Source organism: Cupressus sempervirens, chromosome 4 (genome assembly GCF_028749045.1).
Source record: "Cupressus sempervirens isolate cs-2001-9-10 chromosome 4, ASM2874904v1, whole genome shotgun sequence".
Classification (NCBI taxonomy): domain Eukaryota; kingdom Viridiplantae; phylum Streptophyta; class Pinopsida; order Cupressales; family Cupressaceae; genus Cupressus; species Cupressus sempervirens.
Genome location: NC_143121.1, coordinates 678836886 through 678908974, shown reverse-complemented (window position 1 = coordinate 678908974; position 72089 = coordinate 678836886). Strand labels below are relative to the sequence as shown.

The 72089-nt window shown below is 33.9% G+C and overlaps 1 protein-coding gene across 1 annotated transcript; it reads right to left on the bottom strand.

Moving 5' to 3' along the window:
- Nucleotides 1-29580: 29580 nt before the first annotated feature.
- LOC149563074 (serine/threonine-protein kinase BSK2-like) lies at nt 29581-60696 on the bottom strand. Its single transcript, XM_089826493.1, has 10 exons — nt 60403-60696; nt 59220-59440; nt 58726-58861; nt 55310-55443; nt 48241-48346; nt 47381-47466; nt 31317-31505; nt 31065-31223; nt 30803-30916; nt 29581-30419 (listed from the first exon to the last, which is right to left on the bottom strand). The coding sequence occupies exons 1-10, from the start codon at nt 60479-60481 to the stop codon at nt 30165-30167; spliced, it is 1479 nt and encodes a 492-aa protein (XP_089682619.1). The 5' UTR covers nt 60482-60696; the 3' UTR covers nt 29581-30164.
- Nucleotides 60697-72089: the final 11393 nt, after the last annotated feature.

Here is a 72089-nt window from a genome sequence, read left to right as displayed (position 1 = left end):
AATATTGCTATTGGAAATAAGGTCATGGAAGAACTTCATGAAAATATGCAAAAGTTAAAAGACCAGTCTCGAGAGAAAATTTTGGATGCAGATAGGTATTATGATGCTATTTTCCTTGAGATTTTAAAAGATGAGTCAAATATGAAGCTCAAGTTAGAGCAAGCAATTGTTGAACAATTCTAAAGAACTTTTGAGGATGCTTTTTCTTATGAAGATATTACGATAGTATTCAAGACTAAAGAGGTATTGTTGAATCTTGATAGTAGAATTGATGATTTTGTGGAAAATCAAATAGATATCAATAATTATCGACAACTAATCAAGCATAAATATGAGGCTTAAATATTTTTTGGAAGCTTCCCAAGTTATGGAGATTATAGAGAAATTTAAGAGCAAACATCCAGACATTGCTCTAGTGAAAAGGGGAAGAAAACCCAGAAGCTAGAAATTCAGTTTTGACACTTGAGAAAAATTTGGATTTCTTGAATTTTCCATCAAGGTGTGCAAGGTGCACAAGGTGTGCTATTTCAAATGTGTGCTGGCAATTTTTAAGAAGTGACAGTGCTCTGATAGTTAACTGCTAGTTGCTAATTTAGAGCTTTCCATGCACCGAAAATGCATTCTGACGGCAATTTAACTTCTACAAACAACTAGTGGCCTATTTTTAGAGCCTTCAGTGACTCCAAAATCCTCTTATAGCTTCCTTCTTATCTGTTGCCTATTTCTTTGTTTTAAGACATGTAAAGTCTCATGCACCCATTAATTAATAAAAACAAGGGCAGAGTCCTACTTACACCATTTAGAGAGTCAGTTTGTACATAATTAGATTTGTTTTATTAGTTTAGAAGCATATGTTTGCATTATAGATCTCTCACTCTCAAGAAAAATTGAGGATATGATTTCTTATCAATTCAATAATGTAACATGTATTCCAGGCCATTATTTTGATGCAATAATTGGTGCTCTCATTTTGAGTGTAGTTATTATTGCCGAAGTGTGTTATTTTTGTGGGTACTTTTTCATGATAATAATGGAGCCAATAGTTGTTTTTTGTTGATTTGCTTGTGCAATATTTTAGTTCTAGTGCTTGCCGCATGTTGAGGAATTCTGCTGATGTACCGAGTTGGAGAAGAGATCACCCTATTGTTCCTACATAGCTTCTCATCTCACATGAGCGCACTTTATGTGGCCTTGCGATTTGATAAAAAGCGAAACATCTTTCTATTTTACTAAATTCCCATCAATGATTGCATCAATGAATTTGAGGAAGTGTTGCTCCTACTTTCATTGGTTTCTTACTTGATCTTTTCAATAATTTAACTCGCAGACATGTCATTACCGTGGTTTATGTCCGTTAGGAATTTTCCTTTCATGTTATTTGCTTTCATCTCTTGTTAACTTGTCTTCATTATTTTCTTTTCTAACCCTTGATTAAATTAGGAATTCATATAGTTGCATTGTTAAATTGCATTCATTAAAAAAAATAGAAAATACTAAAAACATATCTCTATTGTGGTTAATTTTGAAACAACAAGAAGATTGAATATCTTATCTGAAATTTGGTCAAACTAGCAAAGGCCTCCCTGTGAACAAATATATTTATCTTTAACTGAGCAGATTCCAATAGGTTGCAAGATTTCTCGAAACCTTGGAGTTGATCCCAAATCATCTTTTCAAGAGAGGAGTTCGAAAGGATTCTTATCGTTAAGCATCATGCAAAATGATAGCTCAACATGTGACTCAATGAATACTGAGAAACTTGGTAGCTACTAAATCACTCGGTTGACATTGCATAGCTTGGTCAACACTAGATTCACATTGTTAACATTGTGAGCTTAGTAGATACAGTAGAACTTGATTAACATACCAGAGCTTAGTTAACACTACGATCTTTTTCACTTCCTCTAAATAGTTTGGTAGCCTCTACTATGTTTGGTTTGTACTGTACATAGTCTTTGAAGCTTGGTAAACATTGTGTAGCTTGGAAAACACTGTAAATTGACTACTTGGCTCAGGAGCATCTGAAATACTTGGTTAACACTGCAAAGTGAACGAAAAGTTCAATAGCAACTATAGAGCTTGGTAGCAATGTAAGCAATTGACTAAGTGTTGAGTCACTAATAGATAAATTGACCTTAATGTCAACAAGTCAACCATTTAAGTTGGGGGGAGGTACACCATGGTTATTACATATATTTGCACCCATTATCTTTTATCTTTATGAACATTCCATCTTAAAACCCATTGTTTCCTACTTCATAATTTCCATTCCATCATTCATGAATTATATTATTTCCCCTGTGCTAATCATTTGTATTGCATGCCATTTTACTCATGATGACCAAGCTCGTGTATTGAGAATTTTTTTCAAAGAAACCTCCTATACATCTACCATTGTACAAATATAATTCTATGCAAAACACAAAAATAAGAGAGCACAATGAAGCTAATATTTTGCAGATACACATGTTAAATAAAAGATGCAAAATGCAATGAATTCAGCATGAGCTATAAAATTTAAAAGTGAAGAAGGATTATTCTATAAATCAAAGGTCCCCTTTCAAAACTAAAAAATTGCATGAGGATGCTAAGTTGGGGGGAATGGTGAGAGCTAGACATGTTCCTTTCTTATATCATATTTTAGCCTCATTCATGAACCTTCATACGCTTTCCTCCATTCCATTTTAATTCCATATCCTACCATTTTAGCATTTTTTGTTGCATATGATTAAATATGTATAAGTGGTAGATAATCTGGTTGTAAGATAAAATATAAAAATTGATTATTGATTGCATTTACTAATAAGCATTATGATTTTAAACCTTGGAAAATACATCTTGCAGCATGATTATGGAAGGAGAAAACATTATGATTCCTCTCAATTTTTGGACTTCTTTTTGCCTGTCAGATATGACCTATCACTCTTCAAACTTCCCATCGCATATCAAGTAGGAATTGTTACTAGTTAGACTTCATGTCATCAACAAAGTTCCAATCGCCAAAAGACTTCCTTTTGTACAATAGATAAGAACTATTTCTAGCCAAATTTCTTGTCACTAGAAGGCTTCCTATCGCACAACAGGCAGGAGCTATTTCTAGCCAGACTTCTTGTCTCATGTCAAATAGGAATTATTTCAAGTTAACTTACTATCACCAATGGGTGTATTTTCCAACAAATAAATTCCAGTTGGAATATTATTTTTTCATATGATATTTTAATTATTTTGTTACAACTAATTAATATATGGTTTATGTTGATGAAATAGGATTGATTAATCTATTTTGTAGCTTGTACTGACACTTATGGATATTTTATGTGTTTTCCAAGTTACTATATGAGTGAATATATATGTGATCAAAGAGGTATGTCTCTTTAATATATTAACTTATATTAGTTATAGTTATAACACAAGTAAAATATACCCTCAATATAGTATAATAGTTATATAACAAGATATATGTATGTATATATATATACTCTTAACATAAGTTAATTATTTTGTATATAATATTTTTCATATATTATTTATATATCTGATATATATAATATAATTTATCCTACAGAATTATAACATTAACACTCCCTCTTAATGAAGAAGGACAAAACACATAGATATTACACTGTAGGTAATATTTCAAGAATAATACATATAGGAAATCTTTGATCAAAAGATTTCTAGTATATGATATCATATAAGTATTGGTGTATCAAAATATCAAAACATGGTATTCACTAATTACTATTTGATATCATATTAGGTAACATGAGCATTGGCCTATCAAAACATCAATCAAATGATATTCACCAAGTACTCAAAGTAATGGCCTATCAAAACATCAACTAAATGCTATTCACCAAGTACTCAATGCAGTAATGGCCTATCAGAATATCAAGGCAAGATATTCACCAAGTACCTAAAATATATCTATACAAACAACTTGTAGATAGTCAAATTAATGACATCTAACACCTAGTTGTTGATTTATAAGATTGAGGCTTTCATGATTTATTTCAATATTTACACAAAATGTATATCATGATACAATTTATTGTAAGGTCATCACCTTTCAATAACTTCTTCAAATACAAGTGATAATCATTTAGAAGTCATCACTTCCTCATGATGTACACAAGGGGTGGGCTCATACACACATGACATGAAAATTTCACATGAAGTCACCATAGATACTATCATGTGGTGTTGTCATGACATCCATCATGAAACATATCAAAGAATAAGGTTTTAACCTCAAATTTATCTCTCATAGATAAGAATGCATTACAAGGGATTGCACTTGGAACTTCTTCTTCACAAAGAAACATTAACCTTATGACCTCTAATATCAACTTTTCTAACCTCTTAGAATAAAGTTCTCTTCAGTGAAGCATCAAACTCACTTTGAATATGTTATCATCCTTCTAACAGCCTTGCAACAAGTCATGTCATATTTCCCTAGTTCAAGAGGTATCCTGATAGCATAAGTTTTTCTAGTTGAAGCATATTTTCTATCTCCTCCCTCTCATAATCTCAATCATCAAGGATATTTGCCTCAAGAGACTCACATTATCCAACCTAATCATCAAACGATTAATCAATCCTAAATTACAACTTCTTTGAAGCTACTATCATAAGATTGAGTTTGCACAATATTTGGTAGCATGCCTAATGTTCCAATCTTCTTCCTTGCAAGAATATCCAAGACAAAATTAAAATGATCAAGAAAAATAGCTTCTTATAGTATATATATAAATACAAATAAGATAGATACTAAATACTCAAGGAGATAAATACTTAAATCTATACAGCAACTTCCTTGATACAAATTTCTCCAATTAGACAAAAGCCTTCATATAAGATTTTGTCAAAAAATGGGAATGGTACATTGATTAATATTCAAGCGATCTATTTATTTGGGATTATTTTGCATCAAAAGTCCTAGTTCATTGGCAAAATTGGTGTAGAGTGGCAGATCAATGGATTTGACTTGCTCTTGCAGAGGACTTATCATTTGTTTGTGTTGCTTGTTATATGAAAGATGGATCATGGAAGGAGAGATGCAGATATAGAGTTCTTTGAAATGTTGAGGAAAATTGCAGTTAGAGTAGGAGCTACTAAGTTAGCACAAGACCGTGGAAGACATCTTGATGATGTTGAGAGTAATGAGTATGATTTATTTTGAGATGAAATTCATGAAAGGATTGATGATTTGGAAGAGTCTAATTTGAGTTGGCATCTAAGGATTAGAAAGAAGGTTGTTTGGTCAGTTAACAAGATTATGAAGAGAAGAAGACAGATCGTGGGAATGCATGATGATTTTGTTGAAGTTGATGAAGTATCTTGAGCAAATGGATAGAGCTAACATGGAAATTGTAGAGCATCTTGTTGTGCACAATGAGATTGTTGAAGAGGAGAGTTTCACTTATGTTGGTAAGTAATTAGAAGTTTCTATTACTCAGGATGATGTTAATGTTGATATAGATGTGATTGAGGATTTATATGTTGATCTGGAGTTACATGTTCCTTTTGTTATGGATGTTATTAATCTGGAAGTTGCTCATGATAAGAAGATGGATTTACCTATTGGTAATATGGTTAAGGGTTTCAAAGATGTTATTGAGGTGGATTTATATGATGTCATTTTTGTTGATATGGATTTGAACTTATATATTGCTGAGATGTTGGAGGATATGAATAATGCTACTGATGTGGATTTTGATGATGTTATTGATCTATATGTTGCTAGAGGAATGAATATATATATATATTGTTATGAGTATGGATGACATAGGGTTATTATTGCATGTTCCTGATATGGATTCATTTACTATTGATTTGATGGAGAATTTTCTTGTTATGGATTTATATGTTACTACTACTATGGATCTGAGTTCATATCTTGTTGTTGGTTGGGTTTATGATTTGGATATCGTTGTTGATCTAGTTTTCATATATGGGGATGTTATTATGGTTGTTTATGATGATAAGTTGCAAAGATTACTTGTGGAGCATTGTGGTTTTTAGTTAATCCCTATGAGTGAGCATGTTGATTGGTTGGATGATATTCTAATTTTTGGATGGAAGAAACATAGATGGTTGATTTTTAGATTTGATCTTTTATCCTTGATGGAGTGGAAACCTTTGGTGAAGATGAAGATTAGATTAGAGTTTTCTTTTGGAATCAAAATGTGGGACAAATTTTTCTATTTTCCTGGGGAGTCTGATGCAGGAGCATCTATGATTTTTTCTAGTACCCTAGTAGAATGATGCAAGGGCATCCTTGGTTTCTTAACTTTTCTAATCTTTTCAATCAGTGTTTACCAAGTTATAGTAGCTATTGAGTGGCTATCGCAGCCGAATGAAAGACTTGACCAAGTTCATGTGTTTGTTGAGTTGATAGTTGTGACCGAGTTGAAAATGATGCTAAGTTCCTTAAAGATGTCAAGTTCCTAGTTGGTGTCAAGTTTCTTGTTGATGTCGAGTTCCTTGTTGATGTTGAGTTCCTTGCTAGTGTCAAGTTCCTTGTTGATGTGGAGTTCCTGTGGATGTCAAGTTCTAGTATATGTCCAGTATTGTCAAGTGCTAGTATTTTCCTTGGTCCTTCATTGACCAAGTAGTCTATGTTCAATTTCTATTTGGAGCTAACCTTTGCATTTAATTTTTTGATAGGTATTTAATATTTTGTGTGAGCCAACTTGTGGCTTGGATATGCATTTAATGTAAGGGTTGATTTAGTTGATGATTTGCAATAGATCAACTTGTGGTCATGCAAGTATTTAAAAGGGTCTTGGGTGGAGTCTTAGATAGTGTGATTCGATGATGGAGATGTAGTAGAAGTCTATATTTGAGTCTAGAGATCTATTCTTCTTTTAAAGATGTATTCTTCTTTGTAATGGTTGTAACCCAGAAGATTATATAGTCAAGCATGTTGGATGTAAATTTCTTGATTCAAATATATGGAATTTTATCTCTCTAGATCTAAATCTCGTTCCTCTTGTTCATTTTTTATTGTGTGTTTGTTTTTTGGGATCCAGATTACCTTAGGTAGGGGTACTTGGGGAATCTCATTGCATCAGATACTAACAAAAAGTGTGAGCACCAATAGAAGAAACCTTGAAGATTATGCCAAGGATTGGGAAAATTTTGAAGAATAAAGAAATATGGATTAATTTGAAGCTTTGGTCGCATAGAGAGAGCCAAAAGGTAAGGAAGTATTCAAAAAAAAGTTACATTTTGTTTGTTATTAGTGTAAGAAGATTGTCCATTTTGTGTCAAGATTTCCTATAAAAGATTCTAAGATTAATCCTAGACCCTACAAGTCAAAAGTTTCAAGGAATATCTTTATATTAGAAATGATGAAATTGAGATCATGAATATAGACTTTGAGGATGAGATCAGATTTGTTGCAATTAAACATGAAAGTCCTATTAAAGAAGAAAAATCACATGTTGAGAAAAAGAAAATATATTAGATTATAGGAAGTGGATATTCACACTATATAATAGGTGATAAAGATAGATTTGTAGAGCTGAAAAGGTATGATGGAGGTGTTGTCAGATTTGGTGACAATACACCTTGCTTGATCAAAAGGAAATGTTCGCGTACATTTAATGGTAAGACTAACACAAATGATGTTTTTGTTGGAAAGTTAAGGTGATGGGGGGATGAATAAGTTCCTTCTAAACTTTAACCCTCAATATTTGTCTTAACCTTCAAATCTTGGATATTGTTTTGCATGCATGAACTTAACAAATTATTTATAAAAGAAAGTAACATAAATTAAACTACTTCAATCATAAACATGTGAACAAATTGGACACATAATTTTGGTCAAGAAGAAACTCTTGGTTAGAGGGAAATTTATGGTTGGGATGACACCCACAATCCTTCACCACTGCAACATAAAGGTTGTTGGGTTAGAACTTACGAAAGTATCACTTTTGTTGATTTACCCTATTAGGAGCAATACAAATAGACCTACTAAAGTCTACCTTATAAAAGGATTTTTCAATACTCATTAAGTGTGCACTCTGTTATGATATTTAAAATGTAAAATCTTTTTAAGACCTATACAGTGTATAGGTTTTAAGAACACAATACTTACAATGTATTCCTGTAATAATTGATCTATAGTAATGCATCTACATGTATGCTTGATCAAATCCTTTTATGCTATATTTAGTCTCATCACATTTCCTTACCGATTTCACCAAATTCATCCATTTCCACTACTCAGTAGCATTGTCTATTTTATCATCGTTATGTGCTCATTCCTTCTCTCTCATTAATATCTTCTCGATCTGTGTAATCATGTAGATTCTTTTGTACTTGACCTAATTAGGGTTTGGATCCTTCTAGAGCACTTGGTTGATTAGTTCTACAATCCATATCCATTACCTCTTTTCAATAAATATTTTCTCTATTTTCATTGGTTCAAAATTTTCCTTGGGATTATATAAAACCATATTTCAATCCCAATAAATCTTACCTAATTTTCCACTCAATCTTTGTAAACCATTTTCTTGCTCGATAGAATCCATTCACCTAGTAGTTTGTAGATTCACTAACTTCTATGTTTATTATGTGTCTCTCGGTAGCCTTTGATGATCTTCTTAGCTATCATGTTGGTCCTACTTAGTATTATTCTTCCTCAGTTAACATACTTGCTTAGTAACTATTGTGCTTAGTTGACTATATCAATTTGGTGTCCATTTTGCTCCGTAACTATTCTGCCTTGTCTTTACCAAATGTTTTCACTTGCTTCATCGACCTATTTTTTTCTCTTCACTGACTCGATTCACTAACATAACTCTTCACTAATAACAACATTATTATATTTAGAAGAAACATTTTTATTTGTCGATGGATTGAAACATAATTTGCTAAGTGTTGAACGACTTGTAGACAGGTTGTCACTTAAAATTCATTGATATCATTCAAGGATAAAGTAGGGAATGAGATTGTAGCTGGTACTAAGATTACAGGTGATGTATTTCAATTAAATCCTTCTGAGATAAGTTATTTTGTTGCAAAATTTGATGATAGATGATTATGGCATAAAAGATTTTATCCTATAAACTCCGATAACATAGTGAAGGTCAATAATTTCAATGTGCTCAGAGATTTACTTAGTATTGTAAATACTTCTAACATGATGTGTAAGGAATTTGTGATAGAAAAGCATTAAATAAAGTACATATCAGAGCAAAGTATTCGCTATTTCAGAAAAGTTGTAGATCTACACACAGATACACAAAATTGTGTGGACCTACAAAGATGAACATTCTATGGTGAGAAGTGTTTTATTCTTTTCATTGATGATTACACTAGAATGATATGGGTTTCTTTCTAAAGAGAGAAATATGAAGCATTTGTTAAGTTTAAGATCTTTAACACAAAATTTAAGAATGAATTAGTATTTAAGATAAAATATTTGAGGTCTGATAGAGGAGGAGAATTTATATCTAATCAATTCAATGCATATTGTGAGGATAATAAAATTTGCAAATGAACTTTAGCCCCTAAAACACCACAACAAAATGGTGTAGCAGAAAGAAGAAATAGAATAGTTTGTGAGACAGCAAGAGTGATGTTAAATGAAGGCAAAGTAGCACATGTACATTGAAGAGAAGTAGTAAATACTAATGTATATATTTTGAATAGAGTTTGAATCAAACAAGGAATAAGTAAAGCACCTTATGAACTTTCATGTGGTCATACACCTATAGTAAAATACTGTAGAATCTTTAGAATAAAGTGCTATTGTAGCTTATGGTTCTTATATGTGGCCCTGCACTTATGAACAAATCAAGGACACTCTTTTTGGGTTCTGCAATCTCCATAAGCAAGTGTCCACAAATTGACTCTATTTCCAACACTACAATAGTTTTCTACTTCTTTGATTTCTTTGGGCATGGGTTGGGATTGAGTTGCTTGCACGATGAAGTCTTTAGATGGAGCACTTTCCTCACATCTCCTCTTTTTTCTATCAATGGTCTCTTCCAACCAAGACTCAGTTAAAAAGGCATTGAGTGTTGACTATAGGGTTGTAGGAATGAAGAGCTTCCTCACCACAGGGGATGTCCCCTTACTCCTACTAGCAAATGGAAAGGTAGTTTCTTTAGTAACTGAAAGGGGTAGATTTTTACCTTGTTGAGATGCATCTTGCTCCTGTCCATCCAAAGGATTGTTGTCACCATCTAGGTTGATGACTAGTACAGAGGAGGATTCCTTGACTATTGATTTCTCCTTCTCTTTAACTTTATCTTTCTCTGCTTCCTTATCTCCCACTTTTCCAGTGTCTAGTAGAGATCCTCCTCCATAGGTTGGAGGGACTTGTATGTTCTTTTTAGGAGGTTGATCTCCTCCTCTACCAATAGATTGAGCTGGACCAGTTGATGTTGATGTGACAATAGTGATGGAAGTAGTGGTTGGTGATGACTAAGCAATTCTAGATGCTACTTCCACTAGTAGAACTAGTGGCTCCATTTCTCTTCCTTCTTGCTCGGGTCCATTCTACCCACTTGTTTTTCCTTTTGATGATGCCAACCATGAAAATTTCCATTGTATCAATGATAGGACCATCAAGTGGAATTGACACGATAGAAGTGTCCTTGATTTGTTCATAAGTGGAGGGTTGTGTATAAGAACTATCATCTGCAATATCACTAACATCGATTTTATCATTATATAACTTGATTTCATCAATAGTTAGCCTAGACTAGTACCTCTCTCTAGTTTGGTGCTCATTATAACATCTAGCCCAATAATCCTCAATATCTGGAACATGCCTTTAAGAATATCCTAGCTTTAAATGATCTTTGACAAAACTAACAGGATCATATTGGGGCCTTAGAACTTCATAGTCGATCAATTTGACCTTGTTCTCAAAGGCTTTCACCAAATTTTAGGCATCAAACCTAGATGCACAAGAATAAGGTCCTACCACAATTGGGAAGGGGATGCCGAATATCTTCTTTACATTGAAACATAAGGTATTCACATCTAGAATTTGTCGGCATAATTCAACAAGCACTACTTTATCTTCAGGATACGTGGGAAGTCTTTTCAGAAAACCATTGAATGCTTTGATCCTTAGGTATGAGAATGATGGAAATTGAATAAAACAGCATCCGAACTGGCTCACTATTGATATAGCTTCATGTGAGAGTCTCCACTCAGGGGATCTTGGCAACTCTAGGCATAGCCTCATTGTGAAGTCATCATTCACCTTTATGTATTCTTCAAAGCTCTTTTCTAGCTATAGATGAGGATAGAAATCATATACCTTAGTGTTCTCATCATAATCTGCAATGTTGGGAATGCCAGGCCAAAGATGATGCATAGCTAAAGCATATATTAGGTATGATGACATGTAAAATTGCTTGAATGTTTTTTCCGAATTTAGCCAGGAGGCTAGCTCTTCATATATAATTTGGGCCCAATCAACTTGTAGTTCATCAGCACAGATGGCCTGAACTACATAGAAGTGATGCTCAATGAAATCTAGGACTTCTTCTTTACCCTTTAATCTTAGCAACAGGGCTAAAATATCCACAATTTCCCTCTTCAAATTGGTTCCAAAGAGAGTCATCGACATTTTACTCTTTTTGAAACGATGATTCTTGAACCAAGTTCTTTGCATGTCCTCTCTTCTTAGAGTCTTTTTCTCATTGAACATTGATGCAGAAGAAGAAAATTTTATGTCACAATACTGCTCCTTCACTAGAATTTTGAATGCAAACTACATCAATTCTTTGTTTACTGAAAGTAGATTAGATTGGTTGGGGAACAAGATTTGCTTCATTTTCGAGTTATACCTTTCAATGCATTCCTTCACCAATTATAGTGCATGCACGGCCATAGGAAAACTAGCATCTTTGACAAATCCACTTTCCTTCAACTTCTGTGTGATTGCATGAAGGGGCTCAATGTTTAATCTTTTGTGCAAATAACCAAGATTGTAAAAATTGAAAGAGGTATCGAAAAAGTTCTTTAGCTCACTCTCTAATCCAATCAAATGATCAAACCAAACAGCTCTAACTACCATTAGCTTAGAACTTTACGCAGAGAAAGCAATTGTTTCAACTAAATAGTCATTGCAGAATGAGGGACCTCATTTGGAAAAAGTTTGATCATATAGATTCAAAAATTGGATCGTTGGTGCCACATGAATGAAGTAACTCATAATTAATAATTGTAACGGTCAAATTCATCATAAATTAGGTAGATCAACAACTATTTGAAACATATTCCACCCATATATATGATAGCTCATAAATTCGACCACCATTAAATTCACTTTTATCTTCTATAGTAGCGAGATTATTTATGTATCATCTTAAAATGGAAGCACTTCCATGTTAAGAGCATTTAGCCCTCCAAGTAAGTGGTATAGGGTCATGTCCAGTGCCTTGAATGGGTCTTTGCATGGATTTGATTGTTTCCCCTAGGTAGTTTTGCTTTTCCTTCTCTATTTCCAGCCTATTTATGACAAACTGCTATGTGAAATTGAGGACTTTATCCTATGGGTCAAGGTCTAACTTGACCCTAACCTAGGTCAAGGATGATCTCAACCCTGACCTAGGACAGGGTCGGTCTCATCCATGACCCCAGGTCTCATTTTCAATTTTTAGGAGTTTCGGGATCTCAAGATTCGAAAAGTTTATTTTCCCACTTCCAGGTTGGTTGTTTTGGGTTTCGAAATGGTAGACTCTTAAATTAAATTTAATCTAGGTATATTCCTAGGGGTTAAGGTTAAATGGGATTTAATGTTCCTATGTCGGCTTTCTCTAGGAGTTAGTGTCTTAGATATCTATATAAGGAAGCCTCCTCTCATTTTTCTCTAAGTAAGGAGATGCATGATGATATCAAGTGAAATATTACCTTTAAACATCTATTATTCCATGAAGTGAAGTTCTATCAAGAATTCAAGTATTCAAGCATCCAATTCATCAAGGAGATCTATTGTTAGCCATTGAAGGAATCAATCTCTATCGAGCCCTCTTGTTGAAGATTTCATCCATATTCATCCAAGCCTTCTTCTATGCAAAGATACATTCAAGATTAGTGTTGAAGATCTAATGATATTGATTTGAGACATCCTACATGAAATTCTATATACATTTGGAGCATCTCTACTTGTGGATTCGAGGATTTGAATCCTCCACAAGGATTTCCACATAAGCAAGGTGAATAGTTCCATTTGCTTTGTTTATGCATATATATTATTTCAATTATATTTCAAGGTTAATTCCAAACTGGGGTTTAACTGAGGAAAACCCAACCCCTCCCCCCCCCCCCCCTCCAATCCAACAAAAAAAACCATTTTTCTTGTAGATACAAGTGTGGAACAACGAATCAGAGAGCAAATTAGGATGCCCTTTTCATCGAACTTGTGAGATCCACAAATAGAAATTTGGTCGAAGTAGTGCAGGTCAAGGTCGACTTTTCAAGGTACAATTGTGCCCTAGGGTAAGATTGTGCCTTGCCATTAGGGTCAAGGCCAACCTTCCTTCAAAAAGGCAAAATATTTTTGGGTTTTCTCCGTCTCAACATTTCTAGTCCAAACCAAGTTGTAGATTTTCCAAAAACTACATCTAGACATTAGAAATCAACATCTTCCAAATTCAATGTTAGTATTTGCCTTTTATCAATTTTAGGATTTAAGCACATACTCTCCCACCAGGGATAACTTTAAGGAACCCCCCCCCCCCTTCCCAAAATTTATAAAATTGTGGTGAATCACATGTCATTTGGGTGAAAAAAAATTAATAGTGTTGGTGAATTATGCGTCAATCGATGGATATTTGGTGGTAAATTTTTTAATAGTTTAGACAATTTTTATAAAATAATGGCGATCATAATTTTTGTTTTTAATAGAATTATTAATATTGATGGAAAATTATGTTTTGAAATATGGATATTGGTTGGCGAATATTTTAATAACCGATACCTTTTTTATAAAAAAATGGCAAAATTATTTTCCAAATAATTGAATTAATTTATTTGTTATGGCGAATGGTTTTCATAAAGTTATAGTTGGTATGGCTATTTTCAAAAGATGGGAAATAAGTAGCCTAACCTAACATACCAACTTACATAAATTATTGGCAACTAGCAACTCGCAACTGGCAAGTGATGGTGTAAAGACGTAGTTGTTTGACCGTACATTATGGAAGCATAATCTTTGCCACTACCACTGTAATTATGTTAAATGGATTATTTGAGAACTTAGACCATCTGATGATCCAAGATCAATGGCTAAGGTTTAATTTCGGCCAACACTTCTTGAAGGAAGAAGAATTGTCGAGGTAGTCACCGGAATGTTGACACGTATCAAGGTAAGTTGTTTGTGGAGTACAATGCACCCGAAAAGAATTAAATGTCATGTCAATGATAGCGACATTATCTCGCTAGTACGCTACCACTAACCACACACCACTTCCCAAATTGTACAGCCAATTTTTGATAGTTTTTTATCGACAGTTACCAATACCATTGCAGTTTAGTTTATCTATAACTATATATAATAAGCTTAAAGATATCTTATTATTATTACCAATACAAAATGAACAAAGCTCAAATGATTGAAATGATAAACATTAATTACATGTAGATTATAGACAAAAATTACATATGCATTCTACTAGTGGCTCACCTACAATTGGATTGTCCACGGGCTCAATGAATGGATACTTTGCTGCCCAATCAAATTTAAATCTCCTAGCCATCTCCCATTGATGATCAGTTTTTTCTTTTGATTTTCCTCTCCCTTTAGTGTTATTATTAATTGCTCCATCCTGGTACTGGTTATTTACTGGATATTCTTCTTCAAGGTCATCATCATTAGAGATATCAGGTTCTGCAACTTCGTGACCAGATTTATTAGGCTCCCCAATTTGTTGAATGGACTCCTATGTAGGTTGAGATTGTATAGGCTCCTCTGATGATGTACCTTCCTTATTTCAACCAACACTATTGCGCCTACCCCCGCCAAAGTATGAAGATATATTTTTGCATTTCGTTGGCCTCTCTTATTAGTCCTACTCCTCTTCCTATTTAAATTTGACTGTGACATCTCCATCAAATTAAAGGCTGCAATAAAATACTATGGACTCGTAGTCGTAGTCATTTTGGTTCTCTATTGATCGCAATACTATGAAGAAGGCTCCTTCTTTCAGCATGTTTCAATAATGAAACTCATATATCTTAAATAGACAACTACAAATAAATCGTTTTCATTTTGGCGAATGGGCCAATCGTTACATACGATAAGAACTAATATTTGGCGAACCTCTTGTAATTTCAAGTAATCGAGTGGGTGAATAGGGTGGGAATTTGGGACCCCATTTTGTGTGATGCATGGCGAATTGGGTCCTAGGATAAATAAAAATTTCACATAGGAAAATGGGAATTTGGCAAATGATGATCGTCCAAAGAGACACTCAATTAATTTCGTGGCGAATAAGAGTAAACATTAAAGAGAAATATGGGCGAAGAACCCGACTACCAAACTTAAATTACATAATAATAGTGGTGAACATTCTGACCACTATATGAGTATTTTATAAAATTTGGGCGAACCGGTCAACTAGTATACGGTGTTTTTTTTGCCAATTTCTATAGCCCGATCGGGACATATTCACCAATTGGAAAATAATCGCCACTAAAAAAATCCTTGTCTCTCACAACAGAAAGATCATATAACCCCCACTCACACCCCCCCCCCCCCCCCCCCCCCCCCCCCCCCCAATCTTTCTCCCTATTTACCATCACTTGATCCATTTTTGCATTGAACACCCTCTTGTGTTTAATCAATTTGAATCATTCCCATTGAAAATTAGGGTTGTAAAGAGGGTTTCCATTTTCTTTCTATTCAATTTCCTTTCTAGATCCTTTTACATAATTTTACTGAGAACTACCTTCTTTACTTGAGAATTTGGAACAGAGGCTTGTGCTTTAATCCATTAAGTGTAGGAAAGAAGCATTACCTTGCTCTTCTGTAAACTTGCTTTTTCCTTTAATTTCCTTTGATCCGGCGGCGCAATTTGCAAACTACTCTTTTCATGCCTTGAATACTTTACCTTTTTCTTTTCCGCACAAGGCTTTTTGTCTTGATTTCTCAACTTCGCTTGGAGAAGCCGCGAAAAGAATTCTCTACCTTGAGCATGTGAACACTTTATTTCCTTTGTATCGGGCTCTTCTTTGCAAATGATTCCATTAAAAGCATCTTTTTGGCATCTCCTTAGAATATCCCTACATTAAGTTTAGGAATTGTTTACCTTCCTTGTCTTTCGAAAAAGAAGTTTTGAATGTTTCTATTAGATGGAAAAGCACCATTGAGACCTTCACTTTTGAAGAGAGAAACACTTAGAAACATTTTTCTTTTCTTTGGCCACTTTTCCTTATATGTCCTTGAGATGAATAGCTAACTGTGAATTCATCATTTAGCAATGCATATTAAGGGCCCATATTAACTTCTTTATAACACCGCACCTAGGTCCACTGGACATGTAGAATCTTCTAAATGGAGCACGCATTGTCTTGCTTTATACACATAGTTATTCATTTTTAAATCACAACTTTTGATCTAAGATAGCATCAACTATCAGGATATGATCTTAATCTTCAGAAACACACTAGAAGTTGTTCACTTCCAGAGGGTGAGTAACTAAAAATATCAAGTTTCGTTTCTCTACATAGAAATGAGCGTTGGCTTCTAATCTTCAATCTAAGAGTTTCTTAGCTTCATATTTTTGCTTCTCTTAGTCTTTTCATCATGAATCGACTAGATATACTCCTACGGATGTCATTGGTGCTTATTCTTTGGGGACTCACTTGATGAAGTTTTCCAAAGACAAAAAACAAGTAGAAATGGACGGAATCTAGAGAAAACACTTGCTTGTGGTAGGAACGAACTGCAAAATCAAAAATAGGACTTTATTCTCATCGGTTTAACGCTCAACCAATCAACCCTCCCACTCCTGGATCACCTAAGACTTTAATGTAGTGGAACAACAAGAATCTTGCATGGAGGCATAAGGGGGAAGTGGAGCAAGGAAAACCTGGAAAGGACATAAAAGGGAACCTTAGGATGTTTGATGAGAAGAGAGTCACCTAGTCCTTCTCTTAGTCCTTTCATCATGAATATACTCCTGTGGATGCCATTGTTGCTCATTCTTCGAGGCCTCGAGGCCTCACTTGATGAAGTTTGCCAAAGATGGAAAACAAGCAGAAATGGACGAAATCCGAAGAAAACACTTGCTTGTGGTAGGAACAAATTGCAGAATCAAAATAGGACTTTATTCTCATCAGGAAAACACTCAACCAATCAACCCTCCCAATCCTAGATCACCTAAGACTTTAATGTTGTGAAACAACAAGAACCTCACATGGAGGCATAAGGGAGAAGTGGGGCAAGGAAAACCCGGAAAGAACGCAAAAGGGAAACCTTACGATGTTTGATGAGAAGAGAGCCACCTAGGGGCTATCTAGACAAGAACTTGAACATAATTGCATTGAAAACTTCTCAAGCTAGAAGCTTAAGAGGGATAGACTAAAAGTCTAGCAACAAAGCACAAGTCATAAACTAGTAAAAGATCAGAACGCAAAATAGGGACTATTCTTTGAAATTGACAATTGAGTAAATGTTCAAAATAAATTGACTAGAGAAGAATAAATAACACCAATGCATGTTGCTTTGAACCATCTTAATAATTAGATTATTCGTAATGCAAGCATTGGAGTAATGACAAGAGGAAGAATGAGAAATGAGATTTATTTGATTTCACAATTTGAACCTAAAAATATTGATGAAGCTTGCAAAGAATAATCATAGATTAATGCTATGAAGGAAGAACTAAAATAAATTGAATTGATTAGATATAAATTGTCCTCCTCTGTTGGACCTCAAGACCTTGCAGTAGTAAAAATATTTTTTATGTATTTGAAAAGAACCTTGAAATTTGGTTTACAGTATGATAGATCAAATGATTTCACATCATATACTTATATTCATGTAGATTGGGCTAGAAATGTTGATGATAGAAAAAGTACTGGTGGAGGTGCATTGTTCCTTGAAGAAGATTAGTTTCGTGGTTGAGTAAGAAACAAGATTGCATATCACAATCTACATTGCAGCAGCAAATAATTGTAATTAGTCAATGTGGATGAAATAGATGCTAGAAGATATTGGTATAACATTCTATGAAATGCCTTTTAGCATCTATTTCATCCACATCAACTGATTACAATTAATTGCTATTGCTACATTTTTTTTTGGTGATGTAGATTGTTATATGCAATCTTCTTGTTTCTTACTCAACTATGAAACTAATCTTCTTCCAAGGAACAATGCTCCTCCACTAGAACTTTTTTCTATCATTGACATTTCCTACCCAATCAACATCTATTTCATCCACATTAACTTATTACAATTATTTGCTACTGCTACATATTTTTGCTTTTGATGTAGCTTGTGAGATGCAATCTTCTTTCTTACTCAACCATGAAATTAATCTTCTTCCAAGGAACAATACACCTCCACTAGTATTTTTTCTATCATCAACATTTCCTACACAATCTACATCAATATAAGTATATAATGTGAAATCATTTCATCATGCATTGTGATAATACAAGTACAATGAACATGTCAAAAATTCCAATATTGCATTCAAAGACTAAACATATTGCTATCAAGTATCATTTTTTAAGAGAGTCGCTAAGAAGGAAAATCATATTAGGATATGTAAGTAGAAAAGAGCAGATAGAAAATATCGCAAATATATTTACTAAACATTTGGTTAAGGATTCCTTTGACTGTATCTCATAGTCACACTTGGGGTAATGGCCCCACCTTATGAAAAGTAATTAATATAGGTACGCATCAATCCAGTGTATTCAGAGCACATTCAAAGCTTGGGCATGATGCTTGGCATTACACCTTAGTGGGAGTGGTCGCATGGTGCAGAGCTAATCCTAAAGCTCTTATGTGATGATTTTTATATATTAGTGTCTATTGACACTTGATACTATTTTTTGTTAAAGATCGGCTTGATCCAATATAGGTACTTCGAAGAGTTTATTATCAAAGGGGGAGAACTTCCTAAATGGGGGAGAAAATTTCTTTAAAAAGAGAAATTACTAAAGAACTTAAGATTTGGCATATTGGTTCATTTTTCGTTGATGTTAAAAAGGGGGAAAATCGATGAAAAAACTTTCATCTAAAGAGGTATATGCATAAGAAGTTTGAAGACTATATGTTGACATTTGGGATTGTTGCAAAGATAACGTATTAATGATAGGTTGTCATTGATGTCAATGTATATTATTTGGCCAATGACAAACTCAAATTGTATATATTGCATGCTACTTATCAAATCAGCGCAAACAATAATTGACAAATTTGGATATGTGAGCTTACATTTGTGTAGATGAATGAGTGTAGATGTGATATTTTAGAAAAATTATGGATTGCTTTGTGAAGACTTGTAGCAGACCAATGTGCAAGATTATATGACAAAAGCTCTTGTAGAGTTTTTGCTATGTCTTAATGGCGAGCAAGAATTCATGCTAACAATCATGAAAGATGGTAGAAGAGTTGTTTGTGTGTGCATGTTCAAATTTGAGTCATTTGGCATATTTTGTGGAAAGGGCGTTGGTGTACAATGTGCAATACATTTTACTAGCAACCAATTGCACAATTATAGCAAATGGTTTTATCATTGGCAATTATTATATTCACATTGTACCATGTGCAAAACTTATTGTAATGATTGTACTAAAAGTTATGGAGGTACATTCCTTAACATGGTCTTATCCAATTAATTGTAAATTTGAAAAGTTATAATAAGCAAGACATTATTAATTATTTGTAAAGGGTATAAAGGAAAGATGATTTCCTTGATGTATGTATGGCATGCAAATTGATGCAAAGAATGTAGTATGTGTAGATAAATATGATGTGAGTCAATGTTGACTTATCAGAGCATAACAAAGATGTTGGATGATTGAGTTGATTTCAAAGGAATCATTTTGGCAAGCTTAAATTAATCAATGCATAATTATTCAATATATTATCCTCAAATATTTGATTCTCACTACTCTAAAACATTTGGACATTAAATCTTTATTTTCTTCATAGCCTTTAACAAGGTTAGAACCTTTTAACAACGGTTCAAAGTCTTCTAATAGGAATTTATCTACTAATGTGAACTATTGTACTAAATAAACTATATTTGACATTTATAAGACATTGTAATCAGCAAAATCATTGTATTAGTGTATAATTATTTTTTATTGTGCATCATTACTCTAATCATTGGTGATCAGTTTGATAACCATCAATTTCCCTTGTCAAAGTGCAAATTACCCATTCAAAATAAAGGACATTTAACAAAAGTCTGTATTTATTGTTAAATATGGTTGATTGATCAAAATTTTGGCTATGTGAGGACTTCCGCAACAAATATATTTTATTCCAATCTTAGTGAAAAGTTGTTAATAACATCTCCAACGATGACCCAAATACTCTTATGTATTCTTAAATCTTTAGATGACCTTAATGCCATTGTGATTTACAAAATTAAGCCTGATGGCATCATTTTCCTCATTTAGAAACTTGATGTTTACACAAAGAGCCAGCTATGTAGCCGACGAATTCCCCACCTCATTGCCATGCATAGCTTGTTCCATGTATACCATTCACATTGCATTGCCATTGATGAACCATCAGTCTTGCGCCTTTACACTCAGTCTTAACTGGAATTCTTATTAATGTAAGATACTAGAGTATAATATAATATTTTTTTAAGAGTATAAAATAATTTATTGTTTATATTAATTTTTACTTATAAAATTCTTGTGTTTATTTAATTTAATTTGTAACATAAAGTAGTTTCTCCAATAATATTTTTCTTAGTTAAATTATTAGTTGATTATTATTTATTTTAAATAGTTTCATTTAAATTGAAAAATATATTATTATTTTATTTTATTTATTGAATATATATTATTATTTTTTAGTTAATTTTTTTTTAATTTTAAATAGTTTGATTCAAATTAAAATATATATAATTATTTTATTTGAATTGTGTTGTAATAAATCTTTTAATTGAAAAAATTAAATATACAAGCTTTTCTTGTTCAATTTTAGTTCTAATAATTTATTTGCAAAGATTTTGTTTTTTTTTAATTTAAAATTAAATTATTTTTTTAATGTTTTTTATCAATGAGTCTTAAACGATAACATTTCTTTCACTTAAAAGATTAATACATTTTTTTTCTTTTGAGATGTACAATTTTTTCAAATTAAGTATTAAGAACTCATTTATCTCAATGATAAATTGCATTAATCTTGAGTGAAAGAAAAATTATTGTTTAAGAGTAAAACAAAAAAAAAAATCTATATCTATAATTTAGAACATAGTAAGTATATTATTTTTTTTACTATAATAAGATTGTTCATAGGTGTGAAGACATTACTCACCCTTAGAAAGGGAAGAAGTGGCCTTGTGGGGTGAATGGATTAGTTGTGACCTCCATGAAAGTGTAAAGTCTCTTCTTTGTTGTCTATTTTATTGTGAACTAATAATTTCAGTTAAGACACGTGAGACTGATAGTTACAAAAAGTTTACATTTATTGTATTACATGCATAAGTTATTATAGGATGTGGATGAATTTGAGAAAATCTATAAATTTGTATAGATCTTGACTCACCTCCCCATATTAGTATCTGATTTACTCCTCCATAAATCAATAATTGTTATCACATCATTGGTTCTCTAAAGGAAGCTTAAAGCCTTGGAGATTAGGTCTTGGAAGATAGAGGCTTTCAATCTGGATAAGACTATTGACAATCAGGTGATCAACATCCAACTCATTCTACAAAAGTTAGAACAGGCAAGACAAGATCTAAAGGATTCCCTAAAAAGGAGAAAGGAAATTATCATACAGATAAAGCAATTCTCTTATGAAGAAGTTGAAACTGAAGGATTATTTGACCTGATCAATCCTAATGACAAAGCATCTAATGAACTGCTAGAAAAGAAAAAAATTCTTGAATGAAGAGATAAGAGCACTGAAGAGAGAACATGAAATCCAATCAGTGAGACTATGTGAAGTTATTGAACAAACAAAGAAAGCTGAAGACGATAGAACAATGGAAGAAGATTAAAGGAGGGCAATGGCTACCAGACTAGAAGAAAGGTTATCAAATGTGTAGAAGCTCACAAATACAAAAATGGATCTGATGAATTAACTAATAACTACAAATCAGATACTGAATCACAAAGATATAGATATTGCCAACCTGAAATCTCACAATGAGATACTGAAGAATGAACTAAAGAATGAGAAGGAATCTATGGAGAAATTCAACAAACCAAATCAAGCAATGAAATATTTTGCAGAACTGATGAAATCATCAACTTGTTTCAATCGATCAGTAAATTCATGCACTGAGAAAGCAAAATCATCCACGAATGGAGAAATGAGAAATACAAAACCAAAAGAAAAATAAACTTGCTATCCCTATGGAATAATTGTTCATACTACAAATATCCATCGAAGAAAACATGGTATGCAAACTCTAAACCTAAGTTTATTTGTTACTATTTTTACTGCAAGAAACAAGGACATCAAATACATGAGTGTTGGTCAAGATTGTGGAATGCACCTACTAGACCTAGATTTGAAGGGTACTACTAAAAATGCTAGAAATATGGGCATAGAGAATTTGAATGCAAATCAAAGACAAAACCCTAATGGCCAAATCAGAGAAAGAAGAATTATGCACCTAACAATGCATGTTCCAAATCTCACAAGTTTGGACATCAAAGCAAGAATTGTAGATCTCAAGTACATTCAAACAATCAGACAAAGGATAAAGGAAAAGGCAAAGTAGATATTAAGGAAGTGAGGAATGAAATGAGCTAGAAATGGAAAAAGAAACCATAAGATGGAAATAATGGAGTTAATGGAGCTGAGGTCACACAATCTAATGGAGAAGGTGATCATATCATTTATAACTGAGAAAAAGAGGTATGTATGGAACTAAATACCTAAATGGTAGATCAAACATAAGTTCCTTACATAAATGTGTGCCAAAAGTTTATATCTACATATATAAGATGCAAGAGAACAAAGTTTGTAAAAGGTTGTCGAGTATCAGTATTTTGTCTATGTTGACCAAGTGTTGCAACATAGACCGATCATTATAATAGAGATCGAAGGTTATGGAAGAGACTGAGGTGTTATGTTAGCTAGCTTCCACTCAATGAAGTACACAAGCATTTATGGAAAACCTAATCGATCAAAAGGTAAGGTATATAACAAATTTCATATAGATTATTTCATACCTTGCATACAAATTCTTGAAGAGCTCTGAATGATTAAGTGATCAAGTGATAAAGCAAATTTAAGAAACTATCAAAGATTACAAGAAGCGAATTGATCAAAAAGGTTGAACAAGAGTGTGATTGAGTGTCAAGCATCCAGAGAAGCAAATACATCAAACCCTACTTACACTCATGGCAGTTTCATCTACTACTAGAATGAGCCAAAAGGTTAGTAAAATTCAATTGGTGACGAGTGATGCCTGTCTTCCACCTAAATTTTGTGTTGTTCTAGGAATTATTGTTAACAGAGACTCAATGGGTGTGTTATCCTCGATAACACCTAAATTTATCATGATTCATGATGTCAAAAGTTGCTACATGTGTAAAGTCGAAGAAGTTGGAGACTATGAAATTAGAGAAGCTTATGAGAAGCTGTGTGATGAAGGAACCTTGAAGGATGAGTTCAAAATTGTCGAAAGGAAAGGGTTAACTTGAGGCCTAGAATTTCCAACGATATTTTAGCATAGAATGGATCAAAGTTATCTTAAGAATAATTCATGATATGAAGTATTGGCTATAGGATGGACTGGTAGAAATCGCAAAGATGATTATGCATAGGTTATTGGCTACCCAACCCTAGATAGGAAGAAAACCATGTGATGCTTGAGCTGAGGAGAAGTTGGGGCTAATATAGGAGCCGAGTGGAATGGACATGGTTTGTCCATTACAATCATTTCTGATCCACTTATAAAAAATTTAGTGAGACTCATTACTCACAGATTAAATAGTGTGTTGAGTATGGTTGTGGACCAAGTATGGAAGATTGTGATGAAAGATCATGAGTATGATCTCACCGAGCTGCAAATGATACAACTAGAAGAAAACCTATCATTAATAAGAAATGCAAAGAATTCAATGTGTAAGTTTAGTTCCCTAATTGTCTATACATTTTTTTTATTCATAAGTATTTTCCAAGATTAGGAAATGTTGTATGCGAACAAGACAAACCAATAAAAAGGAAAATTAATGAGTTTATTACTCAATTGGTGGACAATTTTGATAATGCAATGAACACATATTTTGATGAATTCAAGTTAAGAATGAAAAGGAGAATGAGAATTCAAAAGGAATTGGTCACAAAATATTGCAGTGACATTTGTTTTCTTGTTGATATGGATGGCACATTTGTGCAAATAGTAAAGAAAAGGAAGGCATGGCTACAAAGTTTTGGATATGAAATAGAGAGTGATGATGTGAGTGCAGACATTGATGTATTATTGAAGGAAGAAATAGATGTCGAGGCAAAACCGCTTGGAAGATATGAAGAAGAAAAGGAAAGGATTATAGTAAGCATCAAGATAGCTTCCAAAGAAAATAAAATGAAGAAGATGATTGAAGAACTAGAAGCTAAATTAGGCACCCTAGGCAAGGGTAAACAACCATTGTAATTGTTCAAGGTCTTGGTGAAGATGAAGAACAAGACAGTGGTGAAGAGGAAGGAGAAGTAGAAGAGGAAGAAGTTAACAAGGGTAAAGACCTAGTTGTTGTTATGCCACCAAGAAAGTAGGCTCAAAGGTCAAAGAAGAAGGTGGCAACACATCCACCACCAATTAAGCCAAGGACCAAGAAAATTGCTATTGCCAAGCAATCTATAAAGCTAAAAGTAGTAGAGGCTACTAAGTCAAGTGAACCTCAAACCAGGAGAAGGAGATTGGTTAGAGGACCACCTATTAGATAGATCAAAACTATTGAAGAGGTATGTGACAACATAAGAAGATCTATAGGTTTAACTAGTTTCAAACATGTGAAATATGATACATTGGACAATAACGATAAAAATAAAGTGGATGAAGCTATGGTATAAATGAATGCAAATCAAAGGCTAACTCTGAGTGCAATAGAGAATGAGATACCCAAGGATCTATTTGGTAGATTAGAGAGGAAATTGTAGTAGGCTGAAGTAACAAAGAATCAAATAAGAACTAACATACTAGTTAGAGTTATGCTTGATATATCTCAAAAACAAAAGGATAAATTTATGAAACAACATAGGAGCAGATTTGTTCCTAAATACAAAATGTTCTTGATTTTACAAAATAAAGAGGAAGTTGTATGTCAACAGAGTGAATTATTGTGGAAAAATATTTTTGGGCTTAAAAAAAAGAATGTAGAAACTGTGAATATTGATGATGAACACAGTAGTGGAGAAAGATCAGGTGTGTCGAGTTCATAAGACAACATGTCTCCTATACATGCTGACACCCCTAACACTCCAGAAGCTGAGCTGTCAAGGCTCACAAATGAAGAAGAAGATGGTGAAGATAAAGAAGCTGATAAAAATGATAGTATTGTTTCAGCACCTCAAATTGAGGTAAATGTTGTCACAAAAGTTTACACCCTAGTCCAAAAGTTTTTACCTAAGGACAACCTTGTGAAACATGGAAACAACCTCCAAGTTGTGGGACATGAACAATGAGGTTGAGTCACTAGAGAAGGCCGAATTCCTTTGCTATCAAGATGCACCTAGACTACACCTAGAGAGCAAAAGGGAGGAGGAATGCATAAAAGAAACCTACCTAATCTATTCTAAGTAGGTGATGCACCAAAATAGAGTGTTCAGACCAATCTCTACCCATAAATGCACAATACAATTATCATAATAGTCCAAAGATATACGAATTCAAACATGTTTTAATCTAATAGCCACATGTAGATTAGACAACCAAATAAGTGACACAAGGAAGAAGAGATTCACTTCTTATCATTCATAGGCCAAAAGAGATACAAACATGTAGGTTATAGATATGCATAGTACATCGAAGAGAGGAAAATAAAGCTTGCACAATACATTGATGACTGAAAGAGATAAGATAGGGTGTCATATAGTTCAGAGGTCAAAAAAGGGAATTTACAACAGTACACTAGAGAAATACCAGAGAAACATAGAAGATCTGATCCTAAGAAAGATTACAAAATATGCTTTTATATTGTAAGCATATCTTAGATAGCTTCCACTCCAAGATAAAACTCAACAACTGCATTCAAATTTGCAAAGAATAATTACTGCAAAACTGGAAACCATCTAATCATAATGCAAATCTAGATGCAAGAATATCACTTATCCACCAAACAATCTCTAAGAGGATAGGAACGACAGCCATTAATCTTCTGATAGGGTAGATAGATCAATAGGCGGTGATAGATCAGAATAGATGAGAGGATCAGTTAGTAAGGAGAAGACTCAAAATCATTTTGTAGATAAAACTAAGAGTCAGGTACTGAGTCAGTTTTAATAGACTTGAATCAGAATAAATATCTTAACAGAGTGGTCTTAGCAGATCTTTGTAAATCTCCTAACAAAGTCCTTACTTAGTTGTAAGTGTCAAATCCTCTAACTAGGTGAAACCTAATAGTTTCTTAATTATTTAATAGGATAGACTCCTCATAGATTAGATCAAATATTATGGTCAAACATTATAACCTTAACTGGTTAACTTTATTACTGCAGTAGTGAAGATTTGTGGGTGTCATCCCCACCCTAGTTTTATCTTCACCTTGGAAGGTTTCTGGTTAACAAATATTGTGTTATGTGATTTTACTTTCATGTATGTGACTGAATTGATTTACATGTTACAACATGTTTACATTAATTGTATTACATGCATAAGTTATTATTGGATGTGGATGAATTTGAGAATATGTATAAATTGTTATAGATCTTGATTCAAACGCCCACCTCTCAGTATCTAGTATACTCCTCCATAAATCAACAGTACGGGCTCTTGCTTGCCAATGATCTTTTGATGATATTTGGGAGTGGTAAGGAGAGAATGAGCACTAAAGAAGTGTATTTACTATGAGCCTTATGAAGGCATGCAATTGTATGTATTGGCATTGGCATCTCCTTCATGGTTGTTCCACCTTCACCCTTGTTCATGGGTTCTTAGGTGAAACTCATTGTGAATCCTTGGGTAGGGAGTTCTTGTGATGTTCTTGAATTTGTGATTTGATTGTGGTTGTGACCTGTTTGGCATTCGTTCTCCTAGCTCGATGGGTGGTCTCTTTGAGGCCTAGGTTGGGAGGTGAGCTCTCCATGGTTAGTCTTATTTTATTGCAAATTGGATGTTTTTTGAGCCTTGTTGGAAGAAAGAAAAGATAGAAATTTATTTGTGCATATCTCACAAGTGTTGTGTGTATTTCATTAAGTATTGTAGAAGCATTTTATTTGTATTAATATGGTGAATCTTAGTAGTATGTTTTAGTTGTATACAAGAGAAACATAATAGTTATATTGAGTTGTATCTCCTTATTCAAATGTATAAATGCATTGTTGTAAATATGGCAGAAGAATGGAAGATTGATGGTTGCTTACTATGTATTGCAATATTGAAAAGAAAAGAAAAGAAAAAAAGAATAGAAAATAAAGTTTCAAATTTGGTATAGGCTTTTGGATGTATCACTAGGTTTAAAGAATGACTAATAAAGTTTCATCTTCTTCTTGTATCTAGATGATTAAAATTGTTATGAGAAAAATAAGTGTAATTTATGATTTAGCATGTATACTTATGTCTTAAAATAGAACCCACATTTTAAAATAATAAGCCAAGAATATCTAGAAAACTAAAAATAATTAAAATTAAAATAATAAAGTATTGTATTTTGCCTTCACATTTTAGGCATTATAGATTAATTAATTAATTTTATAAGTAAACTTAATTCATTCATCTAAAACAATAAGTGAAAGAAAGATTGTTTGGTAGTTCTAAAATCGATAATTTTATTTTAATTTTGAATAAAACAAACTTAAATTATATATTAATTTAAAACTATATTCTAAGTTGGCATATAAATACATTTTCATATTTCTATATCTCTATCATTTTTATTATACTTAGTGAATGCCAATTTCTTTTAACTATTTTATTATGTCACCAAATAACTTCTTTAAATACTGTACAATGAACCAAATTCTAACATTAACATTAGTCAACAATCTTATTATAGTAAAAAATATATATACTTACTATATTTTAAATTATAGAAATAGAAAAAAAAATTGTTCTACTTTTAAACAATAATTTTTCTTTCACTCAAGATTAATGCAATTTATCATTGAGATAAATGAGTTCTTAATACTTTATTTGAAAAAATTGTACATCTCAAAAGGAAAAAATGCATTAATCTTTAGGTGAAAGAAATGTCATTGTTTAAGACTCATGGATAAAAATCAAAAAAAAATTATTGAATTTTAAATTTCTAAGAAAACAAAATCTATGTAAATAAATTATTAGAACTAAAATTATATATTTGTTTTTTTCCAATTAAAAGATTTGTCATAACACAATTCAAATAAAATAATTATATATTTTTTAATTTGAATCAAACTTTTTAAAATTTTAAAAAATAAAATTAACTAAAAAATAATAATATATATTGAATAAATAAAATAAAATAAAAATATATTTTTCAATTTAAATGAAACTATTAAAAATAAATAATAATCAACTAATAATTTAACTAAGAAAAATATTATTGGAGAAACCATTTTATGTTACAAATTAAATTAAATAAACACAAGAATATTATGAGTGAAAATTAATATTAACAACAAATTTTTTTATACTCTTAAAAAATTATTATATTATATTATCTTAAATTTAATAAGAATTCCAGTTGAGACTGAGTGTAAAGGCGCAAGACTGATAGTTCATCAGCGGCAATGCAATGTGAATGGTATACATGGAACGAGCTATGCATGGCAATGGGGTGGGGAGCTCCTTTACACAATAGTTCTAGTTTTCATGTCATTTCCCAATTGTCTACAGTTCACAGGAAAACCTCTTTAAGATAATTTTATAACGTGCCTAATAATACATTGAGAATTTATAGCAGAATTACTTATGCAGACTTTACAGCAAAATTTAACAAGCAACAAACAACAGATTTTCAAGATGATTCAAAAAGATAAATTAAAATCAACATTTATAGGAAACGGTATGCGAATTTAAGCATTGTTATCTCCCTACTGAAAGTTATCCACATATGCCTCATAATGATAAATTTTAGCAACATGGTTCGAAAGATTCAAAATTAGTTTTTACAACAGAAAACAAAATGCTCAATTTCAACTCTTGTTCTCTCCCTACTGAAAAGATATCTGCGCATAAAAGCATAATGAAAAAATGCAAACATCCGGAAGGAAAGAGGTGACTAAGTTAAAATTGCAAGTTGACGAGGAAATTTAATAATAAAATACCGAGGGCATCTTTAATGGGGCATCTTGAGACTACCAGTTCTGTATTCCAGAATGCGTAAAACACACCTTTGCTTTGAAGGTCGCAACATATATCTCTAGAATTTTATAATTGAGTAGGCCCTTTAAACAATATTATCTGTGATATATACCAGTAAAACGGAGTAAAAATAAAGTTATATGTAAATTTGCTCGTAGACGGAATCCATCCATCTACCACTCAATTTTTACAAGCCGACGTGCAGCGGTGAATATTGAAATAGTTTACTGGAATTAGAATCTTATCAGTATCTTGGCTGCAGATTCTACCACCATACCAATTATTACCCACCAATAAAGGCTAACCTGGCACCATCTCTCCGTATCTTGATAAAGATAAACAATATATGCAGTTACATAGTTTTTCCCTCATTTCCTCAACTGCTAAGCATTAGATTTGTACAGAAAACCAGTGAACAACCATTTCATGATATACATAAGATAATAAATTATCTGCAATGAGAGGATAATAAAGTAATCCTTTCTAACCATGTCAGCATTTTTCTGTCATGTTATTGGGAACAAAATAAAGTTACTTATTATGCCTCATGTTCTGCTTCTTTGATTCTAATGCAGCCCCGTCTCTTAGCATGTCCTGTGAATCAGTGTCCATTCCCAGCTTTGCCAAGGCTATAGCTTGCATGTAAAAAGCTGTCGGCCACTCTGGTTGGCATACTTGAGCTTGCATTGCGTCTCGGAGAGCAAGTTCAGGTTGATCACTCATCAAGTAAGCCAAGCTGCGCCTAGCAAAGACCGTAGGAGACGGCATCGTCATAACGCTAACCAACTGCGAAGAAAAAAAAAAGTTCAAAAAATTTGTTGTTATATATTTTTCGGGATTGTGTATGCACCCGACTCTTATGCTGGATAACTGAAATTTTATATCTTAGGTTTTCTGTTGGTCACATTTGTAACTTTATAATCAGACTTTAAGGCCAAGTGATAACCATTCTTCCAGATACAGAAGGATGAATCATAAAGTTACTTGTAAAAAGCCTGATTAATGTCTAACGTGATAACTAATAATAATAGGGAAAAGAAAAACAATCAAGATCAGTTCTTAATTAAAAAATACAAGATACTTACAGATACAACTGAGAGGTCAAGGCCAAAAAAGATAACTGGAATTCAAAAAAACTAATAAAACTAGAAAATCAAGTTCCAACATACTTTAGAATAGTATTCAATAGCAGTCTTGAAGTCTTTATCTCTGAAGGCAATGTCACCAAATTTCTTTGTGTTTAGCATCTCTTGAACTTGCTGAGTCCACTCTTGAAATGATAGCTTCACAAAGAAATGTAAACACTCAGGTTTCTGACCACTAGCAAAAGCATCAAACCAAAAGATGAAACATGACAATCAAGCTGTTGCTTCAATTAGTTTTCATTCTTAAAAATCCCTATTAAATAGGGGTGTAGAAAGAAACAAATACCTCATTCTCTGCACCCTCGTCATCCTTGTATCCTGTTTTAACCAGCACATCATGTACAGCTGTAAGATCCATCCTTGCACAAGCCTTTCCAAGTGGAGAGAGCATTACTGGTAGAGATGATGTTACTTTATTGATACCCATTAGTACATTGGATGGAACCTGTACACCATGCAGTCTTGACGTCAACAAACTTTATTCATTTGTAGCCTCTGAATGAAGATAATCATTTTAAAATTCCTTCTAACATATTACCTCTGTCTGCTTTTGAAGTGGGGCTAACGCTGTTGCAAGAAACTTTGTGCTAGGTCTGTCTCGAGGTTCAGACTGCAAGCACCTTGATGCCAGTCCAACTAGCTCAGTTGCATCATCATTTGCATACTGTCCTTCTAGGGAAGAATCCATCAACACCAAGACATTTTTTCCACGTATCAAATCTAAGGCCTGCAACATCAATGTTAGCTCATTAGATAAAACAGCTTTGTTCCAAATAATCACAGACCCGTACGTCAAAGCTTGAGCAATTTGAACCTTTACTGCATAAACTCATATAAAAGATTAAACAGTACCAACTGTAATTTTAAAAACAAACCATTTAATAAAGAAGACATTTTCCCCCCATTCATGGAATAACCAGTAAACTCTCTCATTGAAAAATCCTTAATGACTGAGAACTCCCTGGATGACTTTTTAAAACTCAGTTATGATGGAAGGTCTTGAGAGAAACCAGGTCCTGCTCCAGCTGGATTCCTTCTGCAAGATCGTAGAGGTCGGCTGGTTAAGGAATTGTCCTTTCCAGACTTGAAACACAATAGGAGGTGATGTTGGATGGTTTCAATTTATCTGTGTTTGTGGGGTGTAAGAACCTGAATGTTGAAGGCAATTCCATATTTGTTACTAATGGACTTGATTAACAGGGACTAAAAAGATTGTAGGTTTTGGCTAAAGCTCTTAAGCTCTGCAAAGAGTTCTGAAGAAGACATGTACTCACGTTGCTACAAAAAATGCAACGAACTGGCTGAGTTTCTGGATGATACAAGCATTGAGCATTTCTTCATCATGACAGAAATTAGCAATACTGGATAAACTGAAAAGTTGGAGTTGTTTCTAATAGACTATTTTTAGTATCGTAGGTTCTTGCTAATTTTAGTTCATTATTTTAGGATCTTAGTTAATGATCATTTAGGTTCTCCATTTATGATTTTTGAGTTGTAATTAATAAGAAAATACTTTATTACTCTAACATCATTTAGGCATTTCACCCACCTCGACATTATGAAACCTATCTATAATTTTTCATCTTATAACATCTAATCATCAAATATAAATCAATTAATAAAACAATTATCCATTATGCTCTATCAAACACCCAATATTAAATGGAAATCAATCTTCTGTTCACCAATCTAATTAGCATATAACAATCAAAGTTAAATTACTTGTAACACGCATGCATACATATATCCTAACCCTTTGTTAATTATATCATCCAATTTAAACAAGGGAAATCAACCAAAGTTATCTATCAAAATCTGAGGTTTCATTAAGATCTAATAATTCAAATGAAATTTTTAATTGCTCAAGGACAAGCAATTTCAGGAGGGTAGGACTATAATATCTCCTTTATATCTCCTTTAGGAGGGTAGGACTATAATATCTCCTTAGTTTATTTTTAGTTGTCTATGTTTAGACGACTTTGCTTTTTTGTTAAAAGCTTTTGTAAACTCCACATTTTCGGGTATATGGTTAACACAATCATTCAGCTTTTTAGAGTTTCGTGGTATCAGAGCGTGGAGTTCTTTTTTGGGTGAATTTTGTGGTTCCCAGGTTCAGGGTTTGGTGTTCTACCTGGGAGGGAACCAACCCTATGAAAAATATTTATTTTTCTTCTGCAATCCCAACCTTAGAAATACCTAAGAAAATTGTTTCTTCCATCTCTGCAGCTCGCAACCTGGAAAAAACAACTGCAAATAGAACCATTCTTTTCCAAGGGATTTTGCATCTCATTTTCATGCATATTTTTTAATGTTTTTTTCAATCTTCTGAACATCATTTTTAGCTCCAATCAACGGAATTTTTTCAAATTCAAGATCTGCGACCACTGTGAATGTCCCGCAAGTTGCCAATTTTCTGCCAAACAAAATCAGTGTTTTATGCACCATTTTTTTTGAATTTGTGTTTTCTTCAGCCCAAATATTGTAACGAGGGTTCTCTGCACTATTTTCAGCCCAAAATCGTGGCCTCAATACCTGTTTCTCAATTTTCCTTGGCCAAAAAACATCTTGAGTCCAGCTATTGGATTTCTGCTCGTGCTTCCTGAGGAAACAGGTTTTCTCATCTTTAAAACCTGTTAAGGGTTTCTGATTTTCGTCAAAAAATAAAAATAAAATCGAAAAGGAAAAACCATAAAAATTTGACCAGAAAAGTGTTCTCTTAATAACTTCTTTTCTCTTTCAGGTTCAATGTAGTCTGTTTTTTTGCTCCAGCCTTTCCAAAGTGTTCAGTTTTGGAAATTACACCAGTTAAGCATTTATCCAAATTTCAATGCATCCACAGGGTTGATCAGCGACCTCCAATTTTGTGATTGTGTCTTTGAACAACATTATGTTGGAAGGAAATCAGTGCTTTAATGGCCACAATTACAACACCTAGAAGCAGCACATGATGACAGTATTCCATAGTAACACGGGGACACGTCCCCGCCCTTTTTCCCTGACACACCTGAGATGGGAACACACCTGGGACAGGGGGACAGTGTTCCCACGTCCCCAGGGGTGCCACCATTGGGCCACCGTCTTGCCGGAACGTCCACACATCCTTTGTGGGACAGGGGGACAGGAACATATCCTCTGAGGAGACGGGCAGCTGGGTGTGCCCTACCCAACCAAAAAACTGTAGGGTGGGTTTTAAAAAAATTGAACATCTTTTAATATTCTATCGGGTGTATTGAATATCATATCATGTTGCTCAACGTAATCATCTCTATGACGAGATACTCAAACTGTTTATATCTATGACTATTATTATTTAATATTTATATATAGAAGTTAGAACTCTTTCATTTGCTCATTTGAGTATTAATTCTGTAATTCAATGTTCAAAAGGAAAAAGTTAATTCTGTATTCAATGTTCAAGAAACACGTATTTAAATTTTAGTAAACTAGTATTTTACATCTTCGTGTCTTATATTGATATACATATTTTCATTACTAGCATTTTAAGTAACACATGTATAGCATATACAACACCCACCATCCCCAATCGCCATCCCCAAATTGAATCCCAAAATCTTGTCCCCTCGTCCCCTAGGGTTGTGCAACTATGATGTTTCATATATCGTTCCCTAGACAAAATTATTCTAGGGAAAGAAACACACCATACTCAAACTAGGTCAGATCAGGACAACTTTGATGACCGCAACCAAGAAGTTGTCATGCTCATAAAACTTAATGTTCCTTCAAGTACCTTCTGGTGAAATAGCTAAAGAGATTAGAGATCTCTTGAAGAATCTTCATGAGATGTACGATGACAGCCATGCTTTCTAAAAAACATGTTTTCTATCTTGATGGATGAGAAGATGGCTCTCCACGCACATATTACAAAGATCAAGGACTCTATAGTGATCAGACTGAAAAGCCTTACCCAATCCTACAAGCATGTCATAGAGATGCTTAATATCACTTCTACTAGTATTAATCTGAAGTTTCCTGCTGTAATGTCCCCACTTTAGCATTTGTCCAGTTGTGCGACCGTTAGCCTTTTCTTTTATTTTATTTTATTTTATTTATCCCACGTTGCTTGTGTAAAGTGGTCGACCCTATGAAGTAGGAATATAAGGAGAGCTTGTAGCTATTGTTAGGAATGGTGGAATATGAGAAGAATGTGGATGTGTGAGTTACTGATCTGTTCTTGGCATTACAGAACATCTATCCTCTCTTGTGACATTCTAGACGTCATTCCCTTGGGGTTTGGCCTTTGGAATTCATTGCTATCAACTTCATTAGCAGGCAGCTTGGGCGCATTTCCAGCTACAAGCAAATTGGGTGTAATTACAATTGGTTTGGTCCTTGGGCATTTCCAAGGTGCCCATTACAGTGGTATCAGAGCTATAAGTCCTGCCCATCCTCTGGAGGTCTTATAGGGAATTTGGGACAATTGGATAGGGGGAAAAGTGTTTGACAAAATGTCAAAACACTAAAAGTAGAAATTAAAAGGGGCTAAGCATTTATGTTTGAGCATGCGACAGGGGCTTTATAATTTCCACAATACCACAGCAAGACAAAGTAGGAGTTCAGACTTGCAGAGTGAACAGGCTAGTTCATCTGTGCAGACGGACATACAATCCAATCATATAGACACAGAGGAGAAATTCTTTGAACAAGTCAGCAGTATGGGTGACCAAGATGATAGGAATATAGGATTAGGTGGAGGCAGGAATACTAGTCCAGATCAGGAGGATGTAATGTTCAGACGGTTACCGAGTACATTAGAGGAGGGGCAGTGTGTGCAAAATGGATATAATGTTGCAGCTTATGGCTACACAGATGTGCATCAATATTAATCCAGGTGATGTCAACAGTGGAAACAATAACAATGGGGGAAACGACAACAATAGGGGCAATAATAATGGAGGCCGAAGCAACAACGGTTTTCAGAATAACAGTAATGGTAATAATGGACATAGAAACAATGGGAATGAGGTTGATAACTTTGGACATGTTGCACTCCCAACTCGAACAACAAGCTCGAGACCTCTTCTACCCACCTTCCCACCCAAAAATCTAGTTCAACCAATTAATGAACCGCATATTACCAAGTTACAGGATCAATTCAAGAGGAACTAGGAGACTAGTAGACCAGAGTTTCAAGCGGATATTTCTCTCAGAGATTATATGGACTTGAGGATGAGACACATGCCCAAATCAAGAGGGACAAATCAAAACTTTGAGCTGAAAAAGAAAGTTTTTACCTTATTATGATGCTTTAGGGAAGATGACAACACGAGGTTGGGTACAGAAGGTAGATACATACTTGCAACTGAATCCTATAACTGAGGAGAGTAGGCTATAAAGTATGCGGCTATTCACTTGGATGGACCGGCACATGAGTGGTGGCACCATGGCATGGTCACCTTGGGGCATAATCAGAGCACATCTTACAAGGAGTTCGCTGAAAAGCTCATAGAGAGATTTGATACCAAGGATCCCGAGTTACAGTTTAAGGAGTTGGCACAACTCAAGCAGTGGGGATCAACTGAGACGTATATCAGTGAATTTCAAAGGTTAGCTGCGTTGGTCACAGATATTTCAGAGAGGAGGTTAGTAGTGTTGTTTCTGGATGAACTCTCAAATCCCTTGAGGGATTGGGTCAAGGGGCATGACCCAGCTACATTGCAGGAGGCTACTAAGAAGGCTCGTGAGTTAGCACCTTCTTTTAGGTGCAGATTTCAGCATAAGGATTCATATATGAAAAAGGACAAGGAGAAGGACAAAAAATCTTTTTGCAAAGATGCTCAGCCGAAAAGGGATAATAAGTTGTGGATAATGACGCCTTGAATGAGTTGAGGAAGAAGAAGCTATGTTTTCATTGCAGAGAGCCTTGGGATTTATCTCATAAGTGTCCTCTCAAGGCTAAGGCAAATCAAATGGAGTATTTCTCAACAGAGGAGTCACAATCAGAGAGGGAGGATCAGCACTCTGATTCAAACGAGGATAGTACAAAGGAGAGCAGCATTCCTAAGGATGAGAGGTCATTGGCATGATTAACGAGGGCTCAGAAGGCAATCACATCTAAGGTCATGGGGTACCATCTAGGGGCAGAAAGTGATCTCACTCATTGACACTAGGGCTACACATAATTTCATAAATGCACAATTGGTAGCCAAGAGAGGTTTACAAATCGAGGAGCATGTCGGGTTTAGAGTCATGGTAGCTAATGGCGACAAATTATTATGCACTCGGAAGATATCTAATCTTCACATCAGGTTTGGAGATGGCTATGAGTTGGAGGATGAGTTCTATGTAGTAGACATGGGAGACTATGATGTCATCCTCAGCATGACATGGATGGCCTCGCTAGTCGAGTTCAGACTCACCCTAGCAAAATTGGAGATGAGGTTTCAGCATGAGGGGAGAACTATTGTACTTAGAGGACTTTCATATGGGAGTTGCAGAGTAGTCTCCTTGAGGAGAATGTAGAGACTTTTTCGACATAATGACATAGAATGGGTAGCAGAATGTTTCACTATGCCAGCTTCATGAGAGCCACAGGTGAAGAGTCATCCACCAAATATCCAAGAGATACTTAACAGGCACACTAAGGTATTTGGTGAGATTCCGCATGGGGTTCCTCCTGACAAGGGAATAGAGCATGTTATTGAGCTCGAGTAGGGAGCCAAACCAGTTATGATTACTCCCTATCGTCATCCTAAGAAACACAAGGATGAGATAGAGAAGGCAATTAAGGAGTAGTTGGAGATGAGGCATATCAGGCCTAGTAAGAGCCCCTTTGCTTCAGTAGTAGTGTCGATAAAGAAGGATGGAACGATGCACATGTGCATCGATTACAAGGCATTAAATAAGAAGACCATTAAGAACAAATATCCAATCCCACGGATAGATGAGTTGATTCATGAATTGCATGTTGCATGCTTTTTTACGAAAATTGATTTACAGTCAGGGTATCATTAGATCAGGATAAGGGAGGAGGACATTGAAAAAACAGCTTTTCAATGTCACTATGGCCACTTAGAGTTTTTGGTAATGCCTTTGGGCTAACCAATGCCCCTGCTACATTCCAAAGTTGCATGAATCAAGTATTCAGGGGGCAGCTTAGGAGATTTGTCCTGATTTTCTTTGATGACATTTTAGTCTTTGGTAAGACTTGGGAGGAGCATTTACAACATCTTGAGATGGTGTTGTCCGTTTTGGAGAAAGAGTCACTATATGCCAAGGAATCTAAGTGTGAGTTTGGGTTAACTGAGCTACTATACCTTGTGCATATCATCGATGCAGATGGAGTTCGGGTAGATCCTGAAAAGATTAGAGCTATTGTCGATTGGCCTACTCCTACGAACCTTACACAGCGTAAGGGATTATTTGGCCTTTGCGGGTTTTATAGGAGATTTTTTAAGGGATTTTCACATATCAATGCACCCTTGACAGAGCTTACCAAGAAAGGAGCCTTCATATGGACAAGTGCAACTCAAAGAAGCTTCAATCATTTCCAGAAGGTGATGTCATCATGTCTAGTACTAGCTCTATCAGACTTCACGAAGCCATTTGAGCTTCGTTGTGATGCGTTAGGTGATGGGATTGGGGCAATCTTGATCATCCCATTGCTTTTGAGAGTAGGAAGCTCAGTGGAGTGGAGAGGAGCTATGTCGTCTACGATTGAGAGATGTCGGCTATTATGCATGCATTGGCCAAGTTTCCATCCTACCTAGTTGGGGGGAAGTTTGTTATCAAGACTAATCACAACAGCATCAAATACTTCATGAGTCAACATGATTTGAATGATAGACAACAGAAGTGGATTACAAAGTTGCAGGCTTATGACTTTGACATTGAGTTTGTCAAAGGTAAGAAGAATTTGGTGGCAGATGCTTTATTCAGGAGACCTCATATTTGTGCTCTTGTTGAGATTATAGGAGATTGGAGAAATAAGATTACAACAGAGTGTGCGATGGACACTTGGGCTTTTGGAGTGATTGCAAGCACCATACAGGATGATCGTTATGTGGTGATGGATGGATTGATCAAGTTCCAAGGTAGGATATATTTGATTTCTTCATCACAATTTAGGGAGGTAATACTAATGGCATTTCATGATACACCTACAGCTAGACATCCATGGGTCTTTAAGACCTACTGGTAGATCCATGAGCAATTCACATGGAAAGGGTTCAAGGATGATGTTCAGAAGCATGTTAGGGAGTTTGCAATTTGTCGGCAGAATAAAAGAGCGCACACATATCCTGCAAGGTTGTTACAGCCTTTACCCATTCCGGATAGGAAATGGGAAAGTATTTCTATGGACTTCATCATTGGGTTACCACAAGTACAAGGGAGAGATTGCATCTATGTGGTAGTTGATCTTCTGACAAAATTTGCTCACTTCTTTGCTATTCCATCCACCTACACAGCAGCACAAGTGGTCGATCTTTTCTTCAAAGAGATATTCAGGGTACATGGGCTACCTAGTTTCATTGTCAATGATTAAGATCATAAATTTATGAGTGTTTTTTGGCAAGTTTTATTGTGTGGCATAGATCTTACACCTAGCACTAGTTATCATCCGAAAACAGATCACAGACAAAGATTGTGAATAAATGGGTGGAAGGATATCTGAGGAACTATGTGACTGCATAACAGAGAGCTTGGGTCAAATGGCTACATATGGGAGAGTACTCTTATAACACCACTTATCATGTATCCATCAAGATGACTCCATTCATGGCACTGTATAGTTATGAAGCACCTAGCTTCATGGATCTAGTTTTGGGGGATAGTAGAGTGCCCAAAGCCAAAGACTTCTTGCAGGATAGTCAGGATATTTTGAGGGTGCTCAAGGAGAACGTACAGCCAGCCCAAAAACAGCAAAAATTGTATGTTGACCAGCACTAGACAGAGCGCAGCTTTGAGGTTGGGGATATGGTTTACTTGAGGCTACAACCATACAGACAGTCATCACTCAAGAAGAGCGGAGCAGAGAAGTTGAAGCCTAGGTTTTATGGCCCCTATAGAGTGATTCGCAGGGTGGGCGAGGTTGCCTATGAGATTGAGCTACCCGAGAGCAGTCAGGTGTATAATGTGTTTCATGTGTCGAGGCTAAAGAAAGCCATTGGTTAGAGAGTTGTGCCTTCTGCAAATTTGCCACCATTGGATGAGGAGGGGAAGCTCGTATTGTTTCCTGAGGCTATTCTAGATACCAAGGAAAGGACTCTATGGAACAGGGTGTTTAAAAATATTTAGTCAAATGGAGAGACCTGCCAGAGGAAGATGCTACTTGGGAGTGTGAGAAAGTGTTACAACAAACAGGATTGAAATTGCTCGAGGACAAGCAATTTCAAGGGGGGTGAACTGTAACATCCCCACTTTAGTAGTTGTCCAGTTGTGTGACCGTTCGCCTTTTCTTTACTTTTATTTTATTTATCCCACATTGCTTGTGTAAAGTGATCAACCCTATGAAGTAGGAATAAAAGGAGAGCTTGTAGCTATTGTTAAGAATGGTGGAATATGAGAAGAACATGGATGTGTGAGTTGCCGATCTGTTCTTGGAATTAGAGGACGTCTATCCTCTCTTGTGACATTCTAGACGTCATTCCCTTGGAGTTTGGCCTTTGGAAATCATTGTTATCAACTTCATTAACAGGCAGCTTAGGCGCATTTCCAGCTACAGGCAGATTGGGTGTAATTACAGTTGGTTCAGTCCTTGGGCATTTCCAGGGTGCCCATTACACCTACCCCCACCCTACGAGCAATAGGATAGATAGAAGCAACAATTTGGAAGCAATACTAGTTCATCCTCTTCTGAACAAGTGGCCTTCATAGCCAAACCCTTAGACAAGAACAGATGTAAACCTAAGACCACTTAGAAGAAAGACCTCATAAACCTCAAGCCTTCGTGCATTGCTAGAATTCACACATCCCATGCTTCCTTTCTAACATTTTATTTTGAACACCTTCATTGTTCAAAATGGGTATAATTGATGAGGATGTGGCCTCCTCCTCCCCTCACGACAAATTATCCTAACTTATTAGGTTACATTTGTTAATTTTTTCAAAATTTTAGTTTATTCGCCAAGACAATTGCTTTTGGACTCTTGTGCCTCTCAGCATTTCACACATCATCGAGATTGGTTCACAAAGATTGCACCTTTCTCTATTTTAATTGTCGTGGCAAGGAGTATAAAGCATAGTTCCCAGACTATCCACAAGTCAGACAAGTATCTCAGGTCGGCGAGTCAAGTCAACTCTTCTAGGTCCGAGTCAAGGAGTCGGGTCAGCCCTGTTGGGATAAATCTTCATAAAAATTTCAAGGGCTTTGTCACTTTGCCAAGTCACAGCCAAGTCCAAGTCAGTTTATGGATCGAATTACCCTTACTGAGTCAAGGCCATGTCTAAGTTTGGGAACTTTGGTATACAGTTATCAACTTATCATAAAAGGCAAGATTTAGATTTCACTTTGTGGGAGAGATTCAATTTTTCTCAGTGTATACTTTGTCCCAAGTATGAAGCTTAATCTACTATCACTTAGTCTTATGCTTCATTATCCCCATCTGGATATCATCTTCAATTCGCACAAGTGTTGCAACAAAGAGACTCACACAATAGTTGCAATTGGCCTTGAAGATCATGGTATATACACTCATTGATAGAGGTGATTCTCGGGAAGTAAGCCATGGCAGCCAAGAGCACTTCCATCACCAATCTTTGGCATCAATGGTATGGGCTGTGCTAAATATCGACCATCTCTCAATTAGCTCGAGATAGTCTAAATGTTGGATTACATAAGATTCAGACATGGAATCATGGAGTTCATGGACCATGTCATATTGGGAAGCAGCACCGAACTCCATTTTCATATGGTGACACTTGGATGGCATCCAAGGTCTTACAGTTGGTTCATGCATATATTTGTGAACCCATGAACATTCCACTTAAGTCATGGTATGTAGGTATTTTCAACTATTTGTTGATGAATTCAACAGAAAAATGTACATATATTATCTTCAGCATAAATAAGCTGTGCTCAACATGTTTCAAAAGTTCAAGACCTTAGTGGACAGAGTGTCAGGTTGTCAACTTGTCACTCTTTGATCCGACAATTGTAGTGAATTTTGTTCATCTGATTTGGCCAACTATTATGCCTCACATGGGGTTAAGCATCAAGTTACCCCACCTTACAACCCACAGCAGAACAGTGTTGTTCAACGCAATAATCATGCAATCCTTGAGATGGCTCAATCGATGTTGGACAATTGAAATGCTTCAAAGAATCTTTGGGTAGAAGTAGTCTTTACATCAATTTATCGTTTGAATTAATCTCCCACATAAATTGTTAAGAAGATGATTCCACAAGGAAGCATGGCTTGGACAGAGGCCCAAAACCAGTGATCTAAAGATTTTTGGCTCTACAACTTATGTTTGCATTCCAAATGCCAAGTGCACCAAACTAGATTATGTGCCTTGGAAACTGATGTTCACAAGGTACACTAATATGTGTAAGGCTTATCCGCTTGATGTTGATACTGATCGTCTCATATCCAATCTAGATGTTGTGCTTGATGAACATATTCATATTTCAATCACCTTCTCCAATTTTGACACTTGAGGATCAGCCTCGATACAACTATGGATGTTTGTCTTCCATTCAATTCACCTGATGGGAGGGATTCAGCTAACATTCTGTTGCTCACCCCTCCACAGGACAATCAGACTCACATCTAGCAATTTCAAGCTATGTTCCTCTTGTAATAAATATTGGTTTTCTTTGGGCTAAGACCATTAGCAATCTTCATGATGATGAGATTGTCAAGGGTAGATTTGCAAGGAATAACAAGCAGCAGCATACCACAGTCAATGTTGCTCTAATGGCAAGTATTCATGGTAGTTTGAGCCTCAAACATATTAGAGGCTAAGGGCATATCAGATTGCTAAGCTACAGCAGTTGAAAATCACAATCTCATGAAAAAATAACAATTGGTTGTTGTCAAATATTCCACTGGGTAAGAAGCCCATTAGCTACAAATGAGTCTATAAGGTCAAGTATAAGGTTGATGGCACACTTGATAAATACAAAGCACAATTAGTAGCTAAAGGGTTAGAAGGGCAATGACTATGAGGGGGCATTTGCTCCCAACACCAAAATGAGTACCATTTGTCTTGTCCTCTCCCTTTCGGCTCAGAGTGGTTGGTGAATCCATCTAATGGATGTCAAGATTGAAGAAGAGGTCTCTAGGGAAGAAGCCCATTGGTTACAAATGGGTCTATAAGCTCAAGTGTAAGGTTGATGGCACAATTGATAAATACAAAGCACAGTTAGTTGCTAAAGGGTTTTCACAAAAGGAGGCCATTGACTATGAGGAGACATTTGCTCCCACCACCAAAATGAGTACCATTTGTCTTTTCCTCTCCCTTTCAGCTCAAAGTGGATGGTGAATCCATCTAATGGATGTCAAGATTGCTTTTCTCAGAGATGATTTGAAAGAAGAGGTCTCTAGGGAAGAAGCCCATTGGTTACAAATGGGTCTATAAGCTTAAGTACAAGGTTGATGGCACAACTGATAAATACAAAGGACAGTTAGTTGCTAAAGGGTTTTCACAAAAGGAGGCCATTGACTATGAGGAGACACTTGCTCCCACCACCAAAACGAGTACCATTCATTTTGTCCTCGCCCTTTCAACTCTTATTCTTGTCTATGTTTAAGATCTGATCATTACTAGCAGTACGGCCAATTTGGTTGAGCAAGTCAAACAATTTTTGTCCTAGACTTTTGATATGGACAGAATTGGGACTTCTCCATTATTGTCTTGGTTTAGAGGAAGAGAGATACCTCCATTTTCATTTGTCAATCAATCTATGCCAAAAGTTTGTTAGATAAATTTTGGATGCATAATGCAAATTACCATCTACACCTGCAAAGAAAGGGCCAAACCTTTCAGCTAAATCAGAATCACCAATGGTAGATGAGTCGGCATTCAAGCAACTAGTAGGCAGCGCTATCTCACTGAGACTAGACCTGACATCAGCTATGATGTGAGCTACATCTATCGCTTCATGACAACCCGAGAAGTTGAGCAGTGGATTGCAGCGAAGTGTGCTGAGATATGTGAAGGGCACTCCTAATTTTCGCATTCTCTATGACAGAAGCATAGATCCATTACTCACTGGTTTAACAGACTCAGATTGGACAGGTTTCGCTGACGGTAGAATGTCTACTTCTGGATATATTTTCAGTTTGGGCATAGGTGCAGTCACATGGACCAGCAAGAAGCAAAAGGCAAAATTACTCTCATCTACCGAAGCTGAATATAGTGGTACTGTTAAGGCAGCTTGTGCGTCAGTTTGGCTTAACAGATGCTTGTAGACATGCATATGCGTCAAGCAAGACCTACTCCCTTGTTCTGTGATAATCAGGGAGTTCTTATGTTAGCCAAAAGACTAATCTTCCATGAACGGGCAAAGCATGTTGACCTTCATTGTCACTACATCTGCCAGGTTGTCGAAGATGGACATGTGATGTTGCAGTATGCCCCCCTGCAGAGGTCCAGACTACATGTATTCTCATCAAGTCTCTCAGTCTGGAAACATTTGTCAAGTTTTGGGGGCAACTTGGTGTATTTGATATAATGACCATTAAGGGAGGACATTAGACTGTTTTAATATCCTAGGCTCTTGCTATTTTCAGCTCATTATTTTAAAATCTCAATGGCCACTTATGTTCTATTTTTGAGTTGTCTTAACTAGTTTATTTTTAGTTATCTATATTTAGACAACTTCGCTTTTTTGTTAAAAGATGTTCTAAACTCTCTATATTCGGTAATTGGTTCAGTTTCCTGAAGCATGTATTGAATGGTGGGCCACATGTGAAGTGTGCCCTTTAGTGATGTTTTGAATTTTTTCTAGCTGTGTTCAGCTTAAAGATTTTACAGTGTTATGCTCAGATTGATAACAAAGCATGTTTGAACATTGAACCACCTTGGAGGAGTTGTACATGACCCCCTTTAGGATGGTTGTTGTAGGTCATAGGTTTGGGAATGTCTTTTTTTCCACAGACTGGAAGGAGGTAGAGAGGATTATGATAATGAGTTGCTGATAAAGTTGAGCATTCTGCAAAAGGAAAATATCAGGTAGGATTTGAGTTTTTTTGCAAAATAATTAGCCATGTTTGTTTGAGATCTTCAGAGGAACTTGCAAAAAAGGCAAGTTAAGAATTTCCAGTCAGTTCATATTACCTTTTACCTTTGTGGGAATGTAACCTGAGGGGTGCTCAATGATGTTCAAAAGATTGATGATTGAACTCAAGTTTTGGTTTTGTTACCAGCAGATCACTTTTACAAAAGTTGTTGAAGAAGGCCTAGAGCTCTGCTAGCCTTATTTCCACTCTGCTGCAGAGCATTGACTTTTTGAATTCTCGTTTCAATAGATTTTATTTGTCAGCAGCCGATTGTGAAGATCTTGCCTGACTGGGATAGGTTTGAATGTACTGACACTGCTTGTAGACTTTCGAGTCAATGTATTTTTTTTGGGGTCTTCAAAGTCTGGTATATGCCCCTATTTCTGTAAATGCTCTTTGTTTTTATAAGTGAAGTGAGCTGTATATGCTCATTTTATAGATATGTGGGTGATCTCCCCAATAGAACCCTTTCCTCTACCAACCAAAAAAAGCAACAAAAAAGACCATTTAACTTTTACAGAAAAAAGCCTACATTAACTTTTCATCATAGACCACAAGATGTTAGTTTCAAATATTTTACTGGAAGTGTTTTAAAATGCAACTTCAAAGGTAATGATAACACACAAGAAACATTTTCCAGACAGTCACAAAGATTACAAATGATGATTATGTAAAAGTGTGTTTACTCATATCATTAGCAATGGGGAGAAAGAATGAAGGGGAAAACTATGAAATACAGAGGTCTAAACTACAATAAAGCCAACAATGAAACAGACAAGAAACATTTGCCAGAGGGTTGCTGACTACAAGTCCTGGTAAAATAACATAATTATTGATATTTGAATCAAAAGAAACGGAGGCAAGGAATAGAGGGCAACTACTATATTGCCAGGTTCTTTGAAACTGGGTACCTTGCCCACTCCAGGAGTATCCACATCCAGGAAAGCTCAGTAGAGTCCCCCTGGGAGCATCCAGTGAGCGCCTTTGATGCCCTTAATGTCTGTAAATTTCTGTTTCATAAATGTTTGCAAATGTTTGAATTGCCATCAACAAACAATTAATTCGAGCTGCTGAAGAAATTGGAACGGATGCCACTACAATTACATGGCTCAGCCTCAATTTAAACATTGAATAGGAGATTCTAAACCTACTGATGAAGAATTGATCATCCCATCTCTTCACTTGCAGCTGCCTTCACCTCAGCAATGCATAGATTGGACTTGATATATCATAATAAGATAGGGCTTCTTATGGTGATATTGGGTTTCATAGATATAGAAATATCTATATTTACTTATATTACTAAAATACATATTTATATTCACAAATTTTTTAAATTTATCTATACTACCAATTTATATAAATGGACATATAAAATGTTTCTTAATTTACAGTTATCTGTATATTTCAGGTAATTGTATATAATATGTTATTTATTTTACTAATATATGTACATACAGCCATACTCAAACATCCTGTACCCAAGAAAGAAAAAAAAACTTACCAACGCACACATACCCTGTAAACAAATCCAATCCCCTACCAGCACTTCCGACTTAAAAGAGGAACTATATTAATGTCTACAGATAATTAAACTTGGTCAGTAAAGCAACATACAGATTCTGGATAACAGCAAAAGAAATGCCTAAGTAACTTCTTAAAAACCTAATTGTTGCATAAAAAACTTAAATAAACATTCTACAAAGGCAACAAATCGAAAATGACATCCAAGTGATTTCAATATTAATAAATTTTAACAACAATGGCATGAATAGGTATAGGCATCCAGTATGCCATATTAATATATTTTAAAAGCAATGACAGGAACAAGTAGAATCATTCAGTATGCCATACAAGCAGCTGATATAAGATCAATCCACAGAGCCAAAACATATAACATATTTAGAATCCATAATTCATTAGGCATTATACACTAAGATTTAGTGAACTTGTAGAAAATGAATATCCTTGTGCCTTTGTTAATAGATCTCTACTTCTGTCTTTCATTTCAATGTGCTAAAAACAAAAAACTGGCAGAAGAGGACCAAACTCAACTAAAATTTACAAAGCTTGCTAGGAGAAAATATTAAACATTAAAGATTCAAGATAAAAGATTCACATATAGCAGTCTTCTTGACAAAAAACAAACAGTACACTATATCGAAGATGCACTCCTATTTATGCTATCACACTGTTTGTTGTTGATTTACTTCTGGCTTCAAAGAGCATAAGAATGGTAATTAGTGTCTGCTAAGTTGCAGGTGTTTGCTAAAGCATCGTTGCTCAGTATGACGGCTAGGGGAAGCTATGCTCACCTCAAGGGGCATTCTGTAATAATACGTAGGACACAGAGATGGACCAATACAATTACATGTATGAAATGTGTGCATGAGAGAGAGAGAGAGAGAGAGATGCGTACGTGACTAGGTGGGATATGTTTTCCACTGAGTAGGTCCAGAAGAACCGTCCCATAGCTGTATATAACACTCTCAGGAGTCACTCTACCTGCACCAACAAGCAAGAACATGCATCACATATGACTTGTGTCTCCATATTGCTTGAAAGAGATTGACAGCAAAACCAACTTTGTGGACCAGGAACAAATCAAATTAAATCAAGATGGTAAGTTAAATAGCTCCCTTTTTAAATTGAAAATTCTAACCAGTAAAACTGACATTTTATGAATAATTCGTTAAGAGTAACATTAGATAATTATACTTAGTACTAAACTAAATTAAAAAAATAGTGGTTAGTCCTATCAATTGCAGATAACCTTTTTCCCACTGAGCACAGAAAACAACACTAGAAATATTACAAACAATATTCCTCAACATTATAAGAGATAGATTAAATGGTATATGGAACACAAATTAAGAAATTGCAGAAATGGGTCTAAATATGGAAAGTTTAGTTTAGAATTTCAACATTTAAGATACAAATATGTCAGCTTATTTTATTAGAGATTATAAATCTATGAGAACAAAAAGTGGCACAAATGACCTAATAAAATGAATCCAAAGATCAAGAATTGAAAAAATAGGGAGACATCCTCTATCTAACTAAATGTAATTGTTGTCTCATCAAAAAAGACACACAAAAAGGAACTTTTTATTTCATATATAGAATTAAATGTCAGGGATCTTTCATCTTGGAATTAGAAGAAAATGGCATCATCTAGTTATCACTAAATCCCATACTTAGGCTTTACAGGAAAACAAAATCCTACCTCTGCAATAGATAAAAATTATAATTGAATCACATTTGAGATGATGTGGGTACCTGTCCTGAGAAACTCAGGAGGTGTGTATGCTAAGTTAGTGCTATAACTTTTTCCATCTCTGCTGTTTTTCATTAGACCAAAGCTTGATAGTCGAGGATCACCGTCCTATGAAACAGAAGTGTAATAAGCCATCAATTTCCCATTATAAAAATTGATTTGACAGTACTGAACCCCACAATATAGATATTTGTTCAGCATCAATGACAATAAAATAAAAAGAAATGTTGAGAATATAAATGTTCAGAATCATCCAATTAACCCATTAACAAAAAAATTGACGCCTTTAGTTTCACAATTTCATTAAAAAATGTTCTCAACAACACAGTCCTGTGTTACACAGCCACTGGTTTTCTCCTCTGGAACTGTTTCAAGAAAATGCTCATGTTTAATTGAACTTGTAAATTTTAAAAATGTTACGGATTAGTAGGATGGCATCTTTTACTAGTATAACTAAATGATTATCATAGGCTAATGGGTATGACACTTCAGAAGGGAAGATATTAAGTTCTAATCGTGCACATTATGATTGTATGTGACACATATTCTCTTACTCATTATAGGAAGGTAAACATGGGTTAGCAGTGCTACCAAATGATTGTAAGAGAGAGGAAGATTACTTCTTAGTTTTTAGGTTTCTATTTCTCTCCTAGAGTCTCCCTTTCTATAAATGGTGTTATTTCTGTTATTTATACCAAGCTCTGCCAATTTACAGTAATTTTCCATCTTGCTGAATTGATACATCTTGCAATTATGAAATTTAAAGTTTATTTTCTGAATTGCTTTCTATCTAGTTTAGCATTCCCTTCTCTCTATGAACTGCATTATAATCCATCCCTGCTGTCAGACATGACAAAGACAAAAAGAATTTCGAAGTGGCAGCACCACATATCAGGTTGTGCCAATGGTACCTCAATTTCATCATCTTGTGGTAAACAATAAAACAAATATTAGGCATGGAATATTCTATAGAAAATAAGCCGTGCAATCTAAAGAATCAAGATGTGTGAAGATCAAGATATTGTTGACCACATCATGCAAAGCCAAGGGAACAAACAATCAGAAACAACTCACAGATACAAGTAACAATCATGCAACTCACGGTTCAGATTAAAAATGTCCAACATACTGTACCATTTCTGGAAGCCACTATAAACTAAACTTTATTATGTACAATTAAAACCATATGTAGATTCATTGACAGAAGAATAGAGTATCAAGAATACAGAAGGAAGATCCGAAGAACTAATTTAGGTAAATATTGTACTTATATACAAGAATACGTGTTCCAGACAAAAAATCGAAGGGGTGACAGTAAACATTATTATGTATGATGAAAAATGTGTGTATATTCATTGACGGAAAATCAAAGTATCAAGAATACAAAAGGAAGATCTGAATAACTAATTTAGGTAAGATTGTACTTATATACAAGAATACAGTGTTCCACAGTAAAATTCAAAGGGGTGTTCCATGGTCTACAGCTTTTATCAGAAAATTCTTACTCTTATTTTACGTCCAAAGTTCAGAATTTCAGATTTGCAATTTTCTTGGAAGTGAGATGTCCAGGGGTTCCAAATCTTTGCATATCACTCTCAAAAATTTAGACTTCGGGAGACAGAAAAATCGTTTTTGAGATTTTCCAGATACAGTTTAACAATTAATTCATTTTTTCACAATAATCACACACGTCGAGCTACATAATTCATATCTCAATTGCAATCTATTTTACCTTGGTGTTTTTTGAGACAGATATTTTATTTTCACAGTGGATCAGCTTCATAAAATCCACCATGTAACTCCTTTTAATGACAAAGAGATCCCATTGTTACAAGACTCACTCAAACTAGCCGAGGCTACAAAAGTCCCACGGTAGTTGCCACTAAACCAGCCCCAAGGACACATAACCCAAGTACATAGCAAGTTTAATCTAACTCACTAAGTATACCACACTCACCGGGCCTAGCAAGTCTCAGAGGAAGACTAAGCCATGGTAAGCAAAAAAAACAGAAAAACTTAAAATAACCTCTCATACCATAAAAGCACATTCATTTCATTTTCAACCAAGGAAAGAAATAGTTTGGTTACAAAAATACATTCCACTGAAGGTGACACTAACACAATAGTTGAGCAAGTAATGGTGGAATTAGATTATTTGAACCATCTGGATAGATTCATAGTAGCCCTTGGTTTGATCTAAAAAAATATGGAGAATTTGGAGGATCTGCCATCAATTCAGAGAACGTTCGAAGTGGTATTTTGTATTTTGAATTTTTTTGTTTCTTGTTCTTTCAATTTACATTGTTAATTAAAAATCAGAAATGTTGACATATTTTCTATTTATGTCTTATTGCAGCATACTTTACATTAATAAGTTGTTCCAATCCAAATGTTGACCCCAATTAGAAAGGAAGGACTTATTTCCATTGCAAAATGAAAATGCTTGTGAGAAGCACTAACCAATTAAAAGATCACTTTACATTAATACCATGTCGACATGCTAAACCATCATAAAGTTATAAGCAAAATACAAAGCCAATCAAAGAATTTGAGCAATAAAAATATAAATTAGAAAGAAGAGATCCAACCATCATTCGAGAACATGGTGCAACAAAAAGTGCAATTGGAGACTTTTGGTTCTAAAACCATTTAATTTCACATAGCCAGAGAATTTTACCTTTTACTTAACAATATATAATTCATTTTTTTGCCTTTTAAATTTTTGCAATCAGAGGTATGTGTAAGTCAAAGTTACACTCTCAACTTTAAAAATACTTATTTTGTTTGTTTTGTTTGTTTTGTTTATTTTGCTCATTAACAAAAACATGATAGAATCTTAGCCAAGGAAAATGAAAAGAAAGGGGTGCAAATAGTTTCAAATAACAACAAAAATTATGTTGCTACAGGTAGACTTCTCATGAATAGGCATCCATCCTTATTCTAGACTCCTTGTAGTGCTTATTTTCTTTACTTCAAATTCGAGATCTTGCCAAGATTGCACTAATCAAAGCATGTACAGTGTACTTAACATGTTAAACATACTTGTAAATATATATAAAAATTTATAATCATACTTGGGTTCTCAACTTAATATTAAAATTCATAAACAAGGAGTTCACTCATCGCAAAACAATCAATAAACTTCATCACATACAATCCTTGGTTCAATCATTTGTTGCTTTGAGACAAATGTTAGTTAAGGAGTGGTTTGCATCATCATATACTATGACCAACACAAAAGTTGACATAGCTGATTTCATTTTATGAGTTAAGTTTTTGGCTTCTAACCAAAGACATTGTAGAGGCAAATTTCAATTATATGTTTGCTCATTTTTGTTAGTATGCTTGCTTTTTTTCCACACTCATGTATGTTAATGTTTTAAAATTATTGTAGGTCATAGAGCCTTTAATTGTTTTTTTCCTCCATATTGTAAATGGAGAGAAGCCTGCAATGGAATACATATAAGGGCATGGATACTAGGAAGGTAGACATAAGATCCATTTCACTGGGACTAGTGATAGGTATCACCCCAAATAGATCAACAATGGCTCCTTCAGCTTCATGAGAATTTACATACGCATTTACAACTGCCTATTCCCTCAATAGAACATTCCAATTCAACTAGTATTGCAAGGTCAATTAGAAAGCCTGTATAAGCTATAAACCAAATAGATCACCAGCAATCCTTAAGGTGGAGTGCAGACAATCACTGAGGTTGAGATTTTCAAACTCGCACAGGAAGACCTTTTTTCCGCAAGAATATGCAAGACAACTCAAACTGCCTTGAAGACAATTAAAAATCTATATCTATTACGAGCATTATTTAAGTATTAAAAAAATTATAAATCCCTTAATTTTTGTTTTCTTTTCATTTCTATTGCATGGTGGGAAAGTTTCGTGCTAAGATGTCATACTGAAGGATTTCAATTAGTATCTTGAGCTAAACATGCAACACTTCGAGATGCAAGCACAGTTGTAGTATGTTTGAGCACATACACTCCAAGAGGCACAATAGGTTATCAATGCAAAGGTTGAAAGATCTTGTTTATGTTCATTACAATCTTCACCTCTATCACAAACATATCATAGGCTACCACTTATCTCCAATAATTGTAGAGAAGGTTGACCCGCAATTAGGGTCACCAAAGTTTAGGAAAGGGTGGACTTGTGCCCGTACCCACAGTACCCAAGTACCCCTGTCCCCATGCAGTCTTGGTAAACAGCAAAGTTGTCTAAATAACAGATTAAGACAAGTAAAAATAAAAAGTACTACCCCAAGTTCCCGGGACAAGGATGGCATGGGACGAGTTTTCGAGACAACAAAGGTGACGGATATATAAATGTAGGGAAAATATAAAAATATATAAGGAAATTCGCATATATACATTACACTCGTATGAAAAAATTGTAGAACCTTAACATAACAACATTTCAATAGTTAAACTCAATGCTCAATATGCATTCATAATTTGAAAAATCTTGTCAATGTGCAAATAATATTAATGTAAAAATCATAAAATATTGAAATACACCAAATAAAAGAATTCAGAATTCATTGTCAATAGCAACAAGAATAATAACCCGCCTTCCAAATTGAAACACACTACCATCATTTGATTCTGAAGCTACACCTAAATCTACACCTCTAACTCTTTCTGAGTGGACTAATATAAATACACAAAAGTCTTCTATACAGTTCCAATCATGAAATTCAGTAAGATGGTACCTTGATGCAACCTCCAATATTCACCATATCTTCCACAAGGACCCCCCAATCAACCCAAAGCCAACCCATCAATGAAATATTACCACAAAATAGCATAAAAATGATTGTTCTAGGTCTGTAATGCACTTTTCAAACTTTCCAAACACCTTGCAAACACTGCTATATGATTCTGAGTGTGTAACATGACTGTACCAACATTCTTAATTTCACACTTCTTAACGTAATGTTGTCAAATACTAATCAGAGGACCCCAAATAGCAGGAATTAACTACCAAACAAAAGTAAGTATGTTTCGGTGAACTTGTGAGGGGCCAACATTAATTTTAAAAGAGTTTTATAAAAGAAATATTATTTTTTAAGTGTTGGTGTTGCCTACCTTGTTAGGGATGCCAACTGTCCCTCAAATGTACAAGCATCCCCAAAAATAATTTCTGAAGTTCTGAAGTCCCCTAGTCGTCCTCAAGTCCCCAAAACTTTTCCAGTATGGGGACAACAATTTTAGACCGGGGATGTATCCAACTAACACTGAAAATGAAGCCTAAATGACCATTAACTAAGGTTCTAGAATAACGAGCTAACTAAGGTCCTAAATTTGTTACAATCATCATCTTGTTAGCTAACTAAGGTCCTAAATTTGTTATAATCATCATCTTGTTAGCTAACTAAGGTCCTAATTGTTCAAAACCAAACAGATAGCTGGTACAGAATCCAAGACACAGATTAGCATAGAAAACATCAATTTTAAAGAAAAACAATAAACCTTTTTAGAAACCAGAGAGCTCTCCCGAACAACAAAAACCTTGATCAGGTCATGTAGGCAAAAACCCTTAATTTTTTAGGAGAAAATTTTGAGGAAAAAATTATAAACACTCCCAAAGTTTTTAAAGGGAAGAAATTATAAACAGTCCCAAAAATTATATCTTGTCAATCTAATGGTTTACTAAGTTGATCTTTTTCCAGTCATTACGAATAGTTCTTTTCAAGTTACTTGGGTTTATTCTAGTTTTACAATATCTTTGGCAACATCTAATTTGCTTGCTTGACTTGTCACCTCAAAGATATTATTAATTTGCCTCCAAGATCAGTCGTTGACTTGTAGTCTCAAAGATATTATTAATTGACTCTAAGGATCAATAGCTAGCATGTCATATTAAACTATCATAGTTTTATCTATTTTGAAGATTTTGCATAACTGGGATCCTTAATGTCAAGGTTTCCAATATATATATATACACAATATCTTTGGCAACATCTAATCTGCTTGCTTGACTTGTCGCCTCAAAGATATTATTAATTTGCCTTCAGGATCAGTCGTTGACTTGTGGTCTCAAAGATATTATTAATTGACTCTAAGGATCAATAGCTAACATGTCATCTTAAACTATCATAGTTTTATCTATTTTGAAGATTTCGCATAACTGGGATCCTTAATGTCAAGGTTTCCAACATTTATGATGTGCATATATATATAGGCAATCAATTGCCACTTTGTTATCAAATTCCAATCCTTAAATTCATTGTACATTTGCCACTTAGTGGTGTGCTTCCAATCTTTATATGAACAGATGACAAGTTATCTCATAGAATTTGTAAGGTAGAAGATATTTTTGTGGCCCTTAAATATAATTAGTTCCTTTGTATTTTTGCTTACTGCAATTTTACAATCATTTATTTTAAGCACAAAGCACATGTTTTTCCCTTGAAAACTTTCTCAGACATCTAAGCTCCATAGAGATTATCTAATCAAAGTAGCTGAAGGTAATATCTCTAATTATGTGCAATAAAAGTTAATATCCAATAAAAGTTTGTGTAAGAATATCTAGACCTGCAAAATACCATGTGCAATCAACAAATAATGGGGTCTAGTGAGAAGAATCCAAAAATATGTACCAACTTATTTTCTATTTAACCCTTGTTTAGTCCACAAAGGACAGACTTCCAAATAGCCACCTTCGTAAAATTTGCCATTTATTCCTTTTTCAAAACTGAAGTTTCCTTTTATTTTTTAGTACAGTATTTTACTATTTCGTGCACTTCAATTTTGTGATTACATGGAGTTTGTCAGATGTTCATAGAGACAAATTTAGGTCTTTCGTTTAGTGTCTATACTTCATAAATGGAATATACAAGCATAGTATTAAAATTTCACATGCTAGCAATTTCAATTTAAAAATTAAGCTAGTCAGCATGTGTGAAAGGCACCAGCAAATATATTGAATTTCTATTATTCGAATCAACGTACACTGAAAATTTTAGAAAACCAAGATCTGTCAATATTAGCCAGAAATCAGAGATAAATATGTTTCCTTCACAATAAAACATGTGCAAGATCCTAAGGCCTCACCTCGTCAAAAAGCACTCTATATGCATTCAAATCATGGTAGATGCGTCGATTTTCAGTATTGCAGTGGTCTAGTGCTTGAGCAATATAATATGCAACTCTCAACCGCATTGCCCAAGGCATTGGTTGCTTCTCCCCTGCCAAAATATAAAATAAAACGGCATTAACATCAATATTTGTGTCTCATTATCCATGGTTTTCTAAGTAGGAGGTCAACAACAGTTCACATTTTCATTTTTAAGATCTTTAATCAAGTTAATTTGGGCAACAAGAGATGATTCACTGTGAACACTGTTGTGAATCTTACAAGAAAAAAATTAAATGTTGGTGCAATATACACAGTCCTCAACTATTGGAGTAATTATATGGCACTTCGCAGTGTTGCACTTTTTCATAAAACTCAAACTGTGAAGAATTTTATTTAACCGGAATGAAATATTTCAAATACCTTTTCAATGAATATTATATAAAAGAAAATGATTCCCAGGTAGTTGGAAATATCTCAAAATTTGCAGGCATAAAAATTGGCCTTGCATGACAAAAATATTATTATGATGCTCAGGAAAAGATTTTTCCCAGAAAAGTTAGCGTGTAATTTTTTTTAAGCAGGAACTGAATTATTGATCTAATAGATTCAATCCAATAAGGCTGAAAGGACACAAACATTCACTGAGACTTCAAAACATGTAAAACAGTGATGTAGGCCAACTATTTCCTAGAACATGACAATTTCAAAGATAACAAGCTTCATCAGAAGCTCCACCTGTTATCACATCATAAAATAAAAAATCCTATTTGTAAAGTTAAAATCTTGGTGTATCCACAAGCATGAATGCACATTTGCACTGCCGGATTGATCCAATACACTATACTGTTGATGGACAAACCTATCATACAGAATTCTGGATGAAGAACAAAAGGAAACATCAAATTCATTTGCCAAGATATCCAATTGATACTAATTTGAGTATCAACTGAATCTTATTTAAGCTTCTTTGTGAATGGATATCCTACTAGTACCATAGATGCACCTGAGTGATGCACAAATGGAAACCATATTCGTCGAAGCGCCTAAAATAGTGCTATATGGATGTCATAGAACAATATTCAATAAAATTGAAAAGAGCTAAGTTTTTTCAAGTTTGCAACACTTTGTAGTTGATAGTTCAAATGAGGCATTACTATTTGGTTTATAGTTCAAAAAAGGATTTGAGCACTTCCAATGGAAAATTAATTTCTAAGTCAGACACAACATGCCTGATTCTTATATCCAGATGGCATTACTAACAATTAAAAACCATACTAATCAAGGTGGCTTATATAGTGAAGCATATTCAGTAAATTTGATGTGAGCTAAGATTTATTGAGTTTGAAACACATTGCTGGTTAAGAGTTCAAATGAGGCTAACTAATAAATAATTTGAGCACTTCCAGTCAAAAACTACTTTCTAAATCTGTCAAAACATAGACTTATTCTTCCATCCAGTTGGTGCTACTCACAAACTGCATATCATTGATTTTAGAAATCCCGTGGATACCTACAGAGACTTGCATCACTCATTCCAGATTCTACAGGAACTTTCACGTGGAGTCATGATGTAACAATTCTATTTCCTTTAAACAAATTCTCTTTCACATATATCTAGACATTTTTTACACTACGGCAGAGAACGGCATACAGCCTCCATTGCCATATTTACTAGGCATGACCAGATATGACAGACTTGCCAGAGGGACTTGTGATAGTTCCCTTAATTGCCTTTCTGTTACCATTCTATTTCCGTTAAGCAATTCTCTCTCATGCATATACAGACATCTTTGTGATACTTTGGTCCACAACAGTAGACGTTGTTCATTAATTTAGTTACCAGGCTTGAACAAATGTGACAAGGCTAGCAAAAATCTACCATTTTAGATTAACTGCGAAGGTGGACCTAAAGTTTAATTCTACAGATGTCAGGAAAAACTTTTAAAGAAAATAAAGAACGATCAAAAGCATGATCCTTAGAGAATACTTGGCTAGCCATTTACTTTCGATTTCCTTAGAAACAATATATAATTTCATTACATAACAATTTTTAAACACCTACTTGCAATTCAATCATGGAACATGTATATTATTTCCCATACAATCTGTTTTGCGCCAAAATCATGGTTACTGTGCTCCTAACATTATATCATTGTAAAGAGACTAATTCCAAAACTTTTGACTTAGCTAGTACTCTAATAATATGTAAGGTCAGTGAATATAAATTAACTACGAAGGCGAAATGATCAAAACTTAAAATTGTAAAACAGTTTTTATTTTTAAAAAAGAAACTACAAACTTGCTACAGGAACTAAAGGGAAAAACTAAAAACTAAAACTATCGATAGACCTCTCCACCTTCAAAAAGGTTAATTTTTGAAGGTGTACTGCTAATAGTCTATGAAGAATTAAGCTCAAGATACCACAATATTGCTAGTGTAGTAAAGCTAATTCTTCTTTTCCATTGTTTGGATTTATCACCTTATTCACAGACTTTTCAAACATAACCAATAGGCTGAATCATACACTGTGCAAATGCCACCATGTTGAAGGAAAGTATTGACAAGCTAGAGCTCAACCACTTTTGCATTAGTACACACCAAGAGACACAACTCCACATATGACTATGAAATACACCACATTCATGCACTACATGTCACTTGATAGCATAAAAAGCATGCTACCTTGTCACTCTAAGCATGACCCCCCATGCAACCTTATCACTCTAAACATGAAACCCCATAGTTGGCCTTCCCATATTTTCTCACTACTTGTTGCTGACAAATTAGAATATCATTATGGTCAGATGGTCTTAACCATATTATATTTCAACTCTGTTACACGATTTTGGAAGCCCCATTTGCATTTTATTTGTTTTTCTTCCACACAAAAAAAACTGAATGTTCCCATGTACCAGGTGCTGCAAACTTTCAGTCCCAGATCCAATTTCTGAGTGGGAGCTTACAAGCTGGGGCAGTAAAATATCCATAGGAAATATCCATGAATCCAAGTGCACTTAAATGAAAATCTCACTTAAGCCCCTTAAACTATTCCTCAATGGGGCAAGCAATTGTTGCTAGTTTGACAAATGACTTTGAATTTGTGAATTTTGTCAAATTCAATTGTGGTTCCTGTGCAACTAGTTTTGATATATAGAACTACTATCAACAAAAAGTGTGAGCTTCAACCAGCCCCTAATCTACAGCTTCAAGCAATAACCAGATGATAGGCCATGTTCAAACAAAAAAAATCACAAGTCATGCAATGAACTGTTAAAATATTCTGTTCTTGTTCTACATAGGGAAATAAAAAGGCTAGTTCTCTAATACATTGCAAAAATAATGCTAATAAAGGTAATCTAATGCTCAAAAATTGTCTTTGTAGGTACATACAGTGAAATAGATGCTTGGACAAGGTATCATTTGGCATGTACTCTGCAACCAATAGCCGTTCATCTCCTTCAAAACAGCAGCCAATCAAGTTCACTAATTTTTTGTGTCGAACTCTTCCAACACCGGCTGCTTCAGCCTATACAAACAAGATACAACTTTGGTTAAACGCTTCTACACTGGTGAAATCACTAACAATATTTGACAAAATCCTTGAGAAATAATGCTATAATGCACAATAATGGGTCTTGTACTACTGTCTGTTGGGACCAACACGAAATGCATTCAGCAGGTAAAAGTAAGCTGTTGCTGCTAGTACCATCAAGGACTAAACTACAGGGGAAAGTGTGGAGCACTAGTACTAACAATGTTGTGTGCAGTGTTACAGATCTGAGCTTTGAAAGAAACCGTAGTCTCACTTTTAAAGCAGGAAACCCTACCTGGGAAGAAAACCATAGGCACAAAACATGAATACCCCAAGCGTTAAAAAATCTTACCGCAAACTGCCTGGCATCTGGCCAGGATTGTTTTGGAAAGCGTTTGACAGCAATCCAACGATTATTTTCTAGCCTTCCTTTATACACTGTATTCGGAGCTTTCTCGCCACTCTCAGACACAATATTCTCGCTATTAAATCCTCCTGTCGCAGCGCGTAGCTCACTGAGTGTATATTCCTTGAACGTAGGCACTCTGTCATTCTCAAATTGATCGACATTTTCTGCATCAAGAACAATATAATCACTTCATTATTACTTCAAATTGTTAAATATTAATCCTCGTAATATCATGCGGCCTCCATAAAACCACAACAATGCAATAGAACAGCGTCACAGCTGTAATTACAAATTACATTACATTCTGCAAACCATATTAATACTACATCATAGCTTGAAACTCAATTTATGAAAAATATTCAGTAGAATATCATGACACATACACAACTGCAGCTTGAAAGACAAAGAAAGAGTAAGTTCACTGCTTCTTGGGAAGCTCTAAAACCGTCAAACTGCCAGAGTAAACCTAAACCTATATATCAAAAAGCACTTCCGCATCGCTCAATAAACATAACAACCACATAAACACTGCCAGTCGCCAGATATGCACAAGCACGTAACCATCGGTTCGGAAGCAAAATACAACATCCAAACCACTCAAAACATAATTAAATGGGAAACAAACCCACTCAAACATCGCAAAACTTGCGTCGAAACCGTTTTAAAGTCTCAAAACGGACATCAAATCCGCTCAAATATCCCTTCACAGGCAACAAAACCAACTAACGCCTTGTCCAAAGCATGAAAACCTACGAATCATAAGAGCTGCCCACACCACAGAAACTGCTCAAATAACGCTGCGTATGTCCAACAACTACTCAAATATTCCTAAACAACACAGCGACAAAATGCCATTAATTCCCCACACCCGCCAGAACCCAAGCGCCCGAATATGCAACACAACGCAAAAATACACAACAGACAGAAGTACATCAAAGCTCGTTAAAACCCGTGAAAAAACAGAAAGCATAACAAACCTGCTAAAATATCTCCAAACACAACAAAACACGCACCAGAATCAACATCAGAGCTCATTCAAAATCCGTGAAAGCTACAAAACCCGAATATTTAAGACACTGGACATGAAACAAACAAATTAACAACAACCCGACGGCTCCAAACATACCCGGATCTAGCTTCTCGTTTTCAACCGATTCTACGTCAGGGCTTGGCATATTACTCGTCTTGGACTGCAGGCACCCCATTCTGAGAGCTCCGCAGCCGAATTAGATCCCTTTGCTAGGAAACGCTCAAGAAAAGCCCGATTCAGATGCTAAAACCTACGCATTTCGACCTCGAATCATATCAAAATCCCCTGATCGCTTTCCCCTCGCTTTAAACTTGAAGCCTTTTGTGGAATCCATGGACATCATGCCGGTCTAATTCCTTCACTCCTTTAATAGCTGCGAAATTTCCAGGCATTGAGGATGACACTTAAAAGATCCTTATAGCTCTCTCTCCTCTTCCTCCTCCTCCACCACCTCGCTTCGGCAGCCGAGCCTGAGGCTCGGAACCCGCAGCTGACTGTACAGCTCAGGCTCGGCGAATGATGATGATAAATTAAAAAGACTTCATAATGAGCGGGCAGAGCCAAAAGGAGTAGGACTGTGACGGATGTCAGGCGGGCGCATCTGAAGCGGGTGGTCACATGGGGAACCGACGGGAGCTTATGGCAGGTCTGGGAACGTCCTTGTCAGAGCTTGGAAAGCGGGATCGACTTGTCCTTGCGCGGACTACGTGGCAGCTCTTTCTGGATGACGTGGCAGCGCTGTTCTGATGACATGGCACGTGTCCAGGAGTAAAATAGTGGGGTTAACTGTGTGCCGTTAAAAACACAGGAGTGGTTAATTAATTAATTAATGAATAATTGTTGTTGTTATTAATTAGTATGATGAATTAATTATTGTGGTTTCTTTTTCTAATTAAGAATTAAATCTTGGGCGAAGATTTGTTCGCTTTTTAACATGATGCAACGGAAAGGGAATCGAAATATTTATTTATTATTTAACTGCACATGGTGAAGTCCCGATTTTGTCTAACGAGGGGGAGGATTGGTTACTGTGTGCACGTGGTGAGATTTCATTCGTCCAACGTGAGACCAAATTAGATTCTACATTTGTTAATTTGTTCGTGCCCTAAGGTCCAAGAATTTTGCCCTGCCCTAGGTAAAGTTTTTTTTTTTTATATTCATAATTTTTATTTTTTTTTAAACATTCAAAAAAACTTAAATGTACAAATAATTTTATTTTCTTGATTGTTAGTAGATTAATTATTATTATTCATTGGAATTAATTATTATTATTCATTGGAATTAATTATTATTATATATGAAGTGAAGGTAGATTCAAATTCAAGAAAGTTAGCTTGTGTTATAAATTAAGGGTATTGTTTTTTTAACTTTTAATTTGATTATAAATTAGGGGTATGTCTTTTTTTAACTTTTAATCGGATAAGATTTAGTTGGTTCTTTCACTTTTGTATAGAAAAAAATTAATTTGATGGAGAGATCTTTTACTTTTAATTTTAAAAACTATAATTTTTTTAATCTTTTAACTTCTTATAAAAAAAACTAATTTGATTGAGTAGTTGTTCTATAAAGTATTGATTGCTCTCTTCTATTTTTAGTCCCACCTATATAGGCGGAGACTTATGTTTTCACCTCATTTTCTACGATTAGTGTGTGCATTCTAAAATATTAAATTATATTTATAATGTTTTTAAGTTATTTTATTTTTATTTTTATTTTTTAAAAGCTTTTTCTTTTTTCTAATTGGCTGGTGGTATCTTTGGTATTTTTGGTAGTGGTTTTTTTCTTTTTTCTTTTAAAAATTCAATATAATTTATGAGATTATTATGTTTGTAATGTTCTTGAAGTATCTTATTTTAATTTTATTTTTTAGATACTCTGTCTTTTTCTAGAATTGGTTGGTTATATTTTTGCTAGTATTTTTTCCCTTTTAGATAATATAGAGATAAAAATTAATATTATGTTTCGATTAAAGAACTTATTGTATAGATTGTGATATTATTAGTAAATTTTTTTATGAGTATGACATGTGTTAGTAATTTTTTTTACGAGTATGACATGTGTTAAGCAATTTTTTTCAACTCTTTACTTTCTCTTTTTTAACAATAGGTAGGGCTCCTACTATATCATAGCTCTTGTTAATTTCAGTAGTTTTAGCATTGTTAATTTTAGTAGTTTTAGCATTGTACAAAAAAGAATTAATTTGATTGGGCAAGATGTTCTATAGACTATCTTATAGACTACTCTCAACTCGAATTGGCCATTTTTCCTCTTTTTCACTTTTGCAAACCCTGAGAATAAATTAGAGTGTATGACTTGACAACTAATTTTTTAATAAAATGTAAATATGATGCTTGAATTTATTAATAAACATTCAAAATATGTTTTAAGAAGTATAGCATTTTATTTAATAATATTTGTTATTTTTTAATATGGATAATAAATATATGATATTTTATAATATAAACAATTTATATTTTATTTATTATTGTACTTGTTGTAGGCTAGTATTATTGCATTCAGTTTGCACAATTACTGAATTTGTTTAAAATCTATCTACCAATCACAAGTAACGATTTTTGAATAATTAAAATATTTTTAAAAATTTGTTATTCTTTTATAAATTTTATATTTTAGTTTTAGTTTCTCTGTACATAAGTTTTGGTTAATCAAATTTACAAAAAATAAAATAAATCTTAATAAATATAATAATAACATGGTCAATACAACTACCAATGAGGTAATAAGAGCATAATGAGTTTTTATACTATTCTATTTATTCGTTTTTAATTATGGAGAACTTACTAATTATATAAATGTTTTTCCCATTTTTCACAATAATTATTTTTTGATTTTCTAATATTTGAACTAGATTAAATTAAATTTACTATAAATTTATTTTAAAAATTACAATTTGGATTCAATACTTACAAATACAATTAATAACAATAAAGCAAGTGTATGCCACTATGTGGCTCTTGTTTTAGAATATCTTTAAACTAGAGTACACAAATTTCAAAACTTTTTTACCAATTCAGAAAATTATATAGATTACATAATATTAAATTATCTTTAAATTATAAAAAAATAAAAAATAATATTTACCTTTAAACTTAAAATGAAAGTCATAAAAATAACTAAAACTTCATCAAAAATCCATATGACCTAGTGAAAATGTATCTTCGTACCTTATGTGAATTTTATATTATTGTACATATATTCTAATTTCTTAGTTAAATAAATACCTATATTTTCCTTTAGTATTTTTTTTAATGAGATATAGTTGAGTCCTATATTGTTATTATAAGACTTATGTTTTAAATATTGGATTGACTTTATTTTTAAAAATCACATTTTATTATAATTATGTAAAAGAACTTTATACATTGTTTTTCTCCTTTTACTAAAAAAAACCTATATTTTCCTTCCGTATTTTTATTAATATAATTATGTCTCGAGTCTTGAAATTTTTGCTTTTCGTAAGTTAGTTCCCCTTTTTTATATGCATAAAAGAAGAGTACAAGATTTTAAGTTATTTTGTATACTTTAAAGTTGTTCCACTTTCTAATTTTGGTGTTACTTTAAGTGTTCTCTTAGACATATATTTTGTGTGTGAATTTTATCTTTGATATTTTTTTTTAATTGATATATACATCTATATATATTCTCATTTTATTGTAATCATGTAAATGAACTTTACACATAGCTTTTTCCCTTCTATCAAAAATCTATGTTTCTAAATCCTACTTTTTACTAATGTAATTATGTCTCTTAATCTTATTAGAATTTTTGGATTTTGTATGTAATCACTCCTCTTTGAAGTTGTCTCACTTTCTAATTTTGTTCTTACTTTAATTGTTATTTTAAATGCATGTTTAATTAAGTCAATAGGCTTATATGTAGGAGCTTTGCTTGCAGATTTTATAATTTTTAGCCAGAAAATTGTCAGCCCCTCTCGGATTTTATATTTTCTAATAGTAAATCTTATCTTTTATTTTCACTTTCTAAATGTTTCTATATATCGTTTATATTTCTAATTCAAATTATTCTATTCTTTAAATTTCTAATTCAACGTATAGTTTTTGTTATCTATTTCCACATTTCAAGGATTTTGTTTAGTAAGCTGGTTGCTTCAAATTTTCTCATAAATGTTTTGATTTTTGATGATGTTGTTACTTATTTTCAATTTAATCTCAATTTTCTAATATTGTTCTCTGCAAATTTATCTTTGAAATGTAGTCATTTTTCCCCTATTTGTGTATGTTGACATCGTTGAGGTATAATGATTTCGAGATTGGAATTATTCATATCTTTTTGAATTCTATGTTGATGTCTTTAAAAATCCTATAGATATTTATATCTTGTTTAAATGGAAAACCTACTTTATAAGAAAGGTTATATTCTTAATTGGAAATTTTATACAACTTGCAATAAGGACACCTTATTAACAAGTTGTCAATTTTAAATAGAGGAAGAGGGTTTAATATTTCATAAATCTATATATAATAACAAAATCTTTAACTTTATATTTTTATGTTAGTCAATTATAAATTTAAAAACTAATTTATTTGAAAACTAATTTATGTTTGTTTTTTAAAAAAAATACAATTTTACTTAATATAAAATTTTTTTTTTTAAGTATAATAGAATAGTAATGTTTCCATAAGTAATGTTTATTAAATATTATTAATAATATAGATAGATTTTATTGAAATGTAGATTTTAGTTTTTAAAATTATTTTAAAATCATTGATAATTTCTTTTAAAAAATTAAAATACGTTTATAAAAATATTTTATAGTTAAAATATAGAAATTTCTATTATGATAAAGATTTTAATTTTGAATTAATAAAAAAAATGTTTTAAGAAAAAAATCCACATAGATTTTAGTTAAAATTTAGAAAGACTTTGTTGAAATAAATAATTATGTTTTTAAATTAATTTTAGAAAGGTGATGACTCATTTTAATTCTTTTTTTTAAATAGAATTAAGTTTAATTTATAGAATATTTTTGACTTGCATGTAAAAAAAAATATAACAGTATTTTTTTTTTGAAATCTATATTAATTTTTTTTATTTTTTTTACAACTAAAATGATGTCATATCTTAAATAGTAAAAATTTAGCTTTAGTTAGTAAATAATATTTTATTTAAATATGTATAATACAAAATATAAATCTTAAATTATGATTAAAGGGTGCACAATTTAAGATTAAAATTATGGTTATTATTATTATTCTTAATCCTAAATGATAAAGTATGGTTTAAAAATCATAATCCTAACACTATATCCTTAACCTAAGTGTTATCCCTAATCAAACACCAGCCTTAAACATAATTCTAAAAATGATGTAAAACAATGTCATGGCCACAAAGATAATCATAGGAGGACAAACTGTTTGACTTAGGTGGATATGAACTATACTAGGGTTGATGTATACTAATTTATGTAATTAATTGAATAATTTCTAAGTATTTACAATACTTATGCCGATAAGTTAATTCATGTGTTTGTAGAGAGAGGAAAATGCTACAAGAATGAGCCAAACTCAACATCATTTGCATATGTATACATATATGGATCATTTTCCAAAAAGAGAACAAGAATACCTTAGAATTTGCATGGATATGTAAATTTTAGCTTATCAATAATATGTTATTTTTCAATAATAAGTTTCTCTCAAAATTTCATAGCATTTTTATGCTCAATCTAAAATAAAATTGTTAAAATATCTATAAAAATAATATCCACATGAGATCTAAACATGCCTCTTGGGCTAATGTTAGTTTCTCTTCCATACTATTAATTTAAGATTTCACTTTCACTCATGTATTCACAAAGTTTTATTCTTGTTCATTTTGATTTTATGAAATTCAAACTATTATATTTTATGTCATGTTAAGTATATTCCTTTGATCAAAACCTCATTATAATTTATGTCATGTTTTCATCCCCATCAAATATATTACTCCTATTGGCTTATCATTGCACGTACAAAAACGTGCGACTGTTAGTATATTTTGTGTGTGATATTTTTATAGCATATTAGTTATTCCGTGCACCTTGAAGTTGTCTTCCTTCCTAATTTTGGTATTTTTTTAATTTTTTCCTTAATCACATGCTTTGTATGTTTTGTGTGTTGAACCTTTAAGTGATATTTTGTAAAGGAACTTTACACAAAACTTTTTCTAAGCTTTGAGCTCATTGCTTAGACGTTTCAAAATTATATAGTTTAGATCTCTATGTAGTTTACTTTCCTTTAAAATGTTTATATAATACCAAGGATTGTAAAAACCTTATATAAATTTTATTTTTATAGATTAAGTCATACATTTGTTAGATGTACACAAAGTTCAATATATAAGTTAAATCTCTATGTAGTTTACTTTCCTTTAAAATGTTTATATAATACCAAGGACTGTAAAAACCTTATATAAATTTTATTTTTATAGATTAAGTCATACATTTGTTAGAATTGAACACGAAATATCTTAATTATTTTAAATTTTATTTATTTTATTTTGTGTATTATTTCAGAGAGTTGCGTAGTTCTCATAAATTAACTTTTACCATTAAAATAATATTTATATAACTTTCTTAAATTATCATACTTATTTAGATCAAAACCTTTTTTTAGTAGCATCAATTTATATCGATAACTCATTTGAGTATTTTTATTTTATTTTATTTTATTTTGGCCTATATGACCTAGAAAGGACAATGAAACATTATGCATCTTAACTCTAATTACTCGTTATCATTAATGATGTGTTTAGAATATGAACATGTAAATGTTTGCAAAAAAACAAAGGTTCATATGTCTTAAAAGTTTAATGTTTAAAAAAAAAATGGTGAATGGTGATGGTGACAAATGGTGTAAATTATGTAGTATATGGTTATCCATAGTATCTCGTTACAGGATATTGTAACAAGGAAAGGATTGTTGTCATAGTAGAAATTCTTATTGGTGTTGATACATTCACTTATTTGTTCTTGTTTGTAACTTTTATTAGTTGTTATTATTCAACAAGTCACTTAATTGTCATTGAGCAAGACATATAGTTGTTATCATTGAACAAGTCAATTAATTGTCATTGAGCAAGTCATATAGTTGTTGTCATTGAACACAAGTCAATTGATTATTGTCATTTAGCAAATCACTTTATAATTTTGAGTGGACTACAAAGAACATCAAGTATTAAAAGTTTACTTAGGTTATTATATTTAAAGTATAAGCATATAAAGTAATTATTTTATAGTTATGTTTTTTAAAGTGTTTTAAAATAATTAATGTATTATTTAAATATGGTGGGTCGTGCTATTAACATGCTAATATGTAACAATTTTTTTAACAACAAAAGTTATATACACTAAGCAACCATTAGTTGTTCTAATTGCTTTATCTTCTAGATGAGTTTATCTTCGCATAGTTGTATTTTGGTAACATATACTCATTTAAATATTATCTATCAACTTAGCTTTAGTCAATAGTTTTTCTAAATTAATAAACTTAGAAAAAACCTTTAAATAATTAAAGATAAATGCAATATTTTCTAGATAATTCAAGTTCTAGTCAAATTTTTTGTAGACAATCTGAGCTTAAGAAGAGTTTTCACTAAATAGTGTTTTCCACATGAATTACTTATAATAGTCATTGACACTTTCTTTTGTGTTAATTGAATCTAATTAAAGGGGTGGATCTTGGTTTTCCCCCTTCATTAGGTGTTAGAGTGTGACGCAACGCAAAGCAGGAGAATCCCCAAAGGAGATATCCAAACCCCTAGCAAATAACCACACAGCGAAAATACAAACAACAATGCAAGATCTGATACCAAATCACAACTCTTTATTCATAAAATTACTGATTACATGTAATATGCCCAGCTATAAGGCCTTTCGGGTTAGGGCCAAATACAACAATGATTACAATAATAGTTTTGCAACTCCAACAATATCCAACTTACAATACCAACCCCAGCTAGTCCAGATCCACAATTGGATAAGAACACCAAGAAGAATCCACACGTGTACCCTCAAGTCCATCAAGCAATCCTCTTGTTCTCAAGCCACAACTACTAGCTCTTTAAAGTTCGCATCTACCCTTCATCCTCTTCTCAAAGCTGGATGATCATAATGCCTAAAGACTCTACAAGACCCCCTACTTATAAGCAACTAAGCCACAAGTTGGCCTGGTTCATTACAAATTAAATTAAATTCCTTACATTAAATATATGGCGAGCCACAAGTTGGCTACAACACAAAGTGAATAACCATACATGAATTAAATGCCAAAAGTTAGCTCATAGATAACTCGGCACCAACAGGAACAAAGACCAAGGCGAGTGTCAGAAAGACCAAGTTGAGTGTCCATATTCAACCAAACATAACCAAGTTCTTACACTGACCGAACTAACTCAGGCATCACTGCAACATGTAGAACAAGCTAAGCTCGCCAGTGCAAACTGAGAAAAAGAACACATTGAGTCCTCTAGAAGCAACCAGCCAAATCGGGCAATACTAAAACCAAGCTTCATTGAGCTCCTAGTGTGTATTGAGTTCCCCAAAGCATCATCAAGTGCCTTTAACGATCGAGTGCCCACAGTGCATGTTGAACACAATATCTGTCAAGCAACCATCATATGTCGAGTAGACAATACATACCAAGCATGAAACCACAACACTTAGCCAAATACCTCCAACCATGTAGGATTGCGAGCAAGCCTAGGATGCTCCTACATTAGGGTAGATCTATTTCCCACCCTATACATAATTAGTGAACCCGACTCACTTGCATCTTTTGTTTGATTTTGGGGTTAGATTATTACATTTTATTATGTTCTTTTGATCAGCTTACATCTTTCATTATGAAGATCTTTCAATGTATGACTATCTTTCTTAATAATCTTTTGCTTGCATATCTTTATAATGTGTATGATGTATATGTGATTTTCATGCATTTCATAGTATTCATGTCTCTTCATGGTCTTCTTTCTTATGTTGTTATGAGATCAATGAATACATACTTTCCTCATTTCGAGTTCATGATTAGGTCTTCATGTTGTTGGCTTATTTGTTCTTTGGATTATGTGAGATCCTTGGTTAATGATCCTCCTAATCCTTTGCCTATCCCACCAAATCATATTTCTCATTCATTTCCTAGCACTTTAAAGCTTCCTTGGTTCGATGGAGTGAGTTATGTATTCAGTACTTATTCCTATGTACTAGGGGAATGGAGTGGTTGGGTGCCTATGCATTTCAGTGAGATTAATCATTTACCATATAGACACTTTTCTTTTCATTCCTATTTTGTATGTATCCTTCCATGTTCAATTGATCAACTCTTCAAGATTTGGTGTTTTATGCTATCTGTATCTTCGAGTTTAGTTGTTTGTCTTTGTGTGCCTCTTGAGTCGAGTAATGTCTTTTGAGAGCACTCGTGTAGATTATAGTCTTCTCTACCTAGTTAGGTTCTATTTCAATGGAGGTTCTCAAGATCAATAGTTACTTTTGACAAAGTTTTGTAGCTTCTACATGCTTCATCAGTATTCTTCATGATCATCCTTTTGTTCCTATCTTCTAGGGCATTCTCTAGTTTGTAGGCTTCTTCAATCCTTCACTAATTATTTCAGCATTCTTTCCATCTCTTCTTGGAGTAGGGTTTTTCCCACGTGGTTTTCTCTATTTCTCCTCTTTTTAGAGATTTGGTTGTGCTTGGATATTTCATTTGGCCTTGCTGTCTGGACCCAAATATACTTTCAGAAGTAGTTTCTAGGTTTTTGGTTACTCCCTAAGTTTGTCTTCAGGGGAGGTGTTAGAGTAATTAGATATTTTCTAATTAGCTATATTTAATTAAGATAAAATATAGGCATATAATAATTATTTATTTTATTAATTATTATCATGCAAGATAGGTTTTACCATTTAGGGTTTTGATCTCTTTTATAAGGATGGTATCTCTTTGTAATTTAATACATTCATTCACTTTTGATTAATAACAATTTCTCTTTTTTCTCATCAAGAATGTCTCATTTGTGGATCTGGGAGTTCCAACCTCAATAATTTTATCTCCTCTCCTTCTGTGATAGGAGTTTGCATGCAGGTGATTCTTGGGAGCTATGGGGTTGGCCTTTCATCAACTTTAACTATATATGTTGAATCTTCTAGAAGGGTAATGTTTATAAGCTCACTACATCTCATATATAGGTGTACCGTCTTAAAATGGAAACACTTCTATGTTAAGAGTGTTTAGTCCTCTGAGTAAGTGGTTTGGGGTCATGTCAAGCACCTCGAATTGGTCTTTACATAGATCTGGCTATTTTCCCCCGTTTTGCTTTTCTTTCTCCATTTATAGCCTATTTCTGACAACTTGCTTTGTGAAACTAAGAATTTTGACTTCTTGGTCAAGGATGACCTAGTGGGTCAAGGTTGACCTCAACCCTAACTTAGGTCAAGGATGACCTCAACCTTGATCTAGGGTAGGGTCAACCTCATCCTTAACCCCAGGTTCATTTTTTATTTTTCTAGGAGTTTTGGGACATCGAGCTTCAAAAAGTTTCTTTTTCTCGCTTGCGGGTTGGTTGTTTTGGGTTTTAGAATGGTTGACTCTTAAATTACATTTAATCTAGGTCTATTCCTAGGGGTTAAGGTTAAATGGGATTTAATGCTCCTATGTCAGCCTTTTCTAGGAGTTAGTGCCCTATATCTCTATATAAGGAAGCCTCTTCCTTTCATTTTTCTCTAAGATGCATTATGAGATCGGACGAACTATTACCTTTCTACATCCACTTTTTATGAGCGAAGTTATGATCCACAATCTATCTACAAATGATCCATAATTTCATGGGTGCATTCACCTACATCAAGTGAAGATCTACTATCTATCAAGCATTCAATTATTCAAGTGTTCAAGCATCCAATTCATCAAGGAGATCAATTGTTAGCCATTGAAGGATTCAATCTTTATGGAGCCCTCTTGTTGAAGATTTCATCCACATTCATTCAAGCCTTTTCCTATGCAAAGATACATTCAAGATTGGTATTGAAGATCTAATGCCATTGATTTGAGACATCCTAAATATATTTCTACATACATTTGGAGCATCCGTACTTGTGGATTCAAGGATTTGAATCCTCCACAAGGACTTCAATATAAGCAAGGTGAATTATTTCATTTACTCTATTTATTTGTATTACAATTTCAATTCAATTTCAAGGTTAATTCCAAACTGGGGTTTGATCGAGGCAAACCCCCCATCCAAACAAAAAAAACCATTTTTCTTGCAGATACAAGTGTGGAACAGCAAATTGAAGAGCTAATTCAAATACCCTTTTCGTCAAACTTGCGAGATCCACAAACAAAAATTTCATTGGACTAGTGCAAGTCAAGGTTGAATTTTTAGGGTACAATTGTGCCCAGGGGTAGGATTGTGCCCCGCTATCAGGGTCGAGGTCGACCTCCTTTCAAAAAGACAAAAGATTTATGGGTTTTTTTCGTCTTGACATTTCCAGCTTGGAAAGAGTTGTAGATTTTCCAAAATCTAAATACAATCATCAAAAACAACACTTTCCATATTTAAGGTTAGTATTTATCTTTTATCTATTTTAGGATTTAAGCATATACTCCCCCATAATAGAAAGATTATATAACCTCCTCTCTCTATTTTCCATCACACAATCCATTTCTGCATCAATCATTTTCTTGTGCTTAATCAATTTGGATCATCACATTGAAAATTAGGTTTAGGAAAGGAAACCTTATTTTCTTCATATTCAATAGGTAACACAT

Bases quoted from the DNA above. Each gene is read 5' to 3' on its own strand.
- LOC149563074 (XM_089826493.1), bottom strand. From the start codon at position 60,481: ATGGGGTGCCTGCAGTCCAAGACGAGTAATATGCCAAGCCCTGACGTA. The intron at 59,441-60,402 runs GTATGTTTGGAG...TTCTTGATGCAG, and splicing joins AAACGAGAAGCTAGATCCGG to AAAATGTCGATCAATTTGAG. The intron at 48,347-55,309 runs GTGAGGCCTTAG...TCTGTTTCATAG, and splicing joins ATAGAGTGCTTTTTGACGAG to GACGGTGATCCTCGACTATC.